General features: G+C 44.9%; 1 protein-coding gene across 1 annotated transcript; it reads left to right on the top strand.

Annotated features, from left to right (window-relative positions):
- Positions 1-16,158: 16,158 nt before the first annotated feature.
- fam169ab (family with sequence similarity 169 member Ab) lies at positions 16,159-52,975 on the top strand. The gene is made up of 13 exons (XM_065007530.1): positions 16,159-16,344; positions 28,433-28,569; positions 28,654-28,753; positions 29,039-29,124; positions 29,854-30,025; positions 31,589-31,768; positions 45,614-45,730; positions 46,037-46,140; positions 46,621-46,663; positions 46,784-46,895; positions 47,007-47,175; positions 47,473-47,628; positions 47,828-52,975. Exons 2-13 carry the CDS (start codon positions 28,435-28,437, stop codon positions 48,644-48,646), a joined length of 2,193 nt encoding a protein of 730 aa, XP_064863602.1. The 5' UTR covers positions 16,159-16,344; positions 28,433-28,434; the 3' UTR covers positions 48,647-52,975.
- The last annotated feature ends 19,114 nt before the right edge of the window (positions 52,976-72,089 follow it).

The following is a 72,089-nucleotide window of genomic DNA, read 5'->3' as shown; positions in this document are numbered from 1 at the left end:
TGACGAACAATGCATTTTCCAGCATGATGGAGCACCTTGCCATAAGGAAAAAGTGATAACTAAGTGGCTCGATATTTTGGGTCCATGGCCAGGAAACTCCCCAGACCTTAATCCCATTGAGAACTTGTGGTCAATCCTCAAGAGGCGGGTGGACAAACAAAACCCCACAAATTCTGACAAACTCCAAGCATTGATTATGCAAGAATGGGCTGCCATCAGTCAGGATGTGACCCAGAAATGAATTGACTGTCACGACTTCGGCCAAAGTTGGTCCCTCTCCTTGTTCAGGCGGTGTTCGGCGGTCGACGTCACCGACCTTCTAGCCATCACTGATCAATTTTTCATTGGTTTTGTCTCGTCTTCTTTCACACCTGGTTCCAATCCCACCATTACATGTTGTGTATTTAACCCTCTGTTTCCCTGTCACGCCCTGGCCTTAGTATTTTGTGTGTTTTTGATTATTTGGGGTATTTTGTGGGTGATTGTTCCTGTCTCTGTGTTTCTTGCACCAGATAGAGCTGTTTCGGTTTTTCACGTTTCATGTTTTGTATATTGTTCATTTTTCATCTTTCATTAAAGATGTATAAAGATAACCACGCTGCATTTTGGTCCTCCTCTCTTTCACCAGAAGAAAACCGTAACAGAATCACCCACCACAACAGGACCAAGCGGCGTGGTGACAGGCAGCGGCAGCAGGAGCAGCGAAATCAAGATTTCTGGACGTGGGAGGAAATCTTGGACGGAAAAGGACCCTGGGCACAGCCAGGAGAATATCGCCGCCCCAAAGAAGAGCTGGAGGCGGCGAAGGCGGAGAGGCGCTGGTATGAGGAGGCAGCACGGCGGCGTGGATGGAAGCCCGAGAGTCAGCCCCAAAAATGTATTGGGCGGAGGCACACAGGGAGTATGGCGACGCCAGGTAGGAGACTGTGCTTACCGGGAGGCTAGAGAGACTGGGCAGGCACCGTGTTATGCTGTGGAGCGCACGGTGTCCCCAGTGCGGGTGTATAGCCCGGTGCGGTACATACCAGCTCCGCGTATCAGCCGGGCTAGAGTGGGCATCGAGCCAAGTGCCATGAAGCCGGCTCTATGCATCTGGTCTCCAGTGCGTCTCCTTGGGCCGGCTTACATGGCACCAGCCTTGCGCACGGTGTCCCTGGTTCGCCTGCATAGCCCAGTGCGGGCTATTCCACCTCGCCATACTGGCAGGGCGACCGGGAGCATTCAACCAGGTAAGGTTGGGCAGGCTCGGTGCTCAAGAGCTCCAGTGCGCCTGCACGGTCTATCCGGGACCACCTCCACGCATCAGCCCTCCGGTGGCAGCTCCCCGCACTCGCCCTGATGTGCGTGTCCTCGGCCCAGTACAACCAGTGCCGGCACCACGCACCAGGCCTACAGTGCGCCTCGCCTCTCCAGCGCTGCCGGAGTCTCCCGCCTGTCCAGCGCTGCCGGAGTCTCCCACCTGTCCAGCGCCGCCAGAGTCTCCCATCTGTCATGAGCCGCCAGAGTCTCCCGTCTGTCATGAGCCGCCAGAGTCTCCCGTCTGTCATGAGCCGCCAGAGTCTCCCGTCTGTCATGAGCCGCCAGAGTCTCCCGTCTGTCATGAGAGCCGCCAGTCAGCATGGAGCAGCCAGAGCCGCCAGTCAGCATGGAGTAGCCAGAGCCGCCAGTCAGTATGGAGCAGCCAGAGCCGCCAGTCAGCATGGAGCAGCCAGAGCCGCCAGTCAGCAGGGAGCAGCCAGAGCCGCCAGTCAGCAGGGAGCAGCCAGAGCCGCCAGTCAGCAGGGAGCAGCCAGAGCCGCCAGTAAGCCAGGATCCGCCAGAGCCGCCAGTAAGCCAGGATCCGCCAGAGCCGCCAGTCAGCCAGGATCCGCCAGAGCTGCCAGTTTGCCAGGATCTGCCAGTGCTGCCAGTCAACCAGGATCCGCCAGAGCCGCCAGTCAGCCAGGATCCGCCAGTCAGCCAGGATCCGCCATTCAGCCAGGATCCGCCATTCAGCCAGGATCCGCCATTCAGCCAGGATCCGCCATTCAGCCAGGATCCGCCAGTCAGCCAGGATCTGCCAGAGCAGCCTGTCAGCCAGGATCTGCCAGAGCCGCCAGTCAGCCAGGATCTGCCAGAGCCGCCAGTCAGCCAGGATCTGCCAGAGCCACCAGTCAGCCAGGATCTGCCAGAGCCATCAACCTGCCTGAGCTTCCTCTCAGTCCTGAGCTTCCTCTCAGTCCTGAGCTACCTCTCAGTCCTGAGCTACCCCTCAGTCCTGAGCTACCCCTCAGTCCTGAGCAACCTCAGTCCCGAGCTGACCCTCAGTCCGGAGGGGCCCTCTGTTAGGGTTCTTAGGCCAAGGTCGGTGGTGAGGGTCGCCAATCTAAGGGCGCTAAGGAGGTGGACAAAGACTATGATGGAGTGGGATCCACGTCCAGCGCCAGAGCCGCCACCGTGGACAGACGCCCACCCAGACCCTCCCCTATGCTGGGAGTCCGCACCTTTGAGGGGGGAGGCAGGTGTTTATCGTTGTCTCTGATTGGGAACCATATTTAGGCAGCCACATTCTTTGAGTATTTGTTCCTGTCTCTGTGGTTGTTGCACCAGATAGGGCTGTTTCGGTTTTTCACTTTTCATGTTTTGTATATTGTTCATTTTTCATCTTTCATTAAAGATGTATAAAGATAACCACGCTGCATTTTGGTCCTCCTCTCTTTCACCAGAAGAAAACCGTAACATTCCCCGCATGTCCTTGTCGGAGATTGTTTGATTTATGTACTGTGCGAGTCATGTGTCAGTGTGCGACAGGTTTTGTACCCACTTTTATTATTTTTTGTATATTTTGGTTTTGGAGTTTTATGAGCAATTATTAAACGACTCCGTTTATACCAAGTTCGTTCTCCACCGCCTGACTTCCCTGCCACCAACACGCACCCATTACATTGACAGCATGCCAGGGAGCATTGCAGAGGCCTTGATAAAGAAGGGTCAACAATGCAAATATTGACTCTTTGCATCAACTTCATGTAATTGTCAATAAAAGCCTTTGGCACTTATGAAATGCTTGTAATTATACTTCAGTATTCCAAAGTAACATCTGACAAAAATATCTAAAGACACTGAAGCAGCAAACTTTGTGGAAATTAATATTTGTGTCATTCTCAAAACTTTTGGCCACGACTGTACAGCCTATCATTGTCACGACTTCTGCCGAAGTCGAAGCCTCTCCTTGTTCGGGCGGTGCTTGGCGGTTGACGTCACCGGTCTTCTAGCCATCATTGATCCATTTTTCATTAGTTTTGTCTTGTCTTCCTACACACCTGGTTTCAATCCCATTCATTACCTGTTGTGTATTTAACCCTCTGTTACCCTCATGTCTTTGTCAGAGATTGTTTGTTGTTCAGTTTTGTGTTGTTTGTATTGGTGAGCGACGGGACCTCAAAACCAGGTGGGGTGAAGGGTAGGTCCGGATAATTGTTAAATACTCCAGCCACCCAAGCCATAGATTCTGCTTCCACTTGGCAAGCGGTACAGGAGAAACAAGTCTGACAGCAACAGGTTCCTGAACAGCTTCTATGACTGCTAAATAGCTAACAAAATGGCTACACTGACAATCTGCATTGACCCTTCTACTTTATTTTCTCTATGCACACTCACACACTGACACTCCAACACACGTACAACTCATTTTACACACTCACACTCACACTGACACTCCAACACACGTACAACTCATTTTACACACTCACTCACACACACTCACACTCACACTCCAACACACGTACAACTCATTTTACACACTCAAACTCACACTCACACTCCAACACACGTACAACTCATTTTACACACTCACTCACACACACTCACACTGACACTCCAACACACGTACAACTAATTTTACACACTCACTCACACACACTCACACTGACACTCCAACACACGTACAACTCATTTTACACACTCACACTGACACTCCAACACACGTACAACTCATTTTACACACTCACTCACACACACTCACACTGACACTCCAACACACGTACAACTCATTTTACACACTCACTCACACACACTCACACTCACACTCCAACACACGTACAACTCATTTTACACACTCACTCACACACACTCACACTGACACTCCAACACACGTACAACTCATTTTACACACTCACTCACACTCACACTGACACGCCAACACACGTACAACTCATTTTACACACTCACTCACACTGACACTCCAACACACGTACAACTCATTTTACACACTCACTCACACACACTCACACTGACACTCCAACACACGTACAACTCATTTTACACACTCACTCACACACACTCACACTGACACTCCAACACACGTACAACTCATTTTACACACTCACTCACACACACTCACACTGACACTCCAACACACGTACAACTCATTTTACACACTCACTCACACACACTCACACTGACACTCCAACACACGTACAACTCATTTTACACATTCACTCACACACACTCACACTGACACTCCAACACACGTACAACTCATTTTACACACTCACTCACACACACTCACACTGACACTCCAACACACGTACAACTCATTTTACACACTCACTCACACACACTCACACTGACACTCCAACACACGTACAACTCATTTTACACACTCACTCACACACACTCACACTGACACGCCAACACACGTACAACTCATTTTACACACTCACTCACACTGACACTCCAACACACGTACAACTCATTTTACACACTCACTCACACACACTCACACTGACACTCCAACACACGTACAACTCATTTTACACACTCACTCACACACACTCACACTGACACTCCAACACACGTACAACTCATTTTACACACTCACTCACACACACTCACACTGACACTCCAACACACGTACAACTCATTTTACACACTCACTCACACACACTCACACTGACACTCCAACACACGTACAACTCATTTTACACACTCACTCACACACACTCACACTGACACTCCAACACACGTACAACTCATTTTACACACTCACTCACACACACTCACACTGACACTCCAACACACGTACAACTCATTTTTTCACACACACATGTAACACGTCCCACACATTCATACTGACTCTACACACACTCACATACAATCACACTGTACGCTGCTACTACTTTTGTCACGTTCTGACCGTTATTTCCTGTGTTTTGTATTTAGTTAGTATGGTCAGGGCGTGAGTTGGGTGGGCAGTCTATGTTTGTTTTTCTATGATTTGGGTATTTCTATGTTTCGGCCTAGTATGGTTCTCAATCAGAGGCAGGTGTCATTAGTTGTCTCTGATTGAGAATCATACTTAGGTAGCCTGGGTTTCACTGTGTGTTTGTGGGTGATTGTTCCTGTCTCTGTGTTTTGCACCAGATAGATGCACCAGACAGTTTTTGGTTTTCCACGTTTATTGTTTTGTAGTGTTCATGTTTATCTGTTTTTATTAAACATGAAACCATATAACCACGCTGCGTTTTGGTCCTCCTCTACTTCACCACAGGAAAACCCTTACAACTTTGTTAATCATATATCCTGATGCCTAGTCACCTTACCTCTATAGATATCTAACCCTACCACTCCAGTATCCCTGCACATTGTAAATATGGTACTGGAACTGACCCTGTATAAAGCTTACTTACTTTCTCATTCTCTTCTTATTTCTATTTCTCGTGTGTTTTTGTTCAACTTGACTTTTGTATAGATTTGTTATAATACTACTGATATTGATTGCTTCATTGTTGGGAAAGAACTTGCAAGAAAGGCATTTTCACTGTACTTGTGGACGTGACAATAAAACATGAAACTTGTCTGTTACAGTATATGCTTATTGTCACCCATCTCTCCTGTGCTCCTCCACAGTGGTGGTACTTATTTATTTAGTCAGAGGTCATTCATCTATAATAAGTATTATGTGTATACTATGAGTGGCTTATTTAGAATGTGTACAAGTCTATGATATGTAATGCAGTGGTTCCCAAACCTTCCTTCTGGGACCCCCAGACGTTTCATCATGTTGTTGTTGAATTTGCTCACCTGATTCACTAATCAAGGGCATGCTGATTAGTTGACCAGTTGAATCAGGTGTGCTAGCTGTGGAGTAGTTCAAATACATGGAACGGCTGGGGGTCCTCAAGGAGAAGTTTGAGAACCATTGGTGTAATGTAGAGGCTACAATCCGAGAAGACACTGCCTGATCTGGAAAACCCAATCTGCCTCATATTGTTTAAACAGCCTCTAGGATGAACCGACCTGTCCACATGCTACCTGGACAAGCTATGGACCCTGGGGGTAGAAGCAAACAGGTAATCAAGCTATAACTAGGCCACAACAAACAGATAACCAGGCTATAACTAGGCCACAACAAACAGATAACCAGGCTATAACTAGGCCACAACAAACAGATAACCAGGCTATAACTAGGCCACAACAAACAGATTAGCAGGCTATAACTAGGCCACAACAAACAGATAACCAGGCTATAACTAGGCCACAACAAACAGATTAGCAGGCTATAACTAGGCCACAACAAACAGATTAGCAGGCTATAACTAGGCCACAACAAACAGATTAGCAGGCTATAACTAGGCCACAACAAACAGATAACCAGGCTATAACTAGGCCACAACAAACAGATTAGCAGGCTATAACTAGGCCACAACAAACAGATTAGCAGGCTATAACTAGGCCACAACAAACAGATAACCAGGCTATAACTAGGCCACAACAAACAGATAACCAGGCTATAACTAGGCCACAACAAACAGATTAGCAGGCTATAACTAGGCCACAACAAACAGATAACCAGGCTATAACTAGGCCACAACAAACAGATTAGCAGGCTATAACTAGGCCACAACAAACAGATTAGCAGGCTATAACTAGGACACAACAAACAGATAACCAGGCTATAACTAGGCCACAACAAACAGATAACCAGGCTATAACTAGGCCACAACAAACAGATAACCAGGCTATAACTAGGCCACAACAAACAGATTAGCAGGCTATAACTAGGCCACAACAAACAGATAACCAGGCTATAACTAGGCCACAACAAACAGATAACCAGGCTATAACTAGGCCACAACAAACAGATTAGCAGGCTATAACTAGGCCACAACAAACAGATAACCAGGCTATAACTAGGCCACAACAAACAGATAACCAGGCTATAACTAGGCCACAACAAACAGATAACCAGGCTATAACTAGGCCACAACAAACAGATAACCAGGCTATAACTAGGCCACAACAAACAGATTAGCAGGCTATAACTAGGCCACAACAAACAGATTAGCAGGCTATAACTAGACCAGAACAAACAGATTAGCAGGCTATAACTAGGCCACAACAAACAGATTAGCAGGCTATAACTAGGCCACAACAAACAGATTAGCAGGCTATAACTAGACCAGAACAAACAGATTAGCAGGCTATAACTAGGCCACAACAAACAGATTAGCAGGCTATAACTAGGCCACAACAAACAGATTAGCAGGCTATAACTAGGCCACAACAAACAGATTAGCAGGCTATAACTAGGCCACAACAAACAGATAACCAGGCTATAACTAGGCCACAACAAACAGATAACCAGGCTATAACTAGGCCACAACAAACAGATAACCAGGCTATAACTAGGCCACAACAAACAGATTAGCAGGCTATAACTAGGCCACAACAAACAGATTAGCAGGCTATAACTAGACCAGAACAATGTGAGACAGCTAACTATTAATGAGAGAGACAAAGATATGCTGTCACTCAAAGTATGTAAAACAATGATTTATTTATTTCACCTTCATTTAACCAGTTAGGTCAGTCGAGAACAAGTTCTCATTTACAACTGCGACCTGGCCATGATAAAGCAAAGCAGTGCGACAAAAAACAACACAGAGTTACACATGGAATAAACAACCGTACAGTCAATAACACAATAGAAAAATCTATATACAGTGTGTGCAGATGAAGTAAGGAGGTAAGGCAATAAATAGGCCAATAGTAGCGAAGTAATTACAATTTAGCAAATTAACACTGGAGTGATAGATGTGCAGATGATGATGTGCAAGTAGAAATACTGGTTCAACCAATATGGCAACTAAATGCTTTCGTAAATAATCCGGTATGTAAATACAAAACCATTTACAGTATGCAAATGATAGTTTTGTTCCTGTTACCTTTTTCTTCTGTCGAAGGAGAGTCGGACCAAAATGCAGCGTGGTAATTTTGATACATGTTTAATAATGATGAAACACGAACAATACAAAAACAACAAACGGAATGTGAAAACCTATACAGCCTATCTGGTGACAACTAACACAGAGACAGGAACAATCACCCACGAAATACTCAAAGTATATGGCTGCCTAAATATGGTTCCCAATCAGAGACAACGATAATCACCTGACTCTGATTGAGAACCGCCTCAGGCAGCCATAGACTATGCTAGACACCCCACAAAACCCCAAGACAAAAACGCACCACAAAAACCCATGTCACACCCTGGCCTGACCAAATAAATGAAGACAAACATACTATACTTCGACCAGGGCGTGACAGTTCCTGTTTCTTTGTGCTTTAAAACCTGTTCTAGCAGAGTGAAACAGATGCTATCTGGCCAGGGTTCTTCCGCATTCCGCACATTTATAAACGGGAATCGTACACACATTTGCTCTGTTGGTTTGAGTGTGGTTATCAGAAGTACACTCAGTTCAAAACTCATACATGTTTGGAATAATACTTGTGGGGAGCAGTTGTTTGGTGTAGGTGGATTGTCACAGAGACTGAGCTGGTGGCGAGGGCAAGCTCAGTGTCCATGTTTACTCTGTCACACTTCCTGTGTATCAAAGTTTAGTAAGAGCTTTTAAGTGTTGCTGTATGGCCCATTAGGCAGGATTAGAAGAGGGTGGCATTTTCTGAGCTAGAATGACCAAGACGCTCCTACAACAACACAAAAAACCTCACATAATTCTGCCCAAAAACAATGATCATTTCTCTCAACCAATGGCCTACGGTCTTTTTAAGTGAGCGCCACCCTGTGATAAGCAGTGCCCACTTTGTCAAAGGTAGGGGTGCAAAGTATTGTGTTCTTCCATTCCCAGTGATCCTCTCCAGGGTGCTGTTGGAGAGACGCAGCGCTCCACTAATGTTCTGTCAAAAAAGAATCTATCAGAAATCACGAAGCAGATATAGCCTATGGTAGAAAGCAGAGGAGGATGGGCTCATTGTAATGGCTAGAATGGAATTAATGGAACGGCATCAAACACATGGAAACCACATGTTTGACTCTGTTACGTAAATACCATTCCAGCCATTACAATGAGCCTGTCCTCCTATAGCTCCTCCCACCAGCCTCCACTGGTAGAAAGAGTTTTCTGCAGCCTACAGGCTGGACATCAAGTGTATGAAAATGTAATGAGTTGTACACACATGCAGGTTTCTCCCATCAAATAGCCTAACCTAAATGGTGCCCAATCAAGTAAAAAATGCCCTGACATGTTACATTTACATTTACATTTAAGTCATTTAGCAGACGCTCTTATCCAGAGCGACTTACAAATTGGTGCGTTCACCTTAAGACATCCAGTGGAACAGCCACTTTACAATAGTGCATCTAAATCTTTTAAGGGGGGTGAGAAGGATTACTTTATCCTATCCTAGGTATTCCTGAAAGAGGTGGGGTTTCAGGTGTCTCCGGAAGGTGGTGATTGACTCCGCTGTCCTGGCGTCGTGAGGGAGTTTGTTCCACCATTGGGGGGCCAGAGCAGCGAACAGTTTTGACTGGGCTGCGCGGGAACTGTACTTCCTCAGTGGTAGGGAGGCGAGCAGGCCAGAGGTGGATGAACGCAGTGCCCTTGTTTGGGTGTAGGGCCTGATCAGAGCCTGGAGGTACTGAGGTGCCGTTCCCCTCACAGCTCCGTAGGCAAGCACCATGGTCTTGTAGCGGATGCGAGCTTCAACTGGAAGCCAGTGGAGAGAGCGGAGGAGCGGGGTGACGTGAGAGAACTTGGGAAGGTTGAACACCAGACGGGCTGCGGCGTTCTGGATGAGTTGTAGGGGTTTAATGGCACAGGCAGGGAGCCCAGCCAACAGCGAGTTGCAGTAATCCAGACGGGAGATGACAAGTGCCTGGATTAGGACCTGCGCCGCTTCCTGTGTGAGGCAGGGTCGTACTCTGCGGATGTTGTAGAGCATGAACCTACAAGAACGGGCCACCGCCTTGATGTTAGTTGAGAACGACAGGGTGTTGTCCAGGATCACGCCAAGGTTCTTAGCGCTCTGGGAGGAGGACACAATGGAGTTGTCAACCGTGATGGCGAGATCATGGAACGGGCAGTCCTTCCCCGGGAGGAAGAGCAGCTCCGTCTTGCCGAGGTTCAGCTTGAGGTGGTGATCCGTCATCCACACTGATATGTCTGCCAGACATGCAGAGATGCGATTCGCCACCTGGTCATCAGAAGGGGGAAAGGAGAAGATTAATTGTGTGTCGTCTGCATAGCAATGATAGGAGAGACCATGTGAGGTTATGACAGAGCCAAGTGACTTTGTGTAGAGCGAGAATAGGAGAGGGCCTAGAACAGAGCCCTGGGGGACGCCAGTGGTGAGAGCGCGTAGTGAGGAGACAGATTCTCGCCACGCCACCTGGTAGGAGCGACCTGTCAGGTAGGACGCAATCCAAGCGTGGGCCGCGCCGGAGATGCCCAACTCGGAGAGGGTGGAGAGGAGGATCTGATGGTTCACAGTATCGAAGGCAGCCGATAGGTCTAGAAGGATGAGAGCAGAGGAGAGAGAGTTAGCTTTAGCAGTGCGGAGGGCCTCCGTGATACAGAGAAGAGCAGTCTCAGTTGAATGACTAGTCTTGAAACCTGACTGATTTGGATCAAGAAGGTCATTCTGAGAGAGATAGCGGGAGAGCTGATGTTAACAAAGAACATACCAGAGCTGACAATGTAAAAATCTGTCGTTCTGCCTCTGAACAAGGCGGTTAACACACTGTCCCCCGGGCGCCGTTGACGTGGATGTCGATTAAGGCAGCCACTCGCACCTCTCTGATTCAGACACATTTCAGTCGAAAACATTCAGTTGTACAACTGACTAGGTATCCCTCGTAAAATGACTAGGTATCCCAAGTAAAATGGACAATATGGAATGGGCAATCAGGCTCCTCACAACTGCTTTCCAGGAATTTCACCCCATGGGCTAAATTGTCATTATCAGTGATTTTAAGTTTGCATCCGTCAATTTTTGACTCCTGATAAAGTTGGGTAGCTGATAGACAAATGCAGTAGTCACAGGAATCAGGACTAATAAAGCCAATAGAACTGCATGTTTTACAAACGGACGGCCTACCATTCATCAAATTCCATCTGAGGGTCGACACTATAGGCTACACCACAGTTAGCACGGATCGACGCCCACATCTTTTGGACAAAAGTTTTTGGTACAGCCCGGACTTGATTTCCACAGACTTTGATTTTTGGTCCGGTTCGGACCAATCATAGATGTCTATGTTTGGTTCAGATTTGGTCCGGTCTGGATCAGCCTTGATATGGCAAAACAAATAGACGTTTATAAATGGCACACGTTCACAATCCATGTCTCAATTGTCTCAAGGCTTAAAAATCATTCTATAATCTTTCTTTTCTCCATCATTTATACTGATTGAAGTGGATTTAACAGGTGACATCAATAAGGCATCATAGCTTTCACCTGGATTCCCCTGGTCAGTCTATGTCATGGAAAGAACTGGTGTTGCTAATATTTTGTACACTCAGAGTATAGAACCATGTTACATAGCCATGTAGTTAAAAAAAAGACAGCTTAGAAAATGGTGTATTCTTTTCACGTACAGTATGTGTCAGTCCTCAGCATACTGGTTATTAGTGCACTAACAGTTACTGGAAACTATACACACAGCAAGCCCTGACCCAGCACATGTATGATGGGTTACACTACACCTGTGTTACTCAACATGCTTTGCATCTTCTCAGAAATCCAGCTTATTTTTAATTGTTACCATTATTTAACTAGGCAAGTCAGTTAAGAATAAATTCTTACTTACAATTTACAATGAGATGCAGTACAAAAAACCGCTGCACCACTCGGAGCCCTTGTGTCTTTTACTACTTTATGGAATAGAAAAATTAACACAAATTTAGGGACATTTTGCCAGTCTCCACAAGGAAAAGGGCTATTTCTAAGTGTGTTAAGGTTACTGTTAGGGGTTAAATGTTAGGTTTAGGGTTACAGTTAGGAGTTAAGGTTAGGTTAGGGTTAAGGGTTAGGTTTGGGTTAAGAGTTAGGGTTTAGGGAAAATAGGATTTTGAATGGGAATCAATTGTGTGTCCCCACAAGGTTAGTAAAACTAGACTGTGTGTGTGTGTCTTTCATCCTACACCACCTGTTATTTCATAATAAACAATGAAACATAGAAATAAAGTAATGTAAAGCATTTCACTGTTCAGTTTGAGTCAGCTAAACCCATTCCATGAATCCTCTGAGGGTTATTCACACCTGAGCAGACTGGATGAATGCTTGTTAAATAACCCCATCTACAGGCTGTTAGGAAGTACAACACTTACCAGGTGCCTAAACAGTGTGTGTGTGTGTGTGTGTGTGTGTGTGTGTGTGTGTGTTAGAGAGAGCGAGAGAGAGAGAGAGAGAGAGAGCAAGAATGATGTGGATAGTGGATGCGTTTGAGCGGATCAGTTTTGTCATTTCGGTGACCATGTTGGTCATCACCTTTCAAAACTGTGTTGCATTATGGGGATAAAACTTGTTCCGACTTGAACATTCATGTCAACTGTATGAACTGGCTTCTCACTGACTTCATCCTGCAGCCATCTCCTGCATTGTGGGAGGCTCTATCGTCAACTAATCATTAGGCTGTTTTTGTTTGACCCATGACTGAAACAGGAACAAACTTTTCCGTGATTCATATATACAGTGTATACAGTATACTGTATGCAAATGAATGTCATATTTGAGACCTCTCTCTCACCAATAATACTTTTTAAAAAGGCTAATTGATAATTAGAAAAACCCTTTTGCAGCTGAAAACTGTTGTTCTAATTAAAGAAGCAATAAAACTGGCCTTTAGACTAGTTGAGTATTTGGAGCATCAGCATTTGTGGGTTCGATTACAGGCTCAAAATGGCTAGAAACAAATAACTTTCTTCTGAAACTCGTCAGTCTATTCTTGTTCTGAGAAATGAAGGCTATTCCATGCGAGAAATTGCCAAGAAACTGAAGATCTCATACAACGCTGTGTACTACTCCCTTCACAGAAGAGAGCAAACTGGCTCTAATCAAAATAGAAAGATGAGTGTGAGGCCCCGGTGCCCAACTGAGCAAGAGGACAAGTACATTACAGTGTCTAGTTTGAGAAACAGATGCCTCACAAGTCCTCAACTGGCAGCTTCATTAAATAGTACCCGCAAAACACCAGTCTCAACGTCAACAGTGAAGAGGCGACTCCGGGATGCTGGCCTTCTAGGCAGAGGTGCAAAGAAAAAGCCATATCTCAGACTGGCCAATAAACATTTAAGATTAAGATAGGCAAAAGAACACAGACACTGGACAGAGGAACGCCCCCAATGCAAAAAAAGATATACCTCTAGTTTAAAGTGACAGATAATATGGGGACTTTTTAACATGATAATTAAGTTTCCAGGGGGCGCCGACATCAACTCAACTGTTAAATTTTTTTTTTGCTCTTTGCTAAGAAGCAATTCATTTAATTTTAATTGAAAACAATTACAAAACTGTATTTCATTGTTACCAATAAATGGTTTGATATTGATATAAAAACGTCTGCATTGGATCTCTATCACTTTAGTAAAATAATTTACTAAAGTGATATCATTAACTATTTTGCTCAATGTTATTTCCTTTATTTAAATTGAGTAGCACCACGTGACACTTTTTATTGAAGACACCAAATTATCAATGGAAACCTCAAATGAATGGGATACTAAAAGGTTGTCATTAGCTAATGATTTCCTTTAAAATAGACTCCTCCCCGATAAAAGCTGGTCCCTGGAGAGAATGCTGAAGGTCCTTGTAAATCTGTGTAATGACTGATATTTCAACGCAGTAACACCAATAACAAACCCAAGGACACACATTATACAAGTAGAAAATATGTATTTGAATAGCCTTTGTTTTTATTGATCAATACAATACATTAAATACTTTTGTTCACTTTTTAGCATTCAAAATAATAGATATCTCTCAATACCCAAAACATGTCACTACAACTCTACACGTCACTACTGGGACAAGTCAATTTGCTTACCCTAAGTACATTAATCAATGCATAAACATAAAGTTATGCCGTATAAAGGACTTGCATTATGTTTTATCATTGATAAACAGTTGAATATAAACAAAAACACATGTATGATGTGTAACTATTTGTCATTTTAAAATGTTTTTCATGGTTGCAAAGGCAAATTCCACCGCAATTCAAGAATGACCCAGCAATCAATGGGGTATAGTCAGTCTGGGAACTGAACCAGCAACCAACCAATAACAGTGAAAGCGCACCACACCTAGGCTACCTGTACCATATTGGCAGAGTTGTGTAGGTTACAGTTACTAGTCACCTGTCCAAAATGGTTAGTAGTAATGTAACTTTGTAAGGCTACCTGTACCATATTGGCAGAGTTGTGTAGGTTACAGTTACTAGTCACCTGTCCAAAATGGTTAGTAGTAATGTAACTTTGTAAGGCTACCTGTACCATATTGGCAGAGTTGTGTAGGTTACAGTTACTAGTCACCTGTCCAAAATGGTTAGTAGTAATGTAACTTTGTAAGGCTACCTGTACCATATTGGCAGAGTTGTGTAGGTTACAGTTACTAGTCACCTGTCCAAAATTGTTAGTAGTAATGTAACTTTGTAAATAAAATAATATACCAACGAACATTAATGGACAAACCTTTTCAGGAACTTCAGTATCCCTTGGCGTTGGGTAGCAGCAGCAGATTATTTCATCTTTATCCTGTGCCCAAACTCAGTAAGAATCGGATTACTTTCAGTTACTTTTGGATTACTTTCCCCAAAAGAGGCGTTAGAAGAAGACAAAAAGGAGCCATCGAACACATTTGGTGTGTCATCATAGTGGTCTCTGACTCATGTGAAACAAACTTAAACTTCCGCCTTTTTTCAATGCTGAATTGAATGTAATTGAGAAAACAGAAAATGTATTTTTTAGCAAACATCCTTTCAGAATTTAAACGTAATCCAAGAAGTAATCTAGTTTTTCAAAAGTATCCGTAATCTGATTACAATATTTTGCTGGTAAAGTAACTGATTACATTTTTTTGTATTCAGATTATGTCACTTTAATCATGTTTACATACTATTTTACCCACTTCATATGTATGTACTGTATTCTAGTCAAGGTTCATCCTATATACTGTAACTACTGCTGTACACAATTGTTCCATTCGTATACTGGCCGTTATGTCTATGCACACCATCATATACATATATATATATATATATATTCCGCACTCTGACATTGCTCATTCTAATATTTTGTATATTTCCTAATTTTGGGATTTGCATGTATTGTTTTGTATTGTTAGGTATTACTGCACAGCTGGAGCTGGAACATAAGCATTTCGCTACACTCGGGATAACAACTGCAAAATATGTGTATGCAACCATTTGCTGTACTCCTTAACCCTATGTGGGACACAGGACAGACCACTTTGCTGTACTCCTTACCCCTATGTGGGACACAGCAGACCACTTTGATGTAAGGCTCCATACCTTGTAGCCTAGCCTAAAGGCTACCTTTGTTGCTTGTCTGAAAACGGAAGAGAAGTCGTTTCTTACCGCTTTGACTCTATCTACTGTTCAATGCTTTGTGGATTTATAAAGCACCAGTATAACACACACACACATGTATGTGAATAAACGATATGTAGCCTAGGATTACTTAAAATAAATGTTTTTAGGATATCAGAGTGATTGCAAATCAAGTTATATATCAAGAGATATAAAGCCACTATAAATACCTATAATCATGTACTTTGCTCTCATAATGTTCTGAATAAATATTTGAGTAGGCCTGTCTTACTGTGGTCCCTGGTTGGTTATGTTGGTAGAACGTTTGCCTTGCGCGATCTGGCAAATTCTCTCTGTCCCAGCAGGCAATGCACACACGGAGAGCGTACGCAGTGTTCACAGGCTAGGACAAGCTAGCAACGGAGGCGTGTGTGCTTTTCAAAACATTCAAGAAATAAAACCTATAGTTTATCCAAAAGAAGTCAAAGAAACAGGCTACGTGTCATCAACAGGATTAGGTGAGTTTCCTATCATTTCACGTGCACAGTGTATTTTATATTGGAGATTGCCGGAGTGCTTGGAGCCCTGAAACACGCTGCGTGGGATGGATGTTCGGTGCTGGCGCTGGTTCGGCCCTGCTGATGAGTAAGCATCACTTTGGACAGGATTACAGGAAGGCTCGCTAAGAACAGCTTACATTCTCTTTTATATACATGTAGGTGTTGTTTCTGTTAAACATTTGTTTGGTCAAATATGTTTGGATAGGGCCTGTGTTTTCACTAGCGGCGGCATCCAAGAGCACGGTCAGGAATTTGGGAATGAAATATTGAGTATCAGGGTGAGGTGTGCTGTGGGGAATGAGGATTCTCTTAACATTTTGTACAAAGTTATTGTTCACCTCACCTGGGTTACTAGGAAATATTGCATTTCGCATAGTGTTTGCTTGATGAACTTCGATATATGTAGTGGCAAGTTTTTGCTGAGTATGCCCTATACCGCCACGCCCCCTCCTACTCTTGCACATGTAACCTACTTTATTAGAGATCCTACAGTTGATGTGTTTGTGCGTTATTAGGTTCGACTTTTTAAAACATTTATTTAACCTTTATTTAAGGACCTCAACAAGACCATCTTATTTCTTGACATTAAAATATTGTTTACTTCGTTGCACTGTTTGCGGTAGTTGACAGTAGGTTACAGTGGTGTAGCAATATGCCCCCCACCCCCCCGGGTACAGGTAGTATTGTCTGGTTATTTGTCTGTGAAGACTGAGAGAGATGGAAAGGGGAAAGACTGAATGTTTTTGTGGGTTTCCAAAAGCGATGTGCCTTCCACGTCGCTGGTGATGTGCCTTCCACGTCGCTGGTGATGTGCCTTCCACGTCGCTGGTGATGCTGCCTGATCGGTGGTGTTTGGGTTTGTGAGGGCAGATGGGGCCATCATGCTTCTCTGACATGAGGTAGGCAGTGAATGTCAGAACAGACAAACGCATTAGAATGTTGCTTATATCTATGTAATATTTTAACGTATAGCCCAGAGTCTCTATGGGTAGGAGGGAAGACCCATAGGGTTGAGCTGGCCCTACCACTACCCAGCCAGAGGAGGCTGTATGTGGGGTAGAGGGGAGACCCATAGGGTTGAGCTGGCCCTACCACTACCCAGTCAGAGGAGGCTGTATGTGGGGTAGAGGGAAGACCCATAGGGTTGAGCTGGCCCTACCACTACCCAGCCAGAGGAGGCTGTATGTGGGGTAGAGGGGAGACCCATAGGGTTGAGCTGGCCCTACCACTACCCAGCCAGAGGAGGCTGTATGTGGGGTAGAGGGAAGACCCATAGGGTTGAGCTGGCCGTACCACTACCCAGTCAGAGGAGGCTGTATGTGGGGTAGAGGGAAGACCCATAGGGTTGAGCTGGCCCTACCACTACCCAGTCAGAGGAGGCTGTATGTGGGGTAGAGGTGAGACCAGCGGGGGAGTAGAGGGTAAAGGTTTGGATGAAGAATATTACGCTTCGTCAGACATGACGGTTAAATAAACGTTAAATAAAAAAATATTAAAAAAAACATGAGTGATTGAAAACACACGGTTATCAGCTATCTATCTCCCAGAGAAGGGGTGTGTGAGAATATGTATGGAAAGCAATCCATTATGTTACAGCAAGCATATTTTAGTCTATAACTCTGTATATGTGTGTATATTGAAACAAGCTAAATTGCTCTTTGATTTTGCACCTCCACATTTGCCTGTCTGAGTGCACACACACACTATTTACGGTTTGTGCGTGGTGGGTAATCCTACATCTGCTGTGACATCACACATTGTATACGTACCTAGGAGCCAGCTCTGAGGCCCCGATTGGGTGTCTGTTTCCTGCACTACCCCTATTACTATTACCATCATTAGGTAATGTACAGTTGATGTCGGGAAGTTTACATACACTTTGGTTGGAGTCATTAAAACTAGTTTTTCAACCACTCCACAAATTTCTTGTTAACAAACTATAGTTTTGGCAAGTCGGTTAGGACATCTACTTTGTGCATGACACAAGTAATTTTTCCAACAATTTTTTACAGTCAGATTATTTCACTTATTCACTATCACAATTCCAGTGGGTCAGAAGTTTACATACACTAAGTTGACTGCCTTTAAACAGCTTGGAAAATGCCCAAAAATTATGTCATGGCTTTAGAAGCTTCTGATAGGCTAATTCACATAATTTGAGTCAATTGAAGGTGTAGCTGTGGATGTATTTCAAGGCCTATTTCCAAATGCCTGAAGGTACCACATTCATCTGTACAAACAATAGTACGCAAGTATAAACACCATGGGACACCACAGCCTACAAACCTGACTCAGTTACACCAGCTCTGTCAGGAGGAATGGGCCAAAATTCACCCAACTTATTGTGGGCAGCTTGTGGAAGGCTACCTGAAACGTTTGACCCAAGTTAAACAATTTGAAGGCAGTGCTATCAAATGCTAATTGAGTGTGTGTACACTTCTGACCCACTGGGAATGTGATGAAAGAAATAAAAGCTGAAATAAATAATTCTCTCTACAAATATTCTGACATTTCACATTATTAAAATAAAGTGATGATCCTAACTGACCTAAAACAGGGAATTTTTACTAGGATTAAATGTCAGGAATTGTGAAAACTGAGTTTAAATGTATTTGGCAAAGGTGTGTAAACTTCCGACTTCAACTGTATGCTACACGTGCACACACGCATGTACAGCCGGACACACACACACGTAGTGCGAGCCAAGGGTTAACTACAGCGGGTACAGTGCCTTCGGAAAGTATTCAGACCCCCTGATTTCCCCCCCCCACACATTTTGTTAGGTTACAGCCTTATTTTAAAATTGATTAAAGTTTTTCTCATCAATCTACACACAATACCCCATAATGACAAAGCAAAAACAGGTTTTCAGAAATGTTTGCAAATGTGTATATATATATATTTTTTTAAACTTTAGTATTCAGACCCTTTACTCAGTACTTTGTTGAAGCACATTTGGCAGTGACTACAGCCTCGAGTCTTCTTGGGTAGGATGCTAAAAGCTTGGCACACCTGTATTTTGGGAGTTTCTCCCATTCTCCTCTGCAGATCCGCTCAAGCTCTGTCATGTTGGATGAGGAGCGTTACTGCACAGCTATTTTCAGGTCTCTTCAGAGATGTTCGATCAGGTTCAAGTCCGGGCTCTGGCTGGGCCACTCAAGGACATTAGGAAGCTTGTCGTGAAGCCACTCCTGTGTTGTCGTTGCTGTGGGTCATTGTCCTGTTGGAAGGTGAACCTTTGCCCCAGTCAGGTCCTGAGCGCTCTGGAGCAGGTTTTCATAAAGGATCTCTCTGTACTTTGCTCCATTCATCTTTGCCTCGACCCTGACGAGTCTCCCAGTCACTGCCGCTGAAAAACATCCCCACAGCATGATGCTGCCACCCATACTTCACTGTAGGGATGGTTCCAGGTTTCCTTCAGATGTGATGCTGGGCATTCAGTCCAAACAGTTCAATTTTGGTTTCAGTTTGACCACAGAATCTTGTTTCTCATGGTCTGAGTGTCCTTTAGGTGCCTTTTGGCAAACTCCAAGCGGGCTGTCGTGTGGCTTTTACTGAGGAATGGCCACTCTACCATAAAGGCCTTATTTGGAGTGTTCAAGAGATTGTTGTCCTCCTGGAAGGTTCTCCCATCTCCACAGGGGAACTCTAGAGTGCTGTCAGAGTGTTGACCATCGGGTTGTTGGTCACCTCCCTGACCAAAGCCCTTCTCCCCCGATTGATCAGTTTGGCTGGGCTTCCAGCTCTACAAAGAGTCTTGGTGTTTACACATTTCTTCCATATACGAATGCTGGAAGCCCTTCCCCAGATCTGTGCCTCAACACATCCTCTCTTTGAGCTCTATGAACAATTCCTTCCACCTCATGGCTTTTTTGGATTTTGCTCTGACATGCACTGTCAACTGTGGGACCTTTTATATAGACATGTGTGCCTTTCCAAATCATGTCCAATTTAAGTTACCACAGATGGACTTCGATCAAGTTGTAGAAACATCTCAAGGATGATCAATGGGAACAGAATGCACCTGAGCTCAATTTCGTGTCTCATATCAAAGGGTCTGAATACTTAAGTAAATAAGGTATTTCAGATTTAGCATTTTTTATACATTTGCGTAACATTTCTCAACCTGTTTTTGCTTTGTTATTATGGGGTATTGTGTGTGGATTGCAGAGGATGTTTTTTGTTTATTTCATCAATTTTAGAATTAGGCTGTAACAAAAAGTCAAGGGGTCTGAATACTTTCCGAAGGCAATGTTTGTGCATTTGATAGGCATACTCTGAGCTTTCATTTCTATTTGGATGTTCCTGATGGCCAATTTGGATTGGCTGTTTTCGTGTCATTAGTGTGGTGTTATTTTGGTCTCTGCTGATATGAAGATGAGTCTCATGAGTTCACATACTACACTGCATACAATCACTTACACACAGTTCTTCCCCATTTTGGCGTCCAGTTCCATACAATAACAACGGTAGGTTTTCCTCAACAAATTGAGAAAAGAAGAACCTACTGTAGTTAGGCAGAGTTTATATCCTTCTTGTTAACTCCCCATTTCGCTGGTGTGACAGTAGTGTGTAACATGGTAGAAACCAGGAGCAAAACAAAATGTCAGCAGGGCAGGTGTTAACACCACACCGCCACCCTGGCCTAAAGGCTTCTGCATGTTTTGGTTCGGCTGGTGCCAAGCCCAACTCTTGTTACTGAACCGAACGTATACACCCTTAAAAGACCTTAGCTTGAAAAAAAAAACACAGTAGTACGGTTTGTCCGTCTTGAGATGTTGTAGCCTGTATATACTTCCTCAAAATAGTCGGAATGAATGTAAGATAATTCATTCCGACTATTCATGACAGTTTTGACGTTTTTGCCAATGAGCTCAGTCGTGCAATTTTACTTCAAACTAAGATGTTTGGTGCAGTATTTCTCAAGTGAAAACATTTGCGGTCATCTATCGTTGAATGACGACAAACACTCACTTCATGGAAGTACTGTTGACCAATGAACGAGACAGTCGTGAAGAGGGCCGAACAAAGCCTATTCCCCCACAGGAAACTAAAAAGATTTGGCATGGGTCCTGAGATCCTCAAAGGGTTCTACAGCTGCAACATCGAGAGCATCCTGACCGGTTGCATCACTGCCTGGTACGGCAATTGCTCGGCCCCCGATCGCAAGGCACTTCAGGGGGTAGTGCGTACGGCCCAGTACATCACTGGGGCAAAGCTGCCTGCCATCCAGGACCTCTACACCAGGCGGTGTCAGAGGAAAGCCCTAAAAATTTTCAAAGACCCCAGCCACCCCAGTCATAGACTGTTCTCTCTACTACCGCATGGCAAGCAGTACCGGAGTGCCAAGTCTAGGACAAAAAGACTTCTCAACAGTTTTTACCCCTAAGCCATAAGACTCCTGAACAGGTAATCAAATGGCTACCCGGACTATTTGCATTGTGTGTGTCCCCCCCCCAACCCCTCTTTTTACGCTGCTGCTATTCTCTGTTTATCATATATGCATAGTCACTTTAACTATACATTCATGTACATACTACCTAAATTGGCCTGACCAACCAGTGCTCCCGCACATTGGCTAACCGGGCTATCTGCATTGTCCCACCACCTGCCAACACCTCTTTTTACACTTCTCCTACTCTCTGTTCATCATATATGCATAGTCACTTTAACGATACCTACATGTACATACTACCTCAATCAGCCTGACTAACAGGTGTCTGTATATAGCCTTGCTACTAACAGGTGTCTGTATATAGCAGGTGTCTGTATTAGCCTACTAACAGGTGTCTGTATATAGCCTTGCTACTAACAGGTGTCTGTATATAGCCTTGCTACTAACAGGTGTCTGTATATAGCCTTGCTACTAACAGGTGTCTGTATATAGCCTTGCTACTAACAGGTGTCTGTATATAGCCTTGCTACTAACAGGTGTCTGTATATAGCCTTGCTACTCTTTTTTTCAAATGTCAACTGTTGTTTTATTTCTTTACTTACCTACACACACACACATACTTTTTTTCCCCCCACCATTGGTTAGAGCCTGTAAGTAAGCATTTCACTGTAAGATTTACACCTGTTGTATTCGGCGAACGTGACAAATACACTTTGATTTGATGAAGAGGATTAGAATTCAGGTACCAACATTTGGTTTGCCTTGGGAAGAAAATTGTGTGCACGAACAGCCGAAGACAAATGACAAATATCCTTCCCGGAGATGAAAATTAACAAACATATCAGTGGCATCATGATATATGCACAAACTGTGTCAGATGTGAAGCATGGGGACACCTAAAGGAACACACGGCAGGTTTTAACACCCCTCCTTCACCCTGTTCCAATGGACCACAGGCCGGGGTGTTAAAACCTGCCCTAACTGAACATACAGCAAAGGTCTGGAATTTCCAGGCTGGAATGCCATGGTAATGTTCTGTGGGTGGGGCGCTGTTCAGAGAGAGTGAGTGTGGGGTTGTTTGGTGTTTCTGATGTGGGTGTTGGGTTGTTTGTGTGTGCGTGTGCAAGATCGACATGTTTACCTCGAACTTGGATCATATAGGCGGGGCGCTGAGCCCTCCAAGGCAATAGGCAGTAGTGACACATGCCAGCTCAAACTGGTTGCAACCAAATGATTCTGATCAAGAAAAGAGCTTGGGGGATAGAGTGCAGACTTGTAGAGCAGCTGGCTGCAGGGAAGGTAGGGCACTATTCTTTTTCCCCTGATTCCCTTTCATTTTTTACAAAATTCGTCCTCACTGTTTTGTTTTTCCAGGTATCTGTTTCCCCCAGTTTTGAACACCCCCCCCCCCCCCCCCACACACACACACACACACACTTTCCCCAAGTCAAGCAAACTATCCTGGAGTGGCAATTAGGCTACCTGTCCTTTTGTTAGTATAGATGTCTGGACAGGTCAATCCCATGACAACAAGTGTAAACCAGAACATTGATGGCATATTTTGAGTACTTGCCAGCAACGGCTGAGGCTTGTCCTCTATTCTGGTTCTGAATGTGATTTTTACTCCAGCAGACATGGAGTCCCTTCCTTGTGGACTGTCCACAGCAGGCACATCTCCCATCTCAACCTGTGTGAGAAATAAAGGAAAATGGGACCAGGAAATGTTTATTCATTTGAAATAAACAAAGGAGAACACACTTGAAGGTCATAATAGCTGTTCTGTTTTAGTGGCATGCTGTTATCTATTACATAGCTAAAACTAAGTCAAGTCAATTTATTAGTTTCTCAAGGTTGTGGAAATTGTACAATTATTTAGGAAAGTAGTTGAATGAAGCTGAATAAAGACATAATGGCACCACTCAATTTTGAATAATGAAAAAAGAACAGAGCATAGTTTTTAGAGCAGTTGTACTCCTGCTATTCTTAGGATTTGAGGAGTGCATTCAAAAGGATGTAATGGATGACAGGCCTGTACATTTTCTCGTGGACAGGCTATCACATATTATCATCAGAAAAGCTAGCTACAATTTAATCATCAGATAATGTTATATTATCATCTTTCCCCCATTGCACTTTGTGCTGGTGGGCATTGAATGCCCATTGATGGGACTGCTATATCCCGCAGGAAACATCCCATCTTGGCTTGGCAATTTTATGCTCTCATAATAGTCTCTGGGTAAAAAAAACTCTGAGCAAACTTCATTGAATAAAAATATAAATGCAACAATTTAAAAGATTTTACTGAGTTCCAGAACCAGTCAAAAGTTTAGACACACCAACTCATTCAAGGGTTTTTCTTTATTTTTACTATTTTCTACATTGTGGAATAATAGTGAAGACATCAACTATGAAATAACACACACAGAATTATGTAGTAACCCAAAAAGTGTTAAATAAATCAAAATATATTTGAGATTCTTCAAATAGCCACACTTTGCCTTGACAGCTTTGCACACTCTTGACATTCTCTCAACCAGCTTCATGAGGTAGTCACCTGGAATGCATTTCAATTAACAGGTGTGCCTTGTTAATTTGTGGAATTTATTTCCTAAAATGCGTTTGAGCCAATCAGTTGATGTTGTGACAAGGTAAGGGTTGTATACAGAAGATAACCCTATTTGATAAAAGACCAAGTCAATATTATGGCAAGAACAGCTCAAATAAGCAAAGAGAAATGACAGTCCATCATTACTTTGACTGACCTTCATGTCTTAATCTGGAAAATGTCAAGAATTTTAAACTTCAAGTGTAGTCGCAAAAACCATCGAGCGCTATGATGAAACTGGCTCTCATGAGGACCGCCACTAGAAAGGAAGACCCAGCGTTAACTCTGCTGCAGAGGATAAACTCATTAGTTACCAGCCTCAGAAATAAATGCTTCACAGAGTTCAAGTAACAGACACATCTCAACATCAACTGTTTAGAGGAGACTGCGTGAATCAGGCCATGGTCGAAATGTGCAAAGAAACCACTACTAAAGGACACCAAAGTAAGAAGACTTGCTTGGGCCAAGAAACACAAGCAATGGACATTAGATCGGTGGAAATCTTGAAGTTTGTGAAAGTCACAGCTGCAAGGTAAAAATATTGCTTTGGATAACCAATGGCAGTCTTAACTCTTCTTCTGTGGGGTTTATCATTGATGTATTCTTCTCAAACATTGCTTACTTGATATCTAGCAAACTCATTCAAAACTGTCCAGCTGTGTTGACACTTGCGCACAGCCTATCCTTGTGCCAGCTATCACATTGCATTAATGAAATGCTTAGTTCTGAGAAAATAGTTCCAAAAATAAATGTTTTTCCAACAACTATAATCAAAATATTCTAATTTCATATATACTTGTAAAGAATACTTAGAGTACCAAGTGCTAACCCCCCAGCTTTTTAGTAGTTAGGTCTTTTTCCCTGCTTTTGAGGGGAGCTGGCTAGTAGATACCCACAGACTTCCAGCTAAGATAACAATATGCTACCTTTTTTAACTTCCTTCAAACTGCATGATGAGACATAAAAATGGTATCCATGAGTCCGTCTGACTCTGGGCAAGTAGAGAATTACCCAAAATACAGACTTATCCCTTTAAACCACATCAGGAAACCAATTTTGAGGTCTGTGTGTAGTACCCATTTTAATTCCGGTGTGCACCAGCAAAAGGCTGTAGTTTAGTAGTGTTTTTGTAGTGCACAGGTGATGGTAGAATTTGCAAAACAAATACCCATTGGACTGATGCAAATAATCCTATCATTCTGCCAGGTAAGCATAGGCTACTTTTTGTAGTTAGATGCACTATGCAGATATCGCTCCGTCATTTCCTGGTTGCTAAATTTCTGATTTGTCTAATTTCAGTTTGTGACAAAACAAGAAAGTATAGTGTACAGAATCATTCAAAATGTAATTTTAAATACTTTTAGTTGATTCCCTACTAAGTTCAATGCAATTATGAATTTTGTTGAATTCCATTTTAATGTCTGTATTGCATGATTCCGTCCACGTTCTCCTCATCACAGATTTTATTAGGGCCCTAGAAAGGTAGTGGGGGCTCAAGGCTGCCTCAAGGTGGCCTATAGGGAAAAGTAACTAACGTTTACACAGTAATGTCATGAAGCACAGTAACATCCAAAATATCTGTTTTCTGAGAGAACGTTTATCTATTACTATGGTTACCACCAACGTCCCATATTCTAGCTCCTGTCACATACACAGATCGAGCACTGGGTGAACCGCAGAGGAACACTTGCTTAAGGGCACATTGGCAGTAGATAGTCAAGTCTTCTCTCTAATTGTAATCCTCCCCAACTGCCGGTTTGGAGACTCATTCAGAGAGCGAGAAGCAGTTAGTCTGCTTTCTAACCCCCTGGAGGAATAGACTAGTCAGGATCGAGGGAAAGATCAATGGAGCAAAGTACAGAGAGATCCTTGATGAAAACCTGCTCCAGAGTGCTCAGGACCTCCGACTGGGGTGAAGGTTCAGCTTCCAACATGACAACGACCCTAAGCACACTGCCAAGACAACACAGGAGTGGCTTCGGGACAAGTCTCTGAATGTCCTTGAGTAGCCTAGCCAGAGCCCGGTCTTTTCCATTTGATCATCGTTGAGATGTTTCTACAACTTGATTGGAGTCCACCTGTGGCAAATTCAATTGATTGGACATGATTTGGAAAGGCACACACCTGTCTATATAAGGTCCCACAGTTGATAGTGCATGTCAGAGCAAAAACCAAGCCATGAGGTCGAAAGAATTGTCCGTAGAGCTCAGAGACTGGATTGTTTTGAGGCACAGATGTGGGGAGGAGTACCTTTTAAAAATGAAAAATAATAATAATTAAAAGGCACAACTCCTGCTTGGAGTTTGTCAAGAGGCTCCTAAAGGACTCTGACAATGAGAAACATTTATTCTCTGGTATGATGAAACCAAGATTGAACTCTTTGGCCTGAATGCCAAGTGTCAGGTCTGTAAGAAACTTGGCACCATCCCTACAGTGATGCATGGTAGTGGCATCATCATGCTGTGGGTATGTTTTACAGCAGCAGCGACTCCGAGACTAGTCAGGATCGAGGCAAAGATGAACAAAGCAAAGTACAGAGACAAACCTGCTCCAGCGAGCTCAGGACCTTGGACTGGGGCAAAGGTTCACCTTCCAACAGGACACCGACCCTAAACACACATCGAAGACAATGCAGGAGTGGCTTCGGGAAAAGTTTCTGAATGTCCTTGAGTGGCCCAGCCAGAGCCCAGACTTGAATCCAATCTAACATCTCTGGAGAGACCTGAAAATAGCTGTGCAGCAATGCTCCCCATCTAACCTGACAGAGCTTGAGAGGATTTGCAGAGAAGAATGGGAGAAACCCCCAAACACAGGTTTGCCAAGCTTGTAGCCTCATACCCAAGAAGACTCGCGGCTGTAATCACTGCCAAAGGTGCTTCAACATATTACTGAGTAAAGGTTCTGAATACTTATAAAATGTGATATTTCAGTTTGTAGACATTTTTGCAAATGTATTAAAAATAACAAACCATGTTTTTGCTTTGTCATTACGGGGTATTGTGTGTAGATTGAGGGGGAAAAAAACATTTTAATACATTTTAGAAGAAAAATGTGGATAAAATCACGGTCTGAATAGTTTCCGAATACACTGCATATGACATTTAGCAGACGCTTTTATCCAAAGTGACTTACTTACAGTCATGCGTGCATACATTTTTACAATGGGTGGTCCCGGGTATCGAACCCACAAGTGCCGAGCTCTACCGACTGAGCTCCGGAGGACCACGGATGGAAATGGCATGTCCTATTTGTAGTCCATGTTGAGGGTTTTATATGTAGGGTGCGTTTGTAAATTCACTCTGGCTATCTACTCTGATTTTCAGAGCACTCTCATCTGAGTGTGACAGAGCTCAGAATAATAGATGCATTTCCAAATGTGCAATACCCTGAATATGACCGGTGGCAGTAAACGTTTCCAAAACGTCAGTCAGCAGCACAGTTGATCACCAATGCTCTAAATAACATAACCTCCCGTCTAGCTCTGCTAGGGCGAGTAAAATGGTCAGAGTGAGGTGTTTTCTCATTTGTGTCTGGAAATGCTAGTAAGCTAGCCAACTTTTAGCCACTTAGCTTGGGTTCTTGACTGTCGTTATGAGGTCAAAATGTTCAGATGAACCCAACGCTCCAAGAGCTGCTCTGACATTACAAACGGGACAATCTAACCAAGCTCTGAACACACTCTGGCACACCGTGAATTTAAGACACCCATAGGTGTTCTATAAGTCAGTTTGTTTCTTCCAGGGAGGGCAGCATTGGAAGTGTCACTGAAGTGTTGATTTCATAGTAACATCAGAATAGCATGGTTTTATTGTGCAGTCCTTGTCTGATTGGACATTGTGTAATTCCATTTGGATTGATTGGGTTTATTTTGGGAATGATGAGGACAAGGCATTGGGCCTAGAGGAAAACAGAATACAGGTACCAAGTGTTGCTTGTGTAAAAGGAATCATTCCCCCTGTGTGTTAGTGATAGACGTGATAGACTTGTGTATTTTGTTTGGCATGTTGAGTGACTCTGACCACTGACATGTGACCCCTGCCCTGTAGGGATGGAGTTCCCTGTGGACGTGTTGGGATCAGTGAGACATGAGGAGGAGGAGCAGGCAGCAGAGGGCTACATGACCCAGCTACGATACATCATCCCCGACAAGGCCGAGAGCTTTACCCTGCCCAGCCACAGAATGGTAGTCACACAAACACACCTACAGTACTACATGCATGGTTTGTTTAATTGACTCTAACCCCATGTCTCTCTGGCTCTCCCTCAGATCTGTATCAGTCTGTGTAACGTTGGTTTAGTTCCCATCTATGGAGGAGACCTGAAGCATAAGATTCTGGCCCTGTTCGCCCCAGAGGACCAGCTCACAGGTACATCCCTCCCTCAGCACAGAACGAGTCTCTAGCCTCTTGTCTGTCCGTTGATACAGTCACAGTGTAAAGCTGGTCGTTTCCACCACATAGATGGATGTAAGCTCTTTTATTTAAAGCTACAAGCTTACACACATCAGATCGAAAAGTTTCATGTCTGGGGGTTTATATTTTACAGAGATACGTTTGGATTCTAACCAGATGTCATACTCATCTAACTCTAATTCTCTGTCCCCCCTCTCTCTCTCTCTCTCTCTCTCTCTCTCTCTCTCTCTCTCTCTCTAGCGGTAGCTTTGTTTCTGGCGGGTCAGTGGTGGTCTGTCGAGGACATCCTCAGAACCTCCGACCCCTCCAGAACTGGCCTCCTCAAGGTTCACAAACTGCAACACATACAACACGAGATGATTGTTGAGTTGACACATCGAGAAACATAAAGCTAGCACATTGAAACACACAAACACAAGGTGTCACATACCGACTCTGTAGAGGTAGGATATTGGGTTTGTCTATCTGGTGTGAGGAGAGGCTCAGTCTGACGGGATATGAGGGAGGACACACAGGATCCTACAACAACATGACTGAGCGCACACAGACACAAACTAACCTGGCATGTTTATGCATAATGACATTGTTTTGAACAGCATCTCAACTTCTGCATGTGTTGTGTGTGTGTTTCTGTCAGTTTGCCCAGCAAATGGTTCTGATTAGCATCGAACAATAGAGAAACACTCAGCGTGCACATGTACAGACAGACACACATACTGGTGGGAAGTGTGTTACGGTGGTATACAACTAGGAGCAGTGTTCAGGGTCATGATCCAAACCCACAGTTAAATGTCAGTTCTATTCTGTTTGGCAGAGCTACAGAGCTGTAAAAACAGTCACTTCCAACATTTACGTGGAAGGTGAAAGACTACTTATGCCATGTACTGAGCCAAGGTACTTCTGATTCACGTGTGTCCTACTAGAGTGCATGTCAATTGAGCAGAGAGGAAAGTGTGTTCAGTGTGTTTCATGTAAACACTTCAGAGGAGAGTTGTGTGTGTGTGTTACCTTAACATTTCATTAAGTGACAGTCTTTATCTGTGTGTGTGTCCCAGGTGAGGAGTCTTGGTGAACGGATCGTCCTGTACATTCTGAACCGTATCGTGTACCGCGTGGGTGAGATAGACAAACCTGAGGTGCCCTTCCTGTGCCACGGACAGAACCACTTCGCCAAGCTCCTTTGGAAGGATGGACACGCTGTCGGTTTCTACTCTGTCAAACCCAAAGGTTTTTGTCAGGTCAAACTGTCACTGGTAGCGGTCATCTTTGGTTTCAAACCATACTGGTCTTATTTGATAGGTGAAGTTAGCTGGAGAGTTGGCACTGGACAGTACCCTTAACTTACACAAGGCTGTCCGTGACCCATAACCTCCTGAAGATGATTACTATAATGACAGACTTTATACATAGCATTAGTCAATCATGTCTCAATCAATTATAGCATACTTTCAAGTAGAGGTTGACCGATTATGATTTTTCAACACCGATATTGGAGAACCAAAAAAGCCGATACCGATTTAATAGGCTGATTTTTAAATTGATTTGTAATAATGACATTTACAACAATACTGAATTAACACTTATTTAAACTTAATATAATACATCAATAAAATCAATTTAGCCTCAAATAAATAATGAAACAATTTGGTTTAAATAATGTAAAAACAAAGTGTTGGAGAAGAAAGTAAAAGTGCAATATGTGCAATGTAAGAAAGCTAACGTTTCAGTTCCTTGCTCAGAACATGAGGACATATGAAAGCTGGTGGTTCCTTTTAACATGAGTCTTCAATATTCCCAGGTAAGAAGTTTTAGGTTGTAGTTATTATAGGACTATTTCCCTCTATACCATTTGTATTTCATTAACTTTTGACTATTGGATGTTCTTCTAGGCACTTTAGTATTGCCAGTGTAACAGTATAGCTTCTGTCACTCTCCTCGTTCCTCACTGGGCTCGAACCAGGAACACAACGACAACAGCCACCCTCGAAGCAGCGTTACCCATGCAGAGCAAGGGAAACAACCACCCCAAGGCTCAGAGCGAGTGACGTTTGAAACACTATTAGCGCGCGCTAACTAGCCAGCCATTTCACTTCGGTTACACCAGCCTCATCTCGGGAGTTGATAGGCTTGAAGTCATAAACAGCGCAATGCATGATGTACAACGAAGAGCTGCTGGCAAAAGGCACGAAAGTGCTGTTTGAATGAATGTTTCGCGTCTGCTTCTGCCTACCACCGCTCAGTCAGATACTTAGATACTTGTATGCTTGTATGCCTAGTCAGATTATACGCAACGCAGGACACGCTAGATAATATCTAGTAATATCATCAACCATGTGTAATTAACTAGTCATTATGATTGATGGTTTTTTATAAGAAATGTAATGCTAGCTAGCAACTTACCTTGGCTTACTGCATTCGCGTAACAGGCAGTCAGTCTCCCTGTGGAGTGCAACAGTCGTTATTGCGTTGGACTAGTTAACTGTAAGGTTGCAAGATTGGATCCCCCGAGCTGACAATGTAAAAATCTGTAATTCTGCCCCTGAACAAGGCAGTTAACCCACCATTCCTAGGCCGTCATTGAAAATCAGAATGTGTTCTTAACTGACTTGCCTAGTTAAATAAAGGATCAATAAAGGCGTTTAAAAAAAATCTGCAAAATCTGTGTCCAAAAATACAGATTTCCGATTGTTATGAACTCGAAATCGGCCCTAATTAATCAGCCATTCCGATTGATCAGTTGACCTCTACTTTCAAGGCATGAACTAACAGAATCTCTTCCTCTCTCTCCAGACAGCTTGTGTAATGGCTTTGTAACCCAACGCTACCAGCTGCCTGTTATGGACTCCATCTTTATCAGGAAGTGTCATCGTGGAAACCGTCATGGTCTGCAGATGCTGGAGGACTTTGTGGACTCTTTCAAAGATGACCAGCTCGGCCTGAAGTACCCTCTCTCTCTAACCATGTATAAAGGTTAGTGGTAGTAGTCTATCTATCTATTCAATTCAATGGGTTTTATTGGCATGGGAAACATGTGTTAACATTGCCAAAGCAAGTGAAGTAGAATAATATACAAAAGTAAAATGAACAGTAAACATTACACTCATAGAAGTTCCAAAAGAATAAAGACATTACAGATGTCATTTGTGTATGTATACAGTGTTGTAACGATGTTCAAATGATTAAAGTACAAAATGGAAAATAAACAAACATAAATATGGGTTGTATTTACAATGGTGTTTGTTCTTCACTGGTTGCCCTTTTCTTGTGGCAACAGGTCACAAATCTTGCTGCTGTGATGGCATACTGTTGTATTTCACCCAGTTGATATGGGAGTTTATCAAAATCGGGGATGTTTTCAAATTCTTTGTGGATCAGTTTGAAGTGCTTTTAAATTGCAGACTTGAATTTAGATGTAGCCAAAAAAATAGATATTTTCTGTATTTTCATTACCACTGGAAAGCGGCCCAGTTCTGCCCGACACGCATTAGTTGGTGTATTTCTCTGGACTTGTAGAATTTTTCGACAGAATTCTGCATGTAGGGATTCAATTGGATGTTTGTCCCACTTTTTAAAGTCCAGTTTATTGAGTTGGCCCCAAACCTCACTTCCGTAAAGAGCTATTGGTAGGATTACACTGTCAAATATTTTGGTCCAAATTCTAATTGGGATTTTGAGTAATTTCATTTTTATTGCGTACAATGCGCTGTGTCTGCTTTTTCTTTGAATGCATTCACTGCCATATTAAAGTCTCCCGATGCAGATATGGTCAAGACCAAGGTACGAGTCATTTTTTGTGTGTTCAATTATTGTGTTGTTCAGGGCAAATTTATATTTCTGACATCCTGGTTTTTTTCTGGAAAATCATGATTTTCATTTAGTTTTTTTATTTACTGCCAGGGCCCAATTTATGGCAATAATGCTCTAGAATGTTACGGTTCTGTTGAAGACCTTCTTTGGTTGGTGATAGAAGTACCAAATCATCAGCATATAGCAGGCATTTTTACCTCTGTGTGAAATAGTGTGAGTCCTGGGGCTGGAGACTGGACCAACATGTCTGCTAATTCATTGATATAAATGTTGAAAAGATTTGTTGAAAGGACTTGTTTATTAATTTGTGTGTATGTAGTGCGGTGGTGTTTATTAATGAGTGTGTGTATATATGTTCAGTAGTGAGGTGGTGTTTATTAATGTGTGTGTGTATATATGTTCAGTAGTGAGGTGGTGTTTATTAATGAGTGTGTGTATATATGTTCAGTAGTGAGGTGGTGTTTATTAATGAGTGTGTTTATTAATGAGTGTGTGTATATATGGTCAGTAGTGAGGTGGTGTTTATTAATGAGTGTGTTTATTAATGAGTGTGTGTATATATGTTCAGTAGTGAGGTGGTGTTTATTAATGTGTGTGTGTATATATGTTCAGTAGTGCGGTGGTGTTTATTAATGAGTGTGTGTATATATGTTCAGTAGTGAGGTGGTGTTTATTAATGAGTGTGTTTATTAATGAGTGTGTGTATATATGGTCAGTAGTGAGGTGGTGTTTATTAATGAGTGTGTTTATTAATGAGTGTGTGTATATATGTTCAGTAGTGAGGTGGTGTTTATTAATGTGTGTGTATATATGGTCAGTAGTGAGGTGGTGTTTATTAATGAGTGTGTGTATATATGGTCAGTAGTGAGGTGGTGTTTATTAATGAGTGTGTGTATATATGGTCAGTAGTGAGGTGGTGTTTATTAATTAGTGTATATATGGTCAGTAGTGAGGTGGTGTTTATTAATTAGTGTGTATATGTTCAGTAGTGCGGTGGTGTTTATTAATTAGTGTATATATGGTCAGTAGTGAGGTGGTGTTTATTAATTAGTGTGTGTATATATGGTCAGTAGTGAGGTGGTGTTTATTAATGTGTGTGTGTGTATATATGGTCAGTAGTGAGGTGGTGTTTATTAATTAGTGTGTGTATATATGGTCAGTAGTGAGGTGGTGTTTATTAATTAGTGTGTGTATATATGGTCAGTAGTGAGGTGGTGTTTATTAATTTGTGTGTATATATGTTCAGTAGTGTTTATTAATTTGTGTGTATAAATATGGTCAGTAGTGCGGTGGTGTTTATTAATTAGTGTGTGTATATGTGGTCAGTAGTGAGGTGGTGTTTAATTTGTGTGTGTATATGTGGTCAGTAGTGCGGGGGTGGACGTGTTTATTAATGTGTGTATAAGGTGTATATATGGTCAGTAGTGTGGTGTTTATTAATGAGTAAGGTGTATATATGGTCAGTAGTGCGGTGGTGTTTATTAATGGGTGTGAGGTGTATATATGGTCAGTAGTGAGGTGGTGTTTATTAATGAGTAAGGTGTATATATGGTCTAGTGCGGTGGTGTTTATTAATGAGTGTTACGAATCCCTTTTGGCCCGACAGTCTAGGGGGGGGATGGTAAATGAGACCCATTTAACATTTACATTTAAATGCTCTTATCCAGAGCGACTTACAAATTGGTGCATTCACCTTATGACATCCAGTGGAGCAGCCACTTTACAATAGTGCATCTAAATCTTTTAAGGGGGGGGGGTGAGAAGGATTACTTTATCCTATCCTAGGTATTCCTTAGAGGTGGGGTTTCAGGTGTCTCCGGAAGGTGACTCCGCTGTCCTGGCGTCGTGAGGGAGTTTGTTCCACCATTGGGGGGCCAGAGCAGCGAACAGTTTTGACTGGGCTGAGCGGGAACTGTACTTCCTCAGTGGTAGGGAGTCGAGCAGGCCAGAGGTGGATGAACGCAGTGCCCTTGTTTGGGTGTAGGGCCTGATCAGAGCCTGGAGGTACTGAGGTGCCGTTCCCCTCACAGCTCCGTAGGCAAGCACCATGGTCTTGTAGCGGATGCGAGCTTCAACTGGAAGCCAGTGGAGAGAGCGGAGGAGCGGGGTGACGTGAGAGAACTTGGGAAGGTTGAACACCAGACGGGCTGCGGCGTTCTGGATGAGTTGTAGGGGTTTAATGGCACAGGCAGGGAGCCCAGCCAACAGCGAGTTGCCGTAATCCAGACGGGAGATGACAAGTGCCTGGATTAGGACCTGCGCCGCTTCCTGTGTGAGGCAGGGTCGTACTCTGCGGATGTTGTAGAGCATGAACCTACAGGAACGGGCCACCGCCTTGATGTTAGTTGAGAACGACAGGGTGTTGTCCAGGATCACGCCAAGGTTCTTAGCGCTCTGGGAGGAGGACACAGTGGAGTTGTCAACCGTGATGGCGAGATCATGGAACGGGCAGTCCTTCCCCGGGAGGAAGAGCAGCTCCGTCTTGCCGAGGTTCAGCTTGAGGTGGTGATCCGTCATCCATACTGATATGTCTGCCAGACATGCAGAGATGCGATTCGCCACCTGGTCATCAGAAGGGGGAAAGGAGAAGATTAATTGTGTGTCGTCTGCATAGCAATGGTAGGAGAGACCATGTGAGGTTATGACAGAGCCAAGTGACTTGGTGTATAGCGAGAATAGGAGAGGGCCTAGAACAGAGCCCTGGGGGACACCAGTGGTGAGAGCACGTGGTGAGGAGACGGATTCTCGCCACGCCACCTGGTAGGAGCGACCTGTCAGGTAGGACGCAATCCAAGCGTGGGCCGCGCCGGAGATGCCCAACTCGGAGAGGGTGGAGAGGAGGATCTGATGGTTCACAGTATCGAAGGCGGCCGATAGGTCTAGAAGGATGAGAGCAGAGGAGAGAGAGTTAGCTTTAGCAGTGCGGAGCGCCTCCGTGATACAGAGAAGAGCAGTCTCAGTTGAATGACTAGTCTTGAAACCTGACTGATTTGGACCAAGAAGGTCATTCTGAGAGATAGCGGGAGAGCTGGCCAAGGACGGCACGTTCAAGAGTTTGAGAGAAAAGAAAGAAGGGATACTGGTCTGTAGTTGTTGACATCGGGTGTAGGTTTTTTCAGAAGGGGTGAAACTCTCGCTCTCTTGAAGACGGAAGGGACGTAGCCAGCGGTCAGGGATGAGTTGATGAGCGAGGTGAGGTAAGGGAGAAGGTCTCCGGAAATGGTCTGGAGAAGAGAGGAGGGGATAGGGTCAAGCGGGCAGGTTGTTGGGCGGCCGGCCGTCACAAGACGCGAGATTTCATCTGGAGAGAGAGGGGAGAAAGAGGTCAGAGCACAGGGTAGGGCAGTGTGAGCAGAACCAGCGGTGTCGTTTGACTTAGCAAACGAGGATCGGATGTCGTCGACCTTCTTTTCAAAATGGTTGACGAAGTCATCTGCAGAGAGGGAGGAGGAGGGGGGGGAGGATTCAGGAGGGAGGAGAAGGTGGCAAAGAGCTTCCTAGGGTTAGAGGCAGATGCTTGGAATTTAGAGTGGTAGAAAGTGGCTTTAGCAGCAGCGACAGAAGAGGAAAATGTAGAGAGGGAGTGAAAGGATGCCAGGTCCGCAGAGAGGAGAGTTTTCCTCCATTTCCGCTCGGCTGCCCGGAGCCCTGTTCTGTGAGCTCGCAATGAGTCGTCGAGCCACGGAGCGGGAGGGGAGGACCGAGCCGGCCTGGAGGATAGGGGACATAGAGAGTCAAAGGATGCAGAAAGGGAGGAGAGGAGGGTTGAGGAGGCAGAATCAGGAGATAGGTTGGAGAAGGTTTGAGCAGAGGGAAGAGATGATAGGATGGAAGAGGAGAGAGTAGCGGGGGAGAGAGAGCGAAGGTTGGGACGGCGCGATACCATCCGAGTAGGGGCAGTGTGGGAAGTGTTGGATGAGAGCGAGAGGGAAAAGGATACAAGGTAGTGGTCGGAGACTTGGAGGGGAGTTGCAATGAGGTTAGTGGAAGTACAGCATCTAGTAAAGATGAGGTCGAGCGTATTGCCTGCCTTGTGAGTAGGGGGGGGGAAGGTGAGAGGGAGAGGTCAAAAGAGGAGAGGAGTGGAAAGAAGGAGGCAGAGAGGAATGAGTCAAAGGTAGACGTGGGGAGGTTAAAGTCGCCCAGAACTGTGAGAGGTGAGCCGTCCTCAGGAATGGAGCTTATCAAGGCATCAAGCTCATTGATGAACTCTCCGAGGGAACCTGGAGGGCGATAAATGATAAGGATGTTAAGCTTGAAAGGGCTGGTAACTGTGACAGCATGGAATTCAAAGGAGGCGATAGACAGATGGGTAAGGGGAGAAAGAGAGAATGACCACTTGGGAGAGATGAGGATCCCGGTGCCACCACCCCGCTGACCAGAAGCTCTCGGGTGTGCGAGAACACGTGGGCGGACGAAGAGAGAGCAGTAGGAGTAGCAGTGTTATCTGTGGTGATCCATGTTTCCGTCAGTGCCAAGAAGTCGAGGACTGGAGGGAGGCATAGGCTGAGATGAACTCTGCCTTGTTGGCCGCAGATCGGCAGTTCCAGAGGCTACCGGAGACCTGGAACTCCACGTGGGTCGTGCGCGCTGGGACCACCAGATTAGGGTGGCCGCGGCCACGCGGTGTGGAGCGTTTGTATGGTCTGTGCAGAGAGGAGAGAACAGGGATAGACAGACACATAGTTGACAGGCTACAGAAGAGGCAACGCTAATGCAAAGGAGATTGGAATGACAAGTGGACTACACGTCTCGAATGTTCAGAAAGTTGAGCTTACGTAGCAAGAATCTTATTGACTAAAATGATTAAAAATGATACAGTACTGCTGAAGTAGGCTAGCTGGCAGTGGCTGCGTTGTTGATTCGGGGGCTAGCTGGCTAGCTAGCAGTGTTGATTACGTTACGTTGCGTTAAAAGAACGACAATAGCTGGCTAGGTAACCTAGAAAATCACTCTAGACTACACAATTATCTTTGATACAGAGACGGCTATGTAGCTAGCTATGTAGCTAGCTACGATCAAACAAATCAAACCGTTGTACTGTAATGAAATGAAATGAAAATGTGATACTACCTGTGGAGCGAGGCGGAATGCGACCGGGTTAAGTTCTATTCGGTAGACGTTGGCTAGCTGTTGGCTAGCTAGCAGTGTCTCCTACGTTAAGGACGACAAATAGCTGGCTAGCTAACCTCGGTAAATTAAGATAATCACTCTAAAACTACACACTCTAAACTACACAATTATCTTTGATACGAAGACAGCAAAGACAACTATGTAGTTAGCTAACACTACACTAATCAAGTCATTCAGTTGAGGGTAATAGTTACTACAGTGCTGCTATACGGTGGACGTTAGCTAGCTGGCTAGCTGCTGGGCAGATAGCAGTGTAGGCTACGTTAGGACGACGAAATACGATAATTACGCAATTATCTATGATACAAAGACGGCTATGTAGCTAGCTAAGAAGAAATTGCTAAGATTAGACAAATCAAACCGTTGTACTATAATGAAATGTAATGAAAAGTTATACTACCTGCAGACCGAAGACCCGTAACATAACTCAGGCAAATTATAATAGTGACAAAGTAAAAGTGTGAATGAAATAACCAGGACAACTGAAATCTACCGTCAAACTCTAGGTTTATTTGAAAACACACGGTAATTGGGGGGGCAGGAAAAGGGGCTGAGCTGGACCCAAGGAAAGAAACAATAAGTATTCAAAAACATCCCTAAGCTAGACTAGCCTACTTTAACCTCATAGTCCGCCCAAACCCGTATGCGGTAGCGTAACTACAGCCTCAAGCTCATTACCATAACGCAACGTTAACGAGAAAAGGGGCTGAGCTGGACCCAAGGAAAGAAACAATAAGTATTCAAAAACATCCCTAAGCTAGACTAGCCTACTTTAACCTCATAGTCCGCCCAAACCCGTATGCGGTAGCGTAACTACAGCCTCAAGCTCATTACCATAACGCAACGTTAACGATTTCTAAAAATCACAAATGAAATGAAATAAATATGCCTGCTCTCAAGCTTATCCTTTTCTTAACAATCCTGTCGTCTCAGATTTTCAGCGGTGATAGCTAGCTTAGCATTTAGCACGCAACATATTCACAAAAACCAGCCAAGGAATCAAATAAAATAATTTACCTTTGAAGAACTTCAGATGTTTCAATGAGGAGACTCAGTTACATAGCAGATGTCCAGTTTTTCCTGAAAGATTGTGTAGGACACATCGTTCCCTTTTGTTACTATGCATTTGGCTACCGAAACTAACTGAAAATTCAGTCACCTACATGTCGAACTTTTTTCCGAATTAACTCCATAATATCGACTGAAACATGGAAAACGTTGTTTGAATCAATCCTGAAGGTGGTTTGTCATATATCTCTCCATTGAAAGCACCGTCCTTGTAGCCTGGTTTGTTCTGAGATTCGAATGGAAAAATACTGGGAGCTGAGTTTTGCGCACCAAATGCCACGCAGACACCAAGAGGGACACTTGGCAATTGTAGTCTCTTATGGTCAATCTTCCAATGATATGCCTACAAATACGTCACAATGCTGCAGAGACCTTGGGGAAACAAGATAAAGAGTCCGTTCATTCCTGTCGCATTCACAGCCATATAAGGCGATCATGGAAAACGTAGCCTCAGAAATCCTGTGCATTTCCTGGTCGGTCATACATCTTGGTTTTGCCCGAAGCATTTGTTCTAAGGGACACAGTGAAAATCTTTGCAGTTCTGGAAACGTAAGACTGTCTTCTTTCCAAAACTATCAATTCCAAGCATATTCGAGCATCTTTTCGTGACAAAATATTGCGCTTAAAACGGGCACGTCTTTTTATCCAAAAATTAAATACTGCCCCTAGAGTACTAACAGGTTAACAACAGCTAACTAACTAGCCGCAGCCCGTCTGGTGTTCAACCTTCCCAAGTTCTCTCACGTCACCCCGCTCCTCCGCTCCCTCCACTGGCTTCCAGTTGAAGCTCGCATCCGCTACAAGACCATGGTGCTTGCCTACGGAGCTGTGAGGGGAACGGCACCTCAGTACCTCCAGGCTCTGATCAGGCCCTACACCCAAACAAGGGCACTGCGTTCATCCACCTCTGGCCTGCTCGCCTCCCTACCACTGAGGAAGTGCAGTTCCCGCTCAGCCCAGTCAAAACTGTTCGCTGCTCTGGCCCCCCAATGGTGGAACAAACTCCCTCACGACGCCAGGACAGCGGAGTCAATCACCACCTTCCGGAGACACCTGAAACCCCACCTCTTTAAGGAATACCTAGGATAGGATAAAGTAATCCCTCTCACCCCCCCTCCCCCTGAAAAGATTTAGATGCACTACTGTTCCACTGGAGGTCATAAGGTGAATGCACCAATTTGTAAGTCGCTCTGGATAAGAGCGTCTGCTAAATGACTTAAATGTAAATGTTAAATGTAACCAAAAATACAGTGGGTGGTCCGCCCAGTTCTAACTAGTGTATTTAACAAAGTCTACCTACGGGTAGTGTATGCCCATGGGCGACTTGTCTTGGTTTCCCCTTTTCCCACCAGTAAACAAACACAAACACCATAACCAAAAACAATACTCACAGGTGATGACCAAGTGCTATGGAGGTGCTCAAACAAAAGACTAGGTTAATACACAAAGAGAGAGTGAAACACAGAGACCTACAGACATGGCATTTACAGAGAGATTGAGCTCTATAGCAAACAACTGACAGGGTTTTTAAACCAAGGGAAAGGAACTGTGATTGGGTAGGAAACAGGAGGAGGTGTGTCTTCTGATTGATGATTGGATTGGTGACTGATTGGGGAGTGATGATTTTCACCTGTGAGGGGAGAAGGAGAGAAAAGAACACAGGATACACACACACAGGATACTGGTATCCGTAACAATGAGTGTTAGGTGTATATATGTTCAGTATTGTGGTGGTGTTTATTAATGAGTGTTAGGTGTATATATGTTCAGTAGTGAGGTGGTGTTTATTAATGAGTGTTAGGTGTATATATGTTCAGTAGTGAGGTGGTGTTTATTAATGAGAGTTAGGTGTATATATGGTCAGTAGTGAGGTGGTGTTTATTAATGAGTGTTAGGTGTATATATGGTCAGTAGTGAGGTGGTGTTTATTAATGAGTGTAAGGTGTATATATGGTCAGTAGTGAGGTGGTGTTTATTAATGAGTGTTAGGTGATGTTTATTAATGAGTGTTAGGTGTATATATGGTCAGTAGTGAGGTGGTGTTTATTAATGAGTGTTAGGTGTATATATGTTCAGTAGTGAGGTGGTGTTTATTAATGAGTGTAAGGTGTATATATGGTCAGTAGTGAGGTGGTGTTTATTAATGAGTGTTAGGTGATGTTTATTAATGAGTGTAAGGTGTATATATGTTCAGTAGTGAGGTGGTGTTTATTAATGAGTGTAAGGTGATGTTTATTAATGAGTGTAAGGTGTATATATGTTCAGTAGTGAGGTGGTGTTTATTAATGAGTGTAAGGTGATGTTTATTAATGAGTGTAAGGTGTATATATGTTCAGTAGTGAGGTGGTGTTTATTAATGAGTGTAAGGTGTATATATGGTCAGTAGTGAGGTGGTGTTTATTAATGAGTGTTAGGTGATGTTTATTAATGAGTGTAAGGTGTATATATGGTCAGTAGTGAGGTGGTGTTTATTAATGAGTGTTAGGTGATGTTTATTAATGAGTGTAAGGTGTATATATGTTCAGTAGTGAGGTGGTGTTTATTAATGAGTGTAAGGTGTATATATGGTCAGTAGTGAGGTGGTGTTTATTAATGAGTGTTAGGTGATGTTTATTAATGAGTGTTAGGTGTATATATGGTCAGTAGTGAGGTGGTGTTTATTAATGAGTGTTAGGTGTATATATGTTCAGTAGTGAGGTGGTGTTTATTAATGAGTGTAAGGTGTATATATGTTCAGTAGTGAGGTGGTGTTTATTAATGAGTGTTAGGTGTATATATGGTCAGTAGTGAGGTGGTGTTTATTAATGAGTGTTAGGTGTATATATGTTCAGTAGTGAGGTGGTGTTTATTAATGAGTGTTAGGTGTATATATGGTCAGTAGTGAGGTGGTGTTTATTAATGAGTGTTAGGTGTATATATGTTCAGTAGTGAGGTGGTGTTTATTAATGAGTGTTAGGTGTATATATGGTCAGTAGTGAGGTGGTGTTTATTAATGAGTGTTAGGTGTATATATGGTCAGTAGTGAGGTGGTGTTTATTAATGAGTGTTAGGTGTATATATGTTCAGTAGTGAGGTGGTGTTTATTAATGAGTGTTAGGTGTATATATGTTCAGTAGTGAGGTGGTGTTTATTAATGAGTGTTAGGTGATGTTTATTAATGAGTGTTAGGTGTATATATGGTCAGTAGTGAGGTGGTGTTTATTAATGAGTGTTAGGTGTATATATGGTCAGTAGTGAGGTGGTGTTTATTAATGAGTGTTAGGTGTATATATGGTCAGTAGTGAGGTGGTGTTTATTAATGAGTGTTAGGTGTATATATGGTCAGTAGTGAGGTGGTGTTTATTAATGAGTGTTAGGTGTATATATGGTCAGTAGTGAGGTGGTGTTTATTAATGAGTGTTAGGTGATGTTTATTAATGAGTGTTAGGTGATGTTTATTAATGAGTGTTAGGTGATGTTTATTAATGAGTGTTAGGTGTATATATGGTCAGTAGTGAGGTGGTGTTTATTAATGAGTGTTAGGTGATGTTTATTAATGAGTGTTAGGTGATGTTTATTAATGAGTGTAAGGTGTATGTATATATGTTCAGTAGTGAGGTGGTGTTTATTAATGAGTGTTAGGTGTATATATGTTCAGTAGTGAGGTGGTGTTTATTAATGAGTGTTAGGTGTATATATGGTCAGTAGTGAGGTGGTGTTTATTAATGAGTGTTAGGTGTATATGTGGTCAGTAGTGAGGTGGTGTTTATTAATGAGTGTTAGGTGTATATATGGTCAGTAGTGAGGTGGTGTTTATTAATGAGTGTTAGGTGTATATATGTTCAGTAGTGAGGTGGTGTTTATTAATGAGTGTTAGGTGTATATGTGGTCAGTAGTGAGGTGGTGTTTATTAATGAGTGTTAGGTGTATATATGGTCAGTAGTGAGGTGGTGTTTATTAATGAGTGTAAGGTGTATATATGGTCAGTAGTGAGGTGGTGTTTATTAATGAGTGTTAGGTGGTGTTTATTAATGAGTGTTAGGTGTATATATGGTCAGTAGTGAGGTGGTGTTTATTAATGAGTGTTAGGTGATGTTTATTAATGAGTGTTAGGTGGTGTTTATTAATGAGTGTTAGGTGTATATATGGTCAGTAGTGAGGTGGTGTTTATTAATGAGTGTTAGGTGATGTTTATTAATGAGTGTTAGGTGGTGTTTATTAATGAGTGTTAGGTGTATATATGGTCAGTAGTGAGGTGGTGTTTATTAATGAGTGTTAGGTGATGTTTATTAATGAGTGTTAGGTGGTGTTTATTAATGAGTGTTAGGTGTATATATGGTCAGTAGTGAGGTGGTGTTTATTAATGAGTGTTAGGTGTATATATGGTCAGTAGTGAGGTGGTGTTTATTAATGAGTGTTAGGTGTATATATGGTCAGTAGTGAGGTGGTGTTTATTAATGAGTGTTAGGTGTATATATGGTCAGTAGTGAGGTGATGTTTATTAATGAGTGTAAGGTGTATATATGGTCAGTAGTGAGGTGGTGTTTATTAATGAGTGTTAGGTGATGTTTATTAATGAGTGTTAGGTGATGTTTATTAATGAGTGTTAGGTGATGTTTATTAATGAGTGTTAGGTGATGTTTATTAATGAGTGTAAGTTGTATATATGGTCAGTATTGTGGTGGTGTTTATTAATGAGTGTTAGGTGTATATATGGTCAGTAGTGAGGTGGTGTTTATTAATGAGTGTTAGGTGATGTTTATTAATGAGTGTTAGGTGGTGTTTATTAATGAGTGTTAGGTGTATATATGGTCAGTAGTGAGGTGGTGTTTATTAATGAGTGTTAGGTGTATATATGGTCAGTAGTGAGGTGATGTTTATTAATGAGTGTAAGGTGTATATATGGTCAGTAGTGAGGTGGTGTTTATTAATGAGTGTTAGGTGATGTTTATTAATGAGTGTTAGGTGATGTTTATTAATGAGTGTTAGGTGATGTTTATTAATGAGTGTTAGGTGATGTTTATTAATGAGTGTAAGTTGTATATGTGGTCAGTATTGTTGTGGTGTTTATTAATGAGTGTAAGGTGTATATGTGGTCAGTAGTGTTGTGGTGTTTATTAATTAGTGTGTGTATATGTGGTCAGTAGTGTTGTGGTGTTTATTAATGAGTGTAAGGTGTATATGTGGTCAGTAGTGTTGTGGTGTTTATTAATTAGTGTGTGTATATGTGGTCAGTAGTGTTGTGGTGTTTATTAATGAGTGTAAGGTGTATATGTGGTCAGTAGTGTTGTGGTGTTTATTAATTAGTGTGTGTATATGTGGTCAGTAGTGTTGTGGTGTTTATTAATGAGTGTAAGGTGTATATGTGGTCAGTAGTGTTGTGGTGTTTATTAATTAGTGTGTGTATATGTGGTCAGTAGTGTTGTGGTGTTTATTAATGAGTGTAAGGTGTATATGTGGTCAGTAGTGTTGTGGTGTTTATTAATTAGTGTGTGTATATGTGGTCAGTAGTGTTGTGGTGTTTATTAATGAGTGTAAGGTGTATATGTGGTCAGTAGTGAGGTGGTGTTTATTAATTAGTGTGTGTATATGTGGTCAGTAGTGGGGTGGTGTTTATTAATGAGTGTAAGGTGTATATGTGGTCAGTAGTGAGGTGGTGTTTATTAATGAGTGTAAGGTGTATATGTGGTCAGTAGTGTTGTGGTGTTTATTAATGAGTGTAAGGTGTATATGTGGTCAGTCGTGCGGTGGTGTTTATTAATGAGTGTAAGGTGTATATGTGGTCAGTCGTGCGTGCGGTGGTTGGGGAGAAAGCCAATTTGACATTTTACTTTATTACTTTTTTTTTCTTAACGGAAGTTTTGAATTCTTGAGTTCAAAATGCTACAGAAAACCTTTTCCAAGTTGCTGTTTACACAGATTTCCTTGTAATTATTGGGGTCTGGTTTGTCTCCACTTTTGTGGATAGGGAAGATGAGCCCCTGGTTCCAGACGTCAGGAAAGCAGACAGGTTAATATGTTGAACAGTTTAAGCGCAGCATGTTGCAACTCAGTTGTGCTGTTCTTCAGCATTTCATTTCTGCTGTTCTGTCGACCACAAGCCTTCTTTGATTTTATAGATATGAGCTTTTCATTTAGTTCTTGTTGGGTTATTGGGTAATCTAATGGATTTTGGTTGTTTTTAATGACTGATTCAAGGATGTAAAAAAAAAAAATGAATTTCTAATTGATTCTGTCTTTTTGTGGGATGATTTTGTATAGATTATCAAAATAAGTTTTCCAAATTCCTTCATCTTTGTATGTTTAATTATTGTGGCTTTGTCGTGCTTAAAATGTTCCACATGTCCCAGAACTGATTTTGGTCAATTGTGTTTTCAATTTCATCGTGTCTTGTTTGTATAAATCAATTTATTGCGTTTCAGTGTAAATATTCATATCTTAGCCCTGGGTTGTTTTGCTGCTTATATTTCACATGTGTCTCAGGTGTTTTCTAATTGTTTTACATTCGTTATAAAACCATATTTCAGAAACATTTTAGTTTTTTTGTTTCTGTTGCAATTTTTTGGTTTTCTCAAATGTGCTTTTGATGCTGCTTTTTGGAGTATGCACTTTGGAGTAGCCGAATTGACACCTTCTTTATAGTTTTTCGTATTGTGAGTTATTGAAGAACTGTATAGGCGCTCGGTGTGTGTGTGAAGGTTAGTAGTAGTTTGCTCTCTCTCTCTCTCTCTCTGCCCCTCTCTACTGTACTCTATAACTGTACAACTTTGCAGCCCCTAAATAAATAAATCGGTCAATCAAAGTGTACCATCTCTCCCTGACCTGCAGTGTGTGGCCAGTATCTGTGTCGGTACCCAGCTGACCAGGACCTGCTGTGGGTGGTAGAGGGAGTGGGAGGACCCTACCAGAGAGAGAGAGTGGCCAACAAGATCAAAACACTGAAGGGTACGGACACAGTAGCAGGAGATCTAACACCCAAGGAGGATGTGATGTTTACAGTACCTTCAGATAGAAATGTGTTAAGTAGAACCTATATGATTGTCTGTCATGAAGAATAGGAAACGCGACGGCAGCTCAATTCATAACATTTCTAACGTTCTGTGACCTAACTGATCCATCTGGACCTTAGCAGGATGATAGCAGTCCCGATTAGCTGTGCTGTAGAGACTTGGTGATGTCAGACACAGTGGCCAGACTCTCACATGACTGGTAACTAATTGCCTTCTGATTGTTGTGCTGATTCCCATAAAGTGGTGCTTCCCGTGGTGACGGCTAATGGAGATCACCAAGCAGCCTCTCTGGACAGCACAGACATCAACATGGAAGAGGGCTCAGATAACTGTCTGGACATCACCGTACGTCTCTGTCTCTCTGTCTGTCTCTCTCTGTCTCTCTCTCGGTCTCTGTCTCTCTCTGTCTCTCTCTCTGTCTCTCTCTGTCTCTGTCTCTCTGTCTCTCTCTCTCTGTCTGTCTCTCTCTGTCTCTCTCTCGGTCTCTCTGTCTGTCTCTCTTTGTCTCTCTCTCTCTCTCTGTCTCTGTCTCTCTCTCGGTCTCTCTTTGTCTCTGTCTCTCTCTCGGTCTCTCTCTCGGTCTCTCTTTGTCTCTCTCTGTCTCTCTCTCTCTCTGTCTCATCTATCCAACTTTGTTCTAGTTTGTCTTTCTTTACATTTTTTTCTCTCTCCATTCTGTTGGGTTTCCTCAGTCTCTCGCCTTCTGAAGAGCTATGTGGATGTATTTGTTGTTTATAGTTTAAGAATATCCTCAAACGTCAGATTTAAGTTGTGTAGGGACAATATAATCAAGTAATGAGGATTTAATATGGTCTTGTTTTCTAGGAGGATGTTTTGGTGCTGAATAAGCCCCTCAAGTTAATAGAAGGTAAGTAGCTCAGAGAAGTCTTGAGTCCTGAAATAAATAACTATGAGAAAGATGTTGGTGTTTCTGAGTACATAAAATGCTGTCTTTTGTGTGAATACACATTGGAATGTTACTCTCTAGCCCTGGACGGCACACCAGTGTCAACACATACCTGGACTAGTGGACCTAAAAAGCGTGGCAGAGAAGAGATGGAAGACTCTGAGGAGGAGAGCCAGCCTCTGAAGATGAACAGGTTAGACAAGGAGTCTCAGTGAAATAGCAACATCCATCAAAGTATTCATGAAATGTATGTATGAAAGCTTCCCATTGGCTGAAAATCACCTCTGGTTTACTGTGTGTTCAGATTGGAGCAGGCAGAGCCCACCACTACAGCTGTGGAAGAGGAGGAGGAGGAGGCAGAGCCCACCACTACAGCTGTAGAGGGAGAGGAGGAGGAAGGAAGCAGGGGGGATGAGACAGAGACTGGAGAAGCAGAGGCTGCTCTGTCCCCTATAAAGGAGGCCAAAGCTCAGGTGAGAGGATGACGGACGTGATTAGGATGAATACATCATTAGGCAACAACAGTTAATTTGGCTGTTCTGGGTTGCTTGTCTTCGTTGTTTTATGTTACTATGGTTGTTGTTAGCGAATAACCAGCCACTATCATAGCGTATTTCGCACTTGTTGCGCCAGAAATTGCACCCTGTTCCTTATGGGCCCTGGTCAAAAGTAGTGCACTTCATAGTTAGTAGAGTGCCATTACATACAGAGTGTATGGTTAATCAGGAAAAGGAGGCGTTGACTATTGGTTGTGGCTTTTCTATCCTCAGGAGGCTGAGGTCAAAGGAGAACTGACTGATGACCAGGGAGAGGAGGAAGAGGTTGCCACACAGGAGCCTGATGCTGTGCTGGAGAACAGAACGACAGAGGAAGATGTGGAAATGGAAGAGCAGGATACGAAGGAAGAAGATTACATTGAGGCTAAAGTATGTGTTTCAATGCCTCAGTTGGAATGTGTGAGATGGGGCCATTATTGGAGAAAGGGGTTCAGAGATGAGACAATGGGATCCTTTTGATGTTGGAAAGTTCCTATTTGTAATGTGGACATGTTTCTACAGTATATGTTAGAAAGGGAATTGAGGAATACCTTTTTCGCCACTACTTTTTTCTCTTTGTCCTCTGCAGGACACCGTAGATGCAGCTCCTGTGGCATCAGAGGAATTGGCTGAGACAGAAGCTGTGGTGGAGAAGGAGGCTCCTCTCCTGTTAGAAGAACCAGCCTCTGCTACAGAGAAGTCCACTCCGCCTGCAGAGCCAGCCCCAGCAGAGCCCTCCCTCTCTGGGGAGGTGATTGAGGAGGCAGGCGAGGCCGCAGCTACACCCATGGAAGGAGAGGAGGTAGAGGGAGAAAAGGAGGGGGAGGAGAAAGCAGTGAAGGAAGAGGAGAAATCCATGGAGGCGGCCATCACAGTGGACAGCAGTAGCCAGGAAACAGTGGTCCAGATAGGGGTAGCAGACCTGTCCTACCAGCCTCCGGAGGAAGGAGAGAACCAGCCTCTCACAGAGGAGGAGGCAAGAGAAGAGGTCAAAGGGGATGAAAAGAAAGAGGTAGAAGAGATGGAGAACGTTACAACCACAGAGGATGAGAAAGAGGAGGGAGAGAGTGAGAGCTCAGACGAGGGTGGCGACGGTAAGGTCCTTTGGAGGAGAGGCAGTGGCCAAGCGGCGGTGCCTAAACATAAATCTAAGAGACTGAGCAGAGTGGTCATGGAGCCCGAGGAGCAGGGCACAGAGCAGCCGGAGGTCACGGAGGAAGAGGAGGAGGAGGAGGAGGAAGCTAGAACGACAGAGGAGGAAGAGGGGGCTGTAAAGAAGAGCTTGGCTGAGGAAGAGGTGGAGGAAGAGGAGCATCCACCAGTGATTGACCAGAGAGCATTGAGGAGGAAGAGCCGACAGGTCCAGGCTCCAAAGAAAGTCAAAGGGAAACGACGCAGCAAGATCTAAACACAGCATATATAAAAACGCACACAAAACACATATTTAGAGGTGTGCAGTAAGGGATGTTTTCTACCTGCTTTTAGGGTTTGTAAGGCATCTAAAGTTAACATGTATTATCTCTGTACAATGTTGTTTAGATTTTTACTTTAGGTCGTTTTATGAAAGGTTTAAGTACATGAATACTCAATACTCTGTTGCAATAAGTCAATGTGAAGTCTTTTTAAGGTTCAGAATTGATTTTATTCTTGTTTTTATTGCCTTGCTCTTTCGGTACTGACTGAGATTGAGTTTCACAGGCCTGATGTGGTAGTTTTGAAGATGATTTTCATTCTCTCGCCTCGTCCTTCACTGAGTCTGTGGTTGTTATATTTATACTATTTACAGTATTTAAAGAGTTTGGGTTGAAATGCACCTCCTTAGTTTGGAGATGTTGGAGGAGTTATTTGATAAAAACAGTCATTGAAGTTCTGTTCCAATGAAAGCCAGCCGACCCAGTTGCTCTCGAAGACCAGGTTTTCCTACACCCCCTGTTTTATGACCAGTCACTTGTATTACGGAATGAAATGTTCTAAAAATACCTGGGGTTTTCTCCATGTTGTCTGATCTCTTCAGAAGTGCTGAAATAATTTTTATTTAGGAGAAAGCTGTGAATGAACGTCAATTATAATATGTAAGTTGCACGGCACAGATGCACACATGCACATTGATATATAAACATGTATACACACAAATATAGTATTTTGTGAATATACCCAGTAACTGAAATTAGAATAGGAAAAATAGATTTGGTTATTATTGTTCTTGCCCAAGTATAATTCAAGATTATAATTTAAACTTGATCTTATATCTAATAGCATGTTTAATTGCAAGTGTATTGATTTTAAGGGTAAAATATGTATATTACAGTAAGTAGATGATAGCAGAATTGAAGTGAATGTGACTCTATATACCAGTGATATTTTTGTTATATACACTGTTGTATAATGGCACAACATTCACTGTTTAGAAACACAAATTTGCTACACAAGTTGAGCTATTTCTGCGTGAATTTGATGCTGTCATTGACCGTGTCGCTTCACTGGTAAAGGTACGTTGAGGCAAAGATAAAGCAGAATCTGTCAGTGGGCTGTTTATGTTCCATGGCTATGGGTTAATATAGTGCTCAAAAAAAATAAAGGGAACACTAAAATAACACATCCTAGATCTGAATGTGCTGACAACAAAATCACACAAATTATCAATGGAAATCAAATTTATCAACCCATGGAGGTCTGGATTTGGATGTCAGAATGAGGCTCAGTAGTGTGTGTGGCCTCCACGTGCCTGTATGACCTCCCTACAACGCCTGGGCATGCTCCTGATGAGGTGGCGGATGGTCTCCTGAGGGATCTCCTCCCAGACCTGGACTAAAGCATCCGCCAACTCCTGGACAGTCTGTGGTGCAACGTGGCGTTGGTGGATGGAGCGAGACATGATGTCCCAGATGTGCTCAATTGGACTCAGGTCTGGGGAACGGGCGGGCCAGTCCATAGCATCAATGCCTTCCTCTTGTAGGAACTGCTGACACACTCCAGCCACATGAGGTCTAGCATTGTCTTGCATTAGGAGGAACCCAGGGCCAACCGCACCAGCATATGGTCTCACAAGGGGTCTGAGGATCTCATCTCGGTACCTAATGGCAGTCAGGCTACCTCTGGCGAGCACATGGAGGGCTGTGCGGCCCCCCAAAGAAATGCCACCCCACACCATGACTGACCCACCGCCAAACCGGTCATGCTGGAGGATGTTGCAGGCAGCAGAACGTTCTCCTACGGCGTCTCCAGACTGTGTCACGTCTGTCACATGTGCTCAGTGTGAACCTGATTTAATCTGTGAAGAGCACAGGGCGCCAGTGGCGAATTTGCCAATCTTGGTGTTCTCTGGCAAATGCCAAACGTCCTGCACGGTGTTGGGCTGTAGGCACATCCCCCACCTGTGGACGTCGGGCCCTCATACCATCCTCATGGAGTCTGTTTCTGACCGTTTGAGCAGACACATGCACATTTGTGGCCTGCTGGAGGTCATTTTGCAGGGCTCTGGCAGTGCTCCTCCTGCTCCTCCTTGCACAAAGGCGGAGGTAGCGGTCCTGCTGCTGGGTTATTCCCCTCCTACGGCCTCCTCCACGTCTCCTGATGTACTGGCCTGTCTCCTGGTAGCGCCTCCATGCTCTGGACACTATGCTGACAGACACAGCAAACCTTCTTGCCACAGCTCGCATTGATGTGCCATCCTGGATGAGCTGCACTACCTGAGCCACTTGTGTGGGTTGTAGACTCCGTCTCATGCTACCACTAGAGTGAAAGCACCGCCAGCATTCAAAAGTGACCAAAACATCAGCCAGGAAGCATAGGAACTGAGAAGTGGTCTGTGGTCACCACCTGCAGAACCACTCCTTTATTCGGGGTGTCTTGCTAATTGCCTATCATTTCCACCTGTTGTCTATTCCATTTGCACAGCAGCATGTGAAATTTATTGTCAATCAGTGTTGCTTCCTAAGTGGACAGTTTGAGATCACAGAAGTGTGATTGACTTGGAGTTACATTGTGTTGTTTAAGTGTTCCCTTAATTTTTTTTGAACAGTGTATATAGACCCTACACCTGGGTCATATTCACTAAGCACCAAACAAAAGAAGGAAACCTTAAACAGGGAGGGACTACCTGAGACTGGTTTTAGGCAAAGTGTTTCTCTATTAGTATGACTGCTGTTTGTTAGCTCTAGCTGTGTCCAGGCTGGTCATGTAAAAGCTACATCGTAAAACACCTGGTGGATCTCAATAGTCTACAGGGGTTTTGTCTCCTTAGCTCTCCTTCACTTGCACTGATCTGAAAACAACTAGAGATAAGTTAAAGCAATATGGCAGAAACCTGCCTGGGGATTTTCCACTTCCAGATCAGTGAAGGAGACGAGGAGAGGATGCCACTGTATGCACCCCATTTGTTGATTGTGGACAATCAGTTTCAACCACCACTACACTTGTGGGTTGATTCCTTTACGTATGTTGCTATCATCCACCTGTTAATACTCCCCGGGCCCCCAAAATGACCCCGGGCCCCCAAAATGTGAATAAAGGCTTAGTTTTAACTCCGATGTACGGAATTTACATAGTTGTGGTTGTTTTCAGTTTGAATGTGTCCTGGATATAAAGCAACAGAGGAGGAGTCATTGAGCTGCATTTAGTTTAGCATGGCCTCTACTAGCGTTTTCAGATTCAGGTTGAATATAGAAGTCACCTCTTGGTGGTGCTCATATTCTGCCTTGGCTGCTGTGGTTCCCACTGTCTTCTGTGTCTAGGGTGGTTTAATCCAGACTTCCTAGATATCTACAGGCTTACCCCAGGGCTGTGTTCAGTGGCGTCCGATGTTACAGAAGGTGAAGATGGAAAGAGATTCTGTTAGCTGGGCACAAGACAATCCTGTCTGCAATGTTCAGCACGCGGCACCTTCCTGAACGTACCCTAATACTCTTAAGTCTTAATCTTACCTCATTCACAACCAATAGCCAGAATATGGCAGGTTTTAGTGTGTCTGTTCCAAATGGCAAATTATTCCCTATATAGTCCACTATAATCTTTTATTTAACTAGGCAAGTCAGTTAAGAACAAATCTTATTTAGAATGACGGCCTACCCCGGCCTTACCCGGACGACACTGGGCCAATTGTGCACCGCCATATGTCACTCCCAATCACAGCTGGTTGTAATACAGCCTGGAATCGAACCAGGGTCTATAGTGATGCCTCTAGCACTGATATGCAGCTCCTTAGACCGCTGCGCCAATAAAATAAATAAATGGTGCACTATAAAGGGAACTGGGTGCCATGTAGGATACACTTACGTTTCTTCTGTTGAATGTTTTCAGTGATCAGTTTGTGGTTGGAGAGATGTGTTGACACCAATGTAAGACATCTGCTATGGGAGTGGTTTCATTTCAGGGACTGATACGGTTTAAAATCAATCAATTCAGGAGAAGAATCTAGATGAAATGAATGAATTGAGTGTTTACTTTCCTATGATTTCAAAAGAAAGAAAAATGTGTGCGTTTTATTTAATGATCCCTGCCTGTGTTAGGGACCTTGTTTTCCGTGTTGAGCTTTAACTAATAAGTAGAATTTCAAATCACCTGAATTCACTGAGTTATAGCAGATTTAAACTAATTCCTGCATCTTGTGATGTTACTGGACATTTACTATTGGTTCGTCAGCTGTTTTAGTATGGACTACTGTTTATCTTAATATATCTTACTGAACGTCTTTCAGCCTATGAATTCCTTGTAGTTAATAAACTATTTTTTTCTGGAATTACACTTTGTATTTATTTGGTGTCTCTAGCAGCCTGAGAGGACTGACAGTAAACCCTTCCTTTTTTGATCCTATTTTATTAGATCATTGGGATGGAATTAACAGAACGGAGTCAAACGTGGGTTTGTTGTTTGACTCCATCCCATTAATTCCATCTCAGCCTTTACACTGAGCCCATCCTCCTATAGCTCCTCCCACTACCGGCCATTGATTTGGTTATATCTGTATATCACGTGAACCTTGTAGAAAGGCACGTGCTCCAGATCTGCCTTGTGCCTCCGTCGCTACAGGGACATCTCTCTAGGTGATCTCAACTCTGTTGCCTCTCCACACAGCCTGTCATATTCCCCACTGGAGCACAGCCTTCTATCTGTCTGTGTGTGCTTGCCGTCAGATAAGCCCAGCAGAGCCTTATCGTCAGCTGTCTAGAGTGCAGCAACGAGAGGGATGTGTGTGTGTGTGCGAGCCAGGCTGCAGGTCTTTTATGTAGCCGTTTGTCCTGTTTATGTGTTCCTGCCTCTCCTCTACCCCTCTTCCCCCTCTCCCTCTCTCCATTGATGGTGTGATGTGTATAATTGATGGCCCCATATTGCTGTGGTGTAGCTGGTTTAATGGGGCTTGACACAGAAAGGGAAAGCTGCATGCAGCCTGGGAGGGGACTTAACCCTTTCACCTACCTCTCTATACACACACGCACATGCCCAGACGTATACACACACACACAGGCACCCATGATGGTAGTAACATCAATGTTTTAATTACTCACACTATTATCAGTGGACAGAAAAATAGAATATATTAGCTGTGTGATTCAATCACTGAGGCCCCCACTCTTCTGACTCGAAGGGAACACCAATAGTTTTAGCAAGCCAGCGTTAGCTATTGCCCACTGTTTTGCTCGACTGAGTCGAAGTGTCTGACAAAGGTAAGTGACTAGCAGTGTTTCCCAACCAGCTGTGATGGTCTCAGCTGTAGTGCATGCTCTGACCAGAAGGGGCCAGCATGGTTCCAAGGTCCCACATCACAGCCCAGTGGTTAGTTAGCTTGGCTTCCCTCAGGCATCCACTCTGGCATTCAATGTGCTTATTTTATTTTGTGTGGATTTCTCTGGCCTAGGAGACAATATCAATGGATAGGAAGGGTTATCCCACCCCTCACGTGCGCGCACACACACACACACACACACACAAGTGCATGCATCATTAATCAATTGAGGCAATACAATTATGCTATTGTGTGAGACAAGAAAACAGAGCATTGGAGAATGAGCGAGTCAACTGTAGGATCATTGTCTGTGAGCACACACTCTCTCTTTCTCTCTCTCCTAACTTTTCCCAGGTGACAGAGACCAGAGAGAGGCACTATTTTAAGAGCTGATATCACACCACCTCCTGTTTTTTTCCCTCTTGTCTCTTTCTGTGTGAGAGTTTTGGGGGGATGGGGGTGGATGTGAGGTTGGTGGAAAGATCATTTTTTTGCCTTCTCTCTCTACCATCCTCACTTGCTCTCTCCGTCTCTCTGGTACTGTCCTCTCACTCCTCCACCTTGCTGTTTATTCGTTGTCCACATCTTTGTAGGTCTATTGCCCATTTCTCTCTCGCTGTCTGCTCTCCCTCTCTCTCTCTCTCCCTCCCTCCCTCCCTCCCTCTCGCTCTCTCTCTCTCTCCCTCTCTCCAACGCCCTCCTTGCCAGGCAGCCAGTAGATTGGCTGTTTCCTGCACGCCCCAGTAGAGCTCTTATCTGCGCGTGAGTGCTGATTGTTGCGCCGTCTCTCATTGTGACTGGCAGTTCAGGCTGGCACGCTGAAATGGCTGATTTGGTCAATGTTTGTCTGCAGGACCTTATCTCCAAACCTTACATTAACTGTCTTGACAGTGTGTGCAGGCAGTCTTTCTCCATCTCCTGACCTCCTCTCCTTCGTACACCCCCACCCACCTCCGTGTCTCTATCTTCATTTTTCCTATTTTTTCCCTCTCTCTCTCTCTTTCCTACCCTCTCCGGCCTGCTCTCATCCAAACCCATCCCTCATCCTCCTCTCTGTTGTTTCTCTGACCCTACGGAACGTCTTCACCTCTACCCCCCCCGCCCCAATATCTAAACAGTGACGCATACATGCTCTGAGAGAATGCTTTATAGAGTCTGTAGACTTACTGATAACTATCAATGATTTATGGGTAATATAGTAATGAATAAACTAATGCTAATCCGAAAGCCTTGGGCTAATGCAGTACTGAGCCTCGAATAACCCTTGTGTGATTTTGGGTTGACTCACTCTGTATCCTAGTCAGCGAAATTGGAGCTCATTTGCAGCTTTCGATCGGTGAGTGTGGATACACTGCGGCTGGCGTGGTAAACACGCCATTTTAGACATTATTTATTTATTCTGTTTATTAGCAGGAAGCTGTTGGTTCCGTCTGCTGTCGGCAGCTGTGATGTAAACAGAGTTCATATGTATTGAGACCCCTGCTGTGTGGTGGGCTGTCAGGTTGCACACAGAGACCTCAATGAAGGTTTATTAACGTTTTGTTGTGGATTACTCTTTGTGTGGAAGGTAAAATAGTGAGTAGAATTGAATCATCTGCCAATTAAAATATATTTCAAAAGATTGTGTGTATGTGTGTGTGTATGTGTGTGTGCACATGTTTGCTCCATGTTTCTCTTCAATTACCTGAATGATCAATTCACTTTTTTTCAGAAAACATGCCTTGTGTGGGCTTTAATGACTTTCAGCTACACACACACACAGACACACACATACATCCACATACACACTTTCAGTTATGTTTCTTTAATTACTACACCTGCAGTAGAGGGTAGACTTGTGGACCCTTTAAATTCCTTGGTTTCATGGTTCATTTCTATAATCCACTTCTTTATGACACACAAATGAACTACCACTAAAGTGTTCTGTCAGGATCTTATCCTCTTGCAGAATGCAGTGTCCGGTTTCATGGGCTCCAAACCAATTGTGCTATTTGTGTTTTATCGCATTATTTGTAACTTATTTTATACATAATGTTTCTCCCACCATCTCTTATGACTGAATAGAGCGTCTGGATATCAGAACAGCAATTACTCACCTCATACTGGATAAAGATTTTTTTCTTTAACAAGTCTAACGTGAAGGATTTACTTCAGACACCCAACGAGGCCCAAATCCTCGTCATTCACGTGAAGAAGAGATGGAGATATAGGGGTTGTAGGTCGGGTGCGTTGTAAGAATCCGACGGTGAGTGGGTAACACGCCTCTACCTTCCATCCTATTAGCCAACGTACAATCACTGGATAATAAACTGGATGAGCTGCGAACAAGACTATCCTACCAACAGAACATTAACTGTAATATTTTATGTTTCACCGAGTCGTGGCTGAATGACGACATGTATAACATACAGCTGGTTGGGTTTTCAGTGCGTCAGCAAGATAGAACAGCTACCCCTAGTAAGTGGTGGTCTGTGTCTATTTATCAATAACCGCTGGTGCACGGAATCTAATATTGAGGACGTCTCAAGGTTTTGATTGCCTGAGTATCTCATGATAAGCTGTAGACCACAGTATTTACCAAGAGAGCTCTCATATTTTGTAGCTGTCTATTTACCACCACAAACCGATGCTGGCGCTAAGACCGAAAATGTTCACCCAGAGACAGCGCTCCTAATGGCCGGGGACTTTAATGCAGGGAGACTTAAATCTGTTTTTACCTCATTTCTACATTACATGAGCGACCAGAGAGAATATAAAAACTCTAGACCACCTTTACTCCACACACAGAGACACGTACGAAGCTCTCCCTCGCCCTCCTTTTGGAAAATCTGACCATAATTATATCCTCCTGATTCATGCTTACAAGCAAAAACTAAAGCTGCAAGTACCAGTGACTTGCTCAATACTGATGTGGTCCGTTATTGTTATTTTAATGTTGCTCTTTAATTATGTATTTTTGTATTTTTTTTAACTTACGTTTATTTTAGTAAATATTTTCTTAAAACTTGTTTTTCTTAACTGCATTGTTGGTTAGGGGCTTGTAAGTAAGCATTTCACTGTAAGGTGTGTTCGGTGTATGTGTTCTGGGCGACTTTAACCTCCCCACGTCTACCTTTGACTCATTCCTCTCTGCCTCCTTCTTTCCACTCCTCTCCTCTTTTGACCTCACCCTCTCACCTTCCCCCCCTACTCACAAGGCAGGCAATACGCTCGACCTCATCTTTACTAGATGCTGTTCTTCCACTAACCTCATTGCAACTCCCCTCCAAGTCTCCGACCACTACCTCGTATCCTTTTCCCTCTCGCTCTCATCCAACACTTCCCACACTGCCCCTACTCGGATGGTATCGCGCCGTCCCAACCTTCGCTCTCTCTCCCCCGCTACTCTCTCCTCTTCCATCCTATCATCTCTTCCCTCTGCTCAAACCTTCTCCAACCTATCTCCTGATTCTGCCTCCTCAACCCTCCTCTCCTCCCTTTCTGCATCCTTTGACTCTCTATGTCCCCTATCCTCCAGGCCGGCTCGGTCCTCCCCTCCCGCTCCGTGGCTCGACGACTCATTGCGAGCTCACAGAACAGGGCTCCGGGCAGCCGAGGCGGAAATGGAGGAAAACTCGCCTCCCTGCGGACCTGGCATCCTTTCACTCCCTCCTCTCTACATTTTCCTCTTCTGTCTCTGCTGCTAAAGCCACTTTCTACCACTCTAAATTCCAAGCATCTGCCTCTAACCCTAGGAAGCTCTTTGCCACCTTCTCCTCCCTCCTGAATCCTCCTCCCCCTCCTCCCTCTCTGCAGATGACTTCGTCAACCATTTTGAAAAGAAGGTCGACGACATCCGATCCTCGTTTGCTAAGTCAAACGACACCGCTGGTTCTGCTCACACTGCCCTACCCTGTGCTCTGACCTCTTTCTCCCCTCTCTCTCCAGATGAAATCTCGCGTCTTGTGACGGCCGGCCGCCCAACAACCTGCCCGCTTGACCCTATCCCCTCCTCTCTTCTCCAGACCATTTCCGGAGACCTTCTCCCTTACCTCACCTCGCTCATCAACTCATCCCTGACTGCTGGCTACGTCCCTTCCGTCTTCAAGAGAGCGAGAGTTGCACCCCTTCTGAAAAAACCTACACTCGATCCCTCCGATGTCAACAACTACAGACCAGTATCCCTTCTTTCTTTTCTCTCCAAAACTCTTGAACGTGCCGTCCTTGGCCAGCTCTCCCGCTATCTCTCTCAGAATGACATTCTTGATCCAAATCAGTCAGGTTTCAAGACTAGTCATTCAACTGAGACTGCTCTTCTCTGTATCACGGAGGCGCTCCGCACTGCTAAAGCTAACTCTCTCTCCTCTGCTCTCATCCTTCTAGACCTATTGGCTGCCTTCGATACTGTGAACCATCAGATCCTCCTCTCCACCCTCTCCGAGTTGGGCATCTCCGGCGCGGCCCACGCTTGGATTGCGTCCTACCTGACAGGTCGCTCCTACCAGGTGGCGTGGCGAGAATCTGTCTCCTCACCACGCGCTCTTACCACTGGCGTCCCCCAGGGCTCTGTTCTAGGCCCTCTCCTATTCTCGCTATACACCAAGTCACTTGGCTCTGTCATAACCTCACATGGTCTCTCCTATCATTGCTATGCAGACGACACACAATTAATCTTCTCCTTTCCCCCTTCTGATGACCAGGTGGCGAATCGCATCTCTGCATGTCTGGCAGACATATCAGTGTGGATGACGGATCACCACCTCAAGCTGAACCTCGGCAAGACGGAGCTGCTCTTCCTCCCGGGAAGGACTGCCCGTTCCATGATCTCGCCATCACGGTTGACAACTCCATTGTGTCCTCCTCCCAGAGCGCTAAGAACCTCGGCGTGATCCTGGACAACACCCTGTCGTTCTCAACTAACATCAAGGCGGTGGCCCGTTCCTGTAGGTTCATGCTCTACAACATCCGCAGAGTACGACCCTGCCTCACACAGGAAGCGGCGCAGGTCCTAATCCAGGCACTTGTCATCTCCCGTCTGGATTACTGCAACTCGCTGTTGGCTGGGCTCCCTGCCTGTGCCATTAAACCCTTACAACTCATCCAGAACGCCGCAGCCCGTCTGGTGTTCAACCTTCCCAAGTTCTCTCACGTTACCCCGCTCCTCCGCTCTCTCCACTGGCTTCCAGTTGAAGCTCGCATCCGCTACAAGACCATGGTGCTTGCCTACGGAGCTGTGAGGGGAACGGCACCTCAGTACCTCCAGGCTCTGATCAGGCCCTACACCCAAACAAGGGCACTGCGTTCATCCACCTCTGGCCTGCTCGCCTCCCTACCACTGAGGAAGTACAGTTCCCGCTCAGCCCAGTCAAAACTGTTCGCTGCTCTGGCCCCCCAATGGTGGAACAAACTCCCTCACGACGCCAGGACAGCGGAGTCAATCACCACCTTCCGGAGACACCTGAAACCCCACCTCTTTAAGGAATACCTAGGATAGGATAAAGTAATCCTTCTCACCCCCTTAAAAGATTTAGATGCACTATTGTAAAGTGGCTGTTCCACTGGATGTCATAAGGTGAACGCACCAATTTGTAAGTCGCTCTGGATAAGAGCGTCTGCTAAATGACTTAAATGTAAATGTAAATGTGACAATTTGATTACAGTACATGCAGAGAGTTATGTTCCTGTTCTGAGCTCCTGTCAGTGTGTATTACAGTACATGAAGAGGGTTATGTTATGTTCCTGTTCTGAGCTCCTGTCAGTGTGTATTACAGTACATGAAGAGGGTTATGTTATGTTCCTGTTCTGAGCTCCTGTCAGTGTGTATTACAGTACATGAAGAGGGTTATATGTCAGCACACTGTGTGTGTCGGCTCTGTGCTCTACACACGGGGCAGCTCTGCTCACCCATTGTCTGGACTCATGTCCCTACACACACACACACACACACACACACACACACACACACACACACACACACACACACACACACACACACACACACACACACACACTGCTTGCTGGAGATATGCCAACAGAGCTCCCCATTGTGCCCACTCTGAATAGGACAGAGGGGACATATACACACAAGCCTGCCAGCCTGTCAGTCAAACCAGGATGATCTACCAGATAGACATGCAGAATCACACCCAACACAGAGCCTCTGCTTTGGGAATCAATATGCAGTATCTTTTGATTATTTCATAAAACTTGTTTTCAGCATTTCACTTAAAAACTACATTTTTTTTAAGACAAACAGATCAGATAACTATTTTCCTCACAATCACAGAATAATAAACTGAAACTGTTGTGTTGGTCGACCCCTCAGCCTCCTTCCATGCTACATCACTCTGGGGTAACAGGTGGTAGTAAGACCCATGCTGCATCACTCTGGGGTGGTACTGTAGTACTAAGACCCATGCTGCATCACTCTGGGCTGGTACTGTAGTACTAAGACCCATGCTGCATCACTCTGGGGTGGTACTGTAGTACTAAGACCCATGCTGCATCACTCTGGGCTGGTACTGTAGTACTAAGACCCATGCTACATCACTCTGCGGTGGTACTGTAGTACTAAGACCCATGCTACATCACTCTGCGGTGGTACTGTAGTACTAAGACCCATGCTACATCACTCTGCGGTGGTACTGTAGTACTAAGACCCATGTTACATTACTCTGGGGTGGTACTGTAGTACTAAGACCCATGCTACATCACTCTGGGGTGGTACTGTAGTACTAAGACCCATGCTGCATCACTCTGGGGTGGTAGTGTAGTACTAAGACCCATGCTGCATCACTCTGGGGTGGTACTGTAGTACTAAGACCCATGCTGCATCACTCTGGGGTGGTACTGTAGTACTAAGACCCATGCTGCATCACTCTGGGGTGGTACTGTAGTACTAAGACCCATGCTGCATCACTCTGGGGTGGTACTGTAGCACTAAGACCCATGCTGCATCACTCTGGGGTGGTACTGTAGCACTAAGACCCATGCTGCATCACTCTGGGGTGGTACTGTAGTACTAAGACCCATGCTACATCACTCTGCGGTGGTACTGTAGTACTAAGACCCATGCTACATCACTCTGCGGTGGTACTGTAGTACTAAGACCCATGTTACATCACTCTGGGGTGGTACTGTAGTACTAAGACCCATGCTACATCACTCTGGGGTGGTACTGTAGTACTAAGACCAATGCTGCATCACTCTGGGGTGGTACTGTAGTACTAAGACCCATGCTGCATCACTCTGGGGTGGTAGTGTAGTACTAAGACCCATGCTGCATCACTCTGGGGTGGTACTGTAGTACTAAGACCCATGCTGCATCACTCTGGGGTGGTACTGTAGTACTAAGACCCATGCTACATCACTCTGCGGTGGTACTGTAGTACTAAGACCCATGCTACATCACTCTGCGGTGGTACTATAGTACTAAGACCCATGTTACATCACTCTGGGGTGGTACTGTAGTACTACGACCCATGCTACATCACTCTGGGGTGGTACTGTAGTACTAAGACCCATGCTGCATCACTCTGGGGTGGTACTGTAGCACTAAGACCCATGCTGCATCACTCTGGGGTGGTACTGTAGCACTAAGACCCATGCTGCATCACTCTGGGGTGGTACTGTAGTACTAAGACCCATGCTGCATCACTCTGGGGTGGTACTGTAGCACTAAGACCCATGGTGCATCACTCTGGGGTGGTACTGTAGTACTAAGACCCATGCTACATCACTCTGCGGTGGTACTGTAGCACTAAGACCCATGCTGCATCACTCTGGGGTGGTACTGTAGTACTAAGACCCATGCTGCATCACTCTGGGGTGGTACTGTAGTACTAAGACCCATGCTACATCACTCTGGGGTGGTACTGTAGTACTAAGACCCATGCTACATCACTCTGGGGTGGTACTGTAGTACTAAGACCCATGCTACATCACTCTGCGGTGGTACTGTAGTACTAAGACCCATGCTACATCACTCTGCGGTGGTACTGTAGTACTAAGACCCATGCTACATCACTCTGCGGTGGTACTATAGTACTAAGACCCATGCTACATCACTCTGGGGTGGTACTGCAGCACAAAGACCCATGTTACATCACTCTGGGGTGGTACTGTAGTACTACGACCCATGCTACATCACTCTGGGTTGGTACTGCAGCACAAAGACCCATGTTACATCACTCTGGGGTGGTACTGTAGTACTAAGACCCATGTTACATCACTCTGGGGTGGTACTGTAGTACTAAGACCCATGCTGCATCACTCTGGGGTGGTACTGTAGTACTAAGACCCATGTTACATCACTCTGGGGTAACAGGTGGTATTAGGACCCATGCTACATCACTCTGGGGTGGTACTGTAGTACTAAGACCCATGCTGCATCACTCTGGGGTGGTACTATAGTACTAAGACCCATGCTACATCACTCTGCGGTGGTACTGTAGTACTAAGACCCATGCTACATCACTCTGCGGTGGTACTATAGCACTAAGACCCATGTTACATCATTCTGGGGTGGTACTGTAGTACTAAGACCCATGCTACGTCACTCTGGGGTGGTACTGTAGTACTAAGACCCATGCTGCATCACTCTGGGGTGGTACTGTAGTACTAAGACCCATGCTACATCACTCTGCGGTGGTACTGTAGTACTAAGACCCATGCTGCATCACTCTGCGGTGGTACTGTAGTACTAAGACCCATGCTGCATTACTCTGGGGTGGTACTGTAGTACTAAGACCCATGCTGCATCACTCTGGGGTGGTACTGTAGTACTAAGACCCATGCTACATCACTCTGCGGTGGTACTGTAGTACTAAGACCCATGCTACATCACTCTGCGGTGGTACTGTAGTACTAAGACCCATGCTACATCACTCTGGGGTGGTACTGTAGTACTAAGACCCATGCTACATCACTCTGGGGTGGTACTGTAGCACTAAGACCCATGCTGCGTCACTCTGGGGTGGTACTGTAGTACTAAGACCCATGCTGCATCACTCTGGGGTGGTACTGTAGTACTAAGACCCATGCTGCATCACTCTGGGGTGGTACTGTAGTACTAAGACCCATGCTGCATCACTCTGCGGTGGTACTGTAGTACTAAGACCCATGCTGCATTACTCTGGGGTGGTACTGTAGTACTAAGACCCATGCTACATCACTCTGCGGTGGTACTGTAGTACTAAGACCCATGCTACATCACTCTGCGGTGGTACTGTAGTACTAAGACCCATGCTACATCACTCTGCGGTGGTACTGTAGTACTACGACCCATGCTACATCACTCTGGGGTGGTACTGTAGTACTAAGACCCATGCTACATCACTCGGGGTGGTACTGTAGTACTAAGACCCATGCTACATCACTCTGGGGTGGTACTGTAGTACTAAGACCCATGCTACATCACTCTGGGGTGGTACTGTAGTACTAAGACCCATGCTACATCACTCTGCGGTGGTACTGTAGTACTAAGACCCATGCTGCATCACTCTGGGGTGGTACTGTAGTACTAAGACCCATGCTACATCACTCTGCGGTGGTACTGTAGTACTAAGACCCATGCTACATCACTCTGCGGTGGTACTATAGTACTAAGACCCATGTTACATCATTCTGGGGTGGTACTGTAGTACTAAGACCCATGCTACGTCACTCTGGGGTGGTACTGTAGTACTAAGACCCATGCTACATCACTCTGGGGTGGTACTGCAGCACAAAGACCCATGTTACATCACTCTGGGGTGGTACTGTAGTACTAAGACCCATGCTACATCACTCTGGGTTGGTACTGCAGCACAAATACCCATGTTACATCACTCTGGGGTGGTACTGTAGTACTAAGACCCATGTTACATCACTCTGGGGTGGTACTGTAGTACTAAGACCCATGCTGCATCACTCTGGGGTGGTACTGTAGTACTAAGACCCATGTTACATCACTCTGGGGTAACAGGTGGTATTAGGACCCATGCTACATCACTCTGGGGTGGTACTGTAGTACTAAGACCCATGCTGCATCACTCTGGGGTGGTACTGTAGTACTAAGACCCATGCTACATCACTCTGCGGTGGTACTGTAGTACTAAGACCCATGCTACATCACTCTGCGGTGGTACTATAGTACTAAGACCCATGTTACATCATTCTGGGGTGGTACTGTAGTACTAAGACCCATGCTACGTCACTCTGGGGTGGTACTGTAGTACTAAGACCCATGCTGCATCACTCTGGGGTGGTACTGTAGCACTAAGACCCATGCTGCATCACTCTGGGGTGGTACTGTAGAACTAAGACCCATGCTGCATCACTCTGGGGTGGTACTGTAGTACTAAGACCCATGCTACATCACTCTGCGGTGGTACTGTAGTACTAAGACCCATGCTACATCACTCTGCGGTGGTACTGTAGTACTAAGACCCATGCTACATCACTCTGCGGTGGTACTGTGGTACTAAGACCCATGTTACATTACTCTGGGGTGGTACTGTAGTACTAAGACCCATGCTACATCACTCTGGGGTGGTACTGTAGTACTAAGACCCATGCTGCATCACTCTGGGGTGGTAGTGTAGTACTAAGACCCATGCTGCATCACTCTGGGGTGGTACTGTAGTACTAAGACCCATGCTGCATCACTCTGGGGTGGTACTGTAGTACTAAGACCCATGCTGCATCACTCTGTGGTGGTACTGTAGCACTAAGACCCATGCTGCATCACTCTGGGGTGGTACTGTAGCACTAAGACCCATGCTGCATCACTCTGGGGTGGTACCGTAGTACTAAGACCCATGCTGCATCACTCGGGGGTGGTACTGTAGTACTAAGACCCATGCTGCATCACTCTGCGGTGGTACTGTAGTACTAAGACCCATGTTACATCACTCTGGGGTAACAGGTGGTATTAGGACCCATGCTACATCACTCTGGGGTGGTACTGTAGTACTAAGACCCATGCTGCATCACTCTGGGGTGGTACTGTAGTACTAAGACCCATGCTACATCACTCTGCGGTGGTACTGTAGTACTAAGACCCATGCTACATCACTCTGCGGTGGTACTATAGTACTAAGACCCATGTTACATCATTCTGGGGTGGTACTGTAGTACTAAGACCCATGCTACGTCACTCTGGGGTGGTACTGTAGTACTAAGACCCATGCTGCATCACTCTGGGGTGGTACTGTAGCACTAAGACCCATGCTGCATCACTCTGGGGTGGTACTGTAGTACTAAGACCCATGCTGCATCACTCTGGGGTGGTACTGTAGTACTAAGACCCATGCTACATCACTCTGGGGTGGTACTGTAGCACTAAGACCCATGCTGCATCACTCTGGGGTGGTACTGTAGAACTAAGACCCATGCTGCATCACTCTGGGGTGGTACTGTAGTACTAAGACCCATGCTACATCACTCTGCGGTGGTACTGTAGTACTAAGACCCATGCTACATCACTCTGCGGTGGTACTGTAGTACTAAGACCCATGCTACATCACTCTGCGGTGGTACTGTAGTACTAAGACCCATGTTACATTACTCTGGGGTGGTACTGTAGTACTAAGACCCATGCTACATCACTCTGGGGTGGTACTGTAGTACTAAGACCCATGCTGCATCACTCTGGGGTGGTAGTGTAGTACTAAGACCCATGCTGCATCACTCTGGGGTGGTACTGTAGTACTAAGACCCATGCTGCATCACTCTGGGGTGGTACTGTAGTACTAAGACCCATGCTGCATCACTCTGTGGTGGTACTGTAGCACTAAGACCCATGCTGCATCACTCTGGGGTGGTACTGTAGCACTAAGACCCATGCTGCATCACTCTGGGGTGGTACCGTAGTACTAAGACCCATGCTGCATCACTCGGGGGTGGTACTGTAGTACTAAGACCCATGCTGCATCACTCTGCGGTGGTACTGTAGTACTAAGACCCATGCTGCATTACTCTGGGGTGGTACTGTAGTACTAAGACCCATGCTGCATCACTCTGGGGTTGTACTGTAGTACTAAGACCCATGCTACATCACTCTGCGGTGGTACTGTAGTACTAAGACCCATGCTACATCACTCTGCGGTGGTACTGTAGTACTAAGACCCATGTTACATCACTCTGGGGTGGTACTGTAGTACAAAGACCCATGCTACATCACTCTGGGGTGGTACTGTAGTACTAAGACCAATGCTGCATCACTCTGGGGTGGTACTGTAGTACTAAGACCCATGCTGCATCACTCTGGGGTGGTAGTGTAGTACTAAGACCCATGCTGCATCACTCTGGGGTGGTACTGCAGTACTAAGACCCATGCTGCATCACTCGGGGGTGGTACTGTAGTACTAAGACCCATGCTGCATCACTCTGCGGTGGTACTGTAGTACTAAGACCCATGCTGCATTACTCTGGGGTGGTACTGTAGTACTAAGACCCATGCTGCATCACTCTGGGGTGGTACTGTAGTACTAAGACCCATGCTACATCACTCTGCGGTGGTACTGTAGTACTAAGACCCATGCTACATCACTCTGCGGTGGTACTGTAGTACTAAGACCCATGTTACATCACTCTGGGGTGGTACTGTAGTACAAAGACCCATGCTACATCACTCTGGGGTGGTACTGTAGTACTAAGACCCATGCTGCATCACTCTGGGGTGGTACTGTAGCACTAAGACCCATGCTGCATCACTCTGGGGTGGTACTGTAGCACTAAGACCCATGCTGCATCACTCTGGGGTGGTACTGTAGAACTAAGACCCATGCTGCATCACTCTGGGGTGGTACTGTAGTACTAAGACCCATGCTACATCACTCTGCGGTGGTACTGTAGTACTAAGACCCATGCTACATCACTCTGCGGTGGTACTGTAGTACTAAGACCCATGCTACATCACTCTGCGGTGGTACTGTAGTACTAAGACCCATGTTACATTACTCTGGGGTGGTACTGTAGTACTAAGACCCATGCTACATCACTCTGGGGTGGTACTGTAGTACTAAGACCCATGCTGCATCACTCTGGGGTGGTAGTGTAGTACTAAGACCCATGCTGCATCACTCTGGGGTGGTACTGTAGTACTAAGACCCATGCTGCATCACTCTGGGGTGGTACTGTAGTACTAAGACCCATGCTGCATCACTCTGTGGTGGTACTGTAGCACTAAGACCCATGCTGCATCACTCTGGGGTGGTACTGTAGCACTAAGACCCATGCTGCATCACTCTGGGGTGGTACCGTAGTACTAAGACCCATGCTGCATCACTCGGGGGTGGTACTGTAGTACTAAGACCCATGCTGCATCACTCTGCGGTGGTACTGTAGTACTAAGACCCATGTTACATCACTCTGGGGTAACAGGTGGTATTAGGACCCATGCTACATCACTCTGGGGTGGTACTGTAGTACTAAGACCCATGCTGCATCACTCTGGGGTGGTACTGTAGTACTAAGACCCATGCTGCATCACTCTGGGGTGGTACTGTAGTACTAATACCCATGCTACATCACTCTGCGGTGGTACTATAGTACTAAGACCCATGTTACATCATTCTGGGGTGGTACTGTAGTACTAAGACCCATGCTACGTCACTCTGGGGTGGTACTGTAGTACTAAGACCCATGCTGCATCACTCTGGGGTGGTACTGTAGCACTAAGACCCATGCTGCATCACTCTGGGGTGGTACTGTAGTACTAAGACCCATGCTGCATCACTCTGGGGTGGTACTGTAGTACTAAGACCCATGCTACATCACTCTGCGGTGGTACTGTAGTACTAAGACCCATGCTACATCACTCTGCGGTGGTACTGTAGTACTAAGACCCATGCTGCATCACTCTGGGGTGGTACTGTAGCACTAAGACCCATGCTGCATCACTCTGGGGTGGTACTGTAGCACTAAGACCCATGCTGCATCACTCTGGGGTGGTACTGTAGTACTAAGACCCATGCTGCATCACTCTGGGGTGGTACTGTAGTACTAAGACCCATGCTGCATCACTCGGGGGTGGTACTGTAGTACTAAGACCCATGCTGCATCACTCGGGGGTGGTACTGTAGTACTAAGACCCATGCTGCATCACTCTGCGGTGGTACTGTAGTACTAAGACCCATGCTGCATTACTCTGGGGTGGTACTGTAGTACTAAGACCCATGCTGCATCACTCTGGGGTGGTACTGTAGTACTAAGACCCATGCTACATCACTCTGCGGTGGTACTGTAGTACTAAGACCCATGCTACATCACTCTGCGGTGGTACTGTAGTACTAAGACCCATGTTACATCACTCTGGGGTGGTACTGTAGTACAAAGACCCATGCTACATCACTCTGGGGTGGTACTGTAGTACTAAGACCAATGCTGCATCACTCTGGGGTGGTACTGTAGTACTAAGACCCATGCTGCATCACTCTGGGGTGGTAGTGTAGTACTAAGACCCATGCTGTATCACTCTGGGGTGGTACTGTAGTACTAAGACCCATGCTGCATCACTCGGGGGTGGTACTGTAGTACTAAGACCCATGCTGCATCACTCTGCGGTGGTACTGTAGTACTAAGACCCATGCTGCATTACTCTGGGGTGGTACTGTAGTACTAAGACCCATGCTGCATCACTCTGGGGTGGTACTGTAGTACTAAGACCCATGCTACATCACTCTGCGGTGGTACTGTAGTACTAAGACCCATGCTACATCACTCTGCGGTGGTACTGTAGTACTAAGACCCATGTTACATCACTCTGCGGTGGTACTGTAGTACTAAGACCCATGTTACATCACTCTGGGGTGGTACTGTAGTACAAAGACCCATGCTACATCACTCTGGGGTGGTACTGTAGTACTAAGACCCATGCTGCATCACTCTGGGGTGGTACTGTAGCACTAAGACCCATGCTGCATCACTCTGGGGTGGTACTGTAGTACTAAGACCCATGCTGCATCACTCGGGGGTGGTACTGTAGTACTAAGACCCATGCTACATCACTCTGCGGTGGTACTATAGTACTAAGACCCATGTTACATCATTCTGGGGTGGTACTGTAGTACTAAGACCCATGCTACGTCACTCTGGGGTGGTACTGTAGTACTAAGACCCATGCTGCATCACTCTGGGGTGGTACTGTAGCACTAAGACCCATGCTGCATCACTCTGGGGTGGTACTGTAGTACTAAGACCCATGCTGCATCACTCTGGGGTGGTACTGTAGTACTAAGACCCATGCTACATCACTCTGCGGTGGTACTGTAGTACTAAGACCCATGCTACATCACTCTGCGGTGGTACTGTAGTACTAAGACCCATGCTACATCACTCTGCGGTGGTACTGTAGTACTAAGACCCATGTTACATTACTCTGGGGTGGTACTGTAGTACTAAGACCCATGCTACATCACTCTGGGGTGGTACTGTAGTACTAAGACCCATGCTGCATCACTCTGGGGTGGTAGTGTAGTACTAAGACCCATGCTGCATCACTCTGGGGTGGTACTGTAGTACTAAGACCCATGCTGCATCACTCTGGGGTGGTACTGTAGTACTAAGACCCATGCTGCATCACTCTGGGGTGGTACTGTAGCACTAAGACCCATGCTGCATCACTCTGGGGTGGTACTGTAGCACTAAGACCCATGCTGCACACTCTGGGGTGGTACTGTAGTACTAAGACCCATGCTGCATCACTCGGGGGTGGTACTGTAGTACTAAGACCCATGCTGCATCACTCTGCGGTGGTACTGTAGTACTAAGACCCATGCTGCATTACTCTGGGGTGGTACTGTAGTACTAAGACCCATGCTGCATCACTCTGGGGTGGTACTGTAGTACTAAGACCCATGCTACATCACTCTGCGGTGGTACTGTAGTACTAAGACCCATGCTACATCACTCTGCGGTGGTACTGTAGTACTAAGACCCATGTTACATCACTCTGGGGTGGTACTGTAGTACAAAGACCCATGCTACATCACTCTGGGGTGGTACTGTAGTACTAAGACCAATGCTGCATCACTCTGGGGTGGTACTGTAGGACTAAGACCCATGCTGCATCACTCTGGGGTGGTAGTGTAGTACTAAGACCCATGCTGCATCACTCTGGGGTGGTACTGTAGTACTAAGACCCATGCTGCATCACTCTGGGGTGGTACTATAGTACTAAGACCCATGTTACATCATTCTGGGGTGGTACTGTAGTACTAAGACCCATGCTACGTCACTCTGGGGTGGTACTGTAGTACTAAGACCCATGCTGCATCACTCTGGGGTGGTACTGTAGCACTAAGACCCATGCTGCATCACTCTGGGGTGGTACTGTAGCACTAAGACCCATGCTGCATCACTCTGGGGTGGTACTGTAGCACTAAGACCCATGCTGCATCACTCTGGGGTGGTACTGTAGTACTAAGACCCATGCTGCATCACTCTGGGGTGGTACTGTAGCACTAAGACCCATGCTGCATCACTCTGGGGTGGTACTGTAGCACTAGGACCCATACTGCATCACTCTGGGGTGGTACTGTAGTACTAAGACCCATGCTGCATCACTCTGGGGTGGTACTGTAGCACTAAGACCCATGCTGCATCACTCTGGGGTGGTACTGTAGTACTAAGACCCATGCTACATCACTCTGCGGTGGTACTGTAGCACTAAGACCCATGCTGCATCACTCTGGGGTGGTACTGTAGTACTAAGACCCATGCTGCATCACTCTGGGGTGGTACTGTAGCACTAAGACCCATGCTGCATCACTCTGGGGTGGTACTGTAGTACTAATACCCATGCTACATCACTCTGGGGTGGTACTGTAGTACTAAGACCCATGCTACATCACTCTGGGGTGGTACTGTAGTACTAAGACCCATGCTACATCACTCTGCAGTGGTACTATAGTACTAAGACCCATGTTACATCATTCTGGGGTGGTACTGTAGTACTAAGACCCATGCTACGTCACTCTGGGGTGGTACTGTAGTACTAAGACCCATGCTACATCACTCTGGGGTGGTACTGCAGCACAAAGACCCATGTTACATCACTCTGGGGTGGTACTGTAGTACTAAGACCCATGCTACATCACTCTGGGTTGGTACTGCAGCACAAAGACCCATGTTACATCACTCTGGGGTGGTATTGTAGTACTAAGACCCATGTTACATCACTCTGGGGTGGTACTGTAGTACTAAGACCCATGCTGCATCACTCTGGGGTGGTACTGTAGTACTAAGACCCATGTTACATCACTCTGGGGTAACAGGTGGTATTAGGACCCATGCTACATCACTCTGGGGTGGTACTGTAGTACTAAGACCCATGCTGCATCACTCTGGGGTGGTACTGTAGTACTAAGACCCATGCTACATCACTCTGCGGTGGTACTGTAGTACTAAGACCCATGCTACAACACTCTGCGGTGGTACTATAGTACTAAGACCCATGTTACATCATTCTGGGGTGGTACTGTAGTACTAAGACCCATGCTACGTCACTCTGGGGTGGTACTGTAGTACTAAGACCCATGCTGCATCACTCTGGGGTGGTACTGTAGCACTAAGACCCATGCTGCATCACTCTGGGGTGGTACTGTAGCACTAAGACCCATGCTGCATCACTCTGGGGTGGTACTGTAGCACTAAGACCCATGCTGCATCACTCTGGGGTGGTACTGTAGTACTAAGACCCATGCTGCATCACTCTGGGGTGGTACTGTAGCACTAAGACCCATGCTGCATCACTCTGCGGTGGTACTGTAGTACTAAGACCCCATGCTACATCACTCTGCGGTGGTACTATAGTACTAAGACCCATGTTACATCACTCTGGGGTGGTACTGTAGTACTAAGACCCATGCTACATCACTCTGGGGTGGTACTGTAGTACTAAGACCCATGCTGCATCACTCTGGGGTGGTACTGCAGCACAAAGACCCATGCTACATCACTCTGGGGTGGTACTGTAGTACTAAGACCCATGCTACATCACTCTGGGGTGGTACTGTAGTACTAAGACCCATGCTGCATCACTCTGGGGTAACAGGTGGTACTAAGACCCATGCTACATCACTCTGGGGTGGTACTGTAGTACTAAGACCCATGTTACATCACTCTGGGGTGGTACTGCAGCACAAAGACCCATGCTGCATCACTCTGG

The sequence above is a fragment of the Oncorhynchus nerka genome, linkage group LG22 (genome assembly GCF_034236695.1).
Source record: "Oncorhynchus nerka isolate Pitt River linkage group LG22, Oner_Uvic_2.0, whole genome shotgun sequence".
Classification (NCBI taxonomy): Eukaryota; Metazoa; Chordata; class Actinopteri; order Salmoniformes; family Salmonidae; genus Oncorhynchus; species Oncorhynchus nerka.
This window is presented reverse-complemented; position numbering and strand designations above follow the sequence as displayed.

Bases quoted from the DNA above. Each gene is read 5' to 3' on its own strand.
- fam169ab (XM_065007530.1), top strand. From the start codon at position 28,435: ATGGAGTTCCCTGTGGACGTGTTGGGATCAGTGAGACATGAGGAGGAG. The intron at 29,125-29,853 runs GTTCACAAACTG...TGTGTGTCCCAG, and splicing joins CCAGAACTGGCCTCCTCAAG to GTGAGGAGTCTTGGTGAACG. The intron at 31,769-45,613 runs GTTAGTGGTAGT...CCTGACCTGCAG, and splicing joins CTCTCTAACCATGTATAAAG to TGTGTGGCCAGTATCTGTGT.